The 72,089-nt window shown below is 38.0% G+C and overlaps 1 protein-coding gene across 3 annotated transcripts; it reads left to right on the top strand.

The window, feature by feature from the left end:
- The first annotated feature begins 23,558 nt into the window (after nt 1-23,558).
- Nucleotides 23,559-66,153, top strand: RBBP8 (RB binding protein 8, endonuclease). 3 transcript variants are annotated; one of them, XM_071554680.1, is made up of 19 exons: nt 23,559-23,725; nt 33,170-33,394; nt 38,691-38,733; nt 42,567-42,662; nt 44,567-44,679; nt 46,407-46,482; nt 49,184-49,347; nt 50,737-50,838; nt 51,552-51,649; nt 52,242-52,369; nt 53,328-54,210; nt 54,293-54,419; nt 55,998-56,098; nt 56,890-57,004; nt 57,550-57,702; nt 58,410-58,479; nt 59,426-59,522; nt 63,598-63,739; nt 65,553-66,153. In XM_071554680.1, exons 2-19 carry the CDS (start codon nt 33,283-33,285, stop codon nt 65,648-65,650), a joined length of 2,718 nt encoding a protein of 905 aa, XP_071410781.1. In that variant the 5' UTR covers nt 23,559-23,725; nt 33,170-33,282; the 3' UTR covers nt 65,651-66,153. The 3 variants fall into 3 exon arrangements, with proteins under 3 accessions (XP_071410781.1, XP_071410783.1, XP_071410782.1); XM_071554682.1 differs by lacking the exon at nt 23,559-23,725 and adding an exon at nt 29,978-30,083; XM_071554681.1 differs by lacking the exon at nt 23,559-23,725 and adding an exon at nt 30,121-30,370.
- Nucleotides 66,154-72,089: the final 5,936 nt, after the last annotated feature.

Raw genomic sequence — 72,089 nt, 5'->3', positions numbered from 1 at the left:
ACAGATACTGAAATGAAATGTATAAATAATACTCAGGGCCTTAAACAAATATAGACAATTTAACTCAAACGTACAATTTTTTCCTCAAGAAATTGTAAGTTGAGAGCTATAGTGAACTCTTGATGCAATCATAACCATAGCATCTTCTATAATTAAGTTGCACCACATTATTGTTTGGAAAATTAAATCAGCCCTTGGAAAAGTACTTTTATTTATTATGTTTACAAATAGTGAAACTCTACAGTTAATCATCAGACAGATGTCACAAATACATTTTTAATACTCAGGCTAATTTTATGCAATGAACTTTAAAATTCATGAAGCATTACAAACTAATAGAAAAGGAGCTGCAGTTAAAAAATAAAGATGCTGTAAGTAAGCCCAGCATCATAGCACAGTAATAATTCTCTGGAAGTGAAGAGAGAGGAAAACCCCAAATATTCTGATTTAAGAGAACAAGTAGCTACAGAAAATGAAGTTCAGTTTCCTGTGGCTTTGTGTCTTGTGGTTGAATTATCTTGTGTCTACTAAGATGCAAACTCTGATTGAAAATTTTCCTGAGGTTTTCTATCGGCTCCTTTTCTCTCCCATGAGGATTTTCTGATGTCCAATAATAATATTTTGCTCATAATAAAGTCTTTTTCTCAGCAGAAGAATGACTTAGACCCCTCAACTCTGCTTGGCTACTAATTGTCTCTAAACACAGTAAAAATTAATGTTAATTTTCCTTCATCAAATAAACTGAAATTAGTCAGTGAATTTGAATATTGCACCAGGGGAGGTTCAGATTAGATATGAGAAAAAAAAATCGCTGCAAGAGTGGTTACACATCAGAATAAGTTGCCCAGGGAGGTGGTGAAGTCACCATCTCTGGAAGTGTTCAAGAGGCATCTTGATGTGGCCTCTGGAGGTATAATTTAGGGGTGATTATAGAGGTGATAGCTTGACAACTGGATTAGATGATCCTGAAAGTCTCTTTTGACCTTGGTGATTCTGTGATTCTGTGAAATTTAAAAGTTGTAGAGGACTGAAAGATAGGCAATATTATATTTTTGCAGCATGGCAATAATACACATTTCTGTATGAAGCAGGCTAAAAATAAAAGTGTCTTTGCATTTGCTTTTGTCTCAGATGAAGTTTTCCCTCTTTAAATACAAAGTTTTCCCTCCAACAAAGGAGGGATGTCTGTTCTTTGTATTAGAAAAACCGTAGCAAGAGTGGGGGAAAGGAATCCGGCACAGGCTGGTCAAGAGAGAAGAGTAACATTTCTGTGAAACTGATAGTACAGGTAGTTATGGTAATGAGATTAAGAAAACACTTTTATAAGGTATTCTGATGTGCTTTATTACCAGCAGGAAATCAGTGTTGTGAGAGAAATAGAGTAGTGGGTTGATGGTTTATGTATAATATGAAAACATTTTGTTTTCTCTATATGAACACAGGCCTGTCTCTGAGCCAAACATCACTGTATCCATGTTTCTAGCCTCCTATTAACTAAATATCCTGGTATCATCTATATCAGCAAAAATCAGGGCTTGAATAAATAAATCTTAATTCCATGCTCTTCAGGAGCTCTCTTGTGCCTGAAATAAACAATGTTTCTAAAGCAATGCCAAAAAGCATAAAGGAGGACATAACTTCTGCTTTCTTTATGTCTATACTCAACTAAACAGTTACCACTTCAGCATTTCTGTCCTGGGAAAAAAATTGCTCCTTGCTCAGCTTTTGTCTAAAATGTAGTTACATCCTTTATTGAGAGGAGCATGCAAAAGGACAAATGGCTACATTCAGTTCTGAAAGTGCTTTAATAAAACATCTCTACAGCAGAAGTAAAGGCTGTAGAGCCAAACTTTGTCAGCAACTGCTCTGGCGTTTCAGGGAAGTAGTGGCACTGCCCCTCCTGCTCTCCTCTATTCCAGATCACCCAGAGGGTGAATGTGAATTTACTGTTGAATGCGGATGAGGCCTCAAAGACCTTCCATGACAAGACAAAGCAACACTAGGGTCTTCTTTGCCTACTCAAACAATAACTTAGTGTATGCTTTTAAAATTAAATTCATCTGATGAATTTAAAGATGTATTTCATCTAGTAAGCCAAACTTTTACAACAGGGAAGGGTTAGTAAACTTGTAAGAATATCTCTTTGTCACAAGGTTCCACTACTAACTGAGTCTAACAGATTTGGCTTTGTTCTCCAGAAAAAGCACTAGAGGTTGTACATATTACAACCATAGTTTACCTCAGCCAGTAAACCAAATTATTCTTTGCATCCCTCTCATCATTTTTTCCTAGGGAGATAATTTCTTCTGGGACTGTTTGCTCATGTCATCTGGCTGGACCCTAAGGATATATTTGAAAGTCCTTAATGTGAATTCTTAAGTCAGCATGAGCATATGCAGGGATGCAGAAGTAACTCACCAAAACCAAAATGCTTTCTTTAAGAAGAAGGAATCTAATGAACTAAGGCTAGTCTGCCACAAGTTTGAGAGCCAAGGTCCCAAACTTGGACTTCATTCCTGAGAAGCATACTTAGGAACATACATTTAGGCATGCAAGTCCTCTCTCCGATGAATCTCAGGTGGCACTTGGGTCTCCATCCAGGAACCTCTGAAAAATATGCTATGACATTTGATCCTTTCTGACACAACTACATCTTCTGGTATCTTCACTGGTAAAGACCAAATGGGACATTTTAAATATCACCTACTTAAACCTACTTGCTCCCAGGGGCCCAGAAGGTCATGGGATTAAATTTAAACCTTTCACATACTTTTTGTTGAGGTTTTGATACCAGTTGTTGGAATTGAGCATCTGAAGGACTCTGCTTTTCATGTACTGTCTGCAAAGAACCAGTAAGTACCACTGCCAAACTCCATGGGCTTTGATGGCTCTTATCTGACTGGAAGCCCCTGTCTCTTTCCCCCTGCTTGATCCATTTGGACTCCTCAAGCCATGAAAGGAATCAGTCAACACAAATTTTCCATATAATTTACCCAAGATTTAATTACCAGCCAAACCAGACAGCAGAGGGTTCAGGCAACACACAATCCACTTGGGAATTCACCACTTGCCTGGTTCAAAAAGGACAAGCAAAACCATACTGGTTTATATGTTTCAAAAAGAGGAGAATAAAAACCAGTAAGCATATGATTGCTTTTGCTTCCAGAAATATTAATTTCTCTTGTACCTGGATTTTAACAGAATTACTATAGCAAACTGCAACTTTTCAGTGGCCCAGACTGAAGCTTTGGGTCCATCCTCTGAATTTACCCAGAGATGAGACTGACAGAAGCTTGATTTGTTCTGAGAATACAGCCCATCCTATGCAGTTAAGGACTCTGTGGGAAAAAATCATTTAAATGTCATGAACACAGAAGGAAGAGACAAATTAATGTAACACAGACAACTTATTTCTGATATTTGGCTACTTTGTAGTGCTTGACTTGAAAGCTAAATAATGTAGTTTTTACATGCAATTCCATTAAAGGGAAAAAAATGAGCAAGAGAATACTGGAAAATTTCATGAGTAGTCATCAAGTCCCAAAACCTTAGATTCACAGCACAGCCTACGATTGTCCTAATCTTCTTGAGCATTTGGTGACACTATTGTCTATGCCCAGCCACGGCAGGGAGATGAGACAGAACTTTAATGAGTATATTCAAAGCTATTTGTTAGACAGCAAATGAAAGATGAAAGTTGGGAAAGCACAGTTCAATCACAGAAGAAAAATGTATTTTCTTTTTGGAAAACTCTGCTGTTCTTGTTCTCTCTGGATTCTCTCTCCATCCCCACATCTGTTCCCACTTACTCTGCCCCCATTTTCTCACTGGGAAGCATCAGACAGTCTTTACTGCAGGCACAAGTATCCATTCCAAGTGTCTTCAAGGGAATACATTCTTAGTCATGTTTCTACTCTACTGGGTGTCCCTGTCTTACATGCAAATCTGCATCCACGTGTCCCAGGGTTCAACTCAGCAAAACACTTAAGTGGAGATCTTACAGTACAGAAATGCTTAATCACAACTGTTTAGCATGCATTTAATTCTGAGAACTCATTCCACTGAAGCCAGCAGAAGGGCACTATTGTCACTGTCTCCTCCTAAACTTGGGCCTGACCCTTGTATATGGCACTTACTTGTGACACTGGCAGCCAAAAAATGCATATTAATAATATAGCAAACAGAACATTTCTGGTTTTAAAAAATATATGTTGTCAAGAAAGACTGTTATTTTCCCATGTTTTCCCTAGATGAGCTAATTAAGAGCTTTCTTCCTCATTTTGTTATACACTCAAAACTCAGACTGCTGTCAATTCTCTGTGTGCCCTTTGTGTGTCTCCCAGGGAGAACCACTGAGGCCCTAGGGGGCTCTTTCATACTCCTTCACTGACCTTCTCCCAGGAAGGCTCCTTACCCTCAGCCCCCTAGGTGGCTCAGGTGACCTTTACAGACAAAGCACACCACAAACACTTTGATGAAGGGGTGAAAGATGCCCAAAACCACAACAATGCCCATATTTGCCTATTGCTTGCCATTGATCACAATTGTGATCCATGGGAGGAATAGAGAACTGGCATGGATGGAGAAACATCTTCATAAGGCAACAGGTTGCTATGCAAAATAATGACTTAATAGGCAATGGCTGTAAACATTTGTTGTATTAATTAATTGCAATTAACCTGTTTCAACTACTAGGAAGATTTTCATCCTATTAGAAGTGGCACGTGTTCAGTATGCAATGAAGCTGCCAAATGTAGAAAAATCATTGCTCAGAAAATCATAGCTCTGCAGGAGAAGAACATTGTTGCTGTCCTTTTTTTTTTGCTTTTTTTTTTGCTTTTTTTTTTCAGAATAAAAGGAGCTGACATAACAGGACTGGACATTTCACACTCAGAAAACATACATGTTCCAGCAGGCTGGAGAACTGTGCAAAGCAGGCAGCTGTGGAGAGATGAGTAAGTCCCATCCATTCAGAGATAAAACAACTTTTTTTTTTTTTTTTTACATAGGATAGTCTAATGTGGAAACTGCCAGTCCTTCTCCTCTTACAACTTCTTTGATGTTCATTTGCTTTAACATTTTCCCCTGTGATGAACAACAGAGATTGCCACTAAGTATTTGCAAGCTCAGCAGCAAAGCAGAAGGAACCAAGGATTTGTTGCTCAAAATGAATCTTGAAAATTACTGTCTACAGTAATTCCCTTCTGTTTGTTTCACTGTTGTAGCATAAAGGGAAGCAAACAAAGTATAATGGCAATATCTATAATAATAATAATAACTCATTAATGATTGCAAAACCTCTGTTGAAAGCATGTAAGTGAGCAAAGTATCACTCTGAAAGGGATATTGAAGAAGACATATTTATTTTCTCACAGCCTGACTCTTTTTACTGACGTGTTTTGGCTTCTGATAGCACTAATGATTTTTGACAGCAAATTTCAGTGCTGTCAAAAATACCACGAGAACAGTAAAAAGTGCATCTGAACCAGTACACTGTCCCTGACGATGGGTTGCTTTGGGAGGAGACCAGGAGCGGAGTTAGAATATTAAAAGACAGTAATATTTCCTACAGACACGCTCCGCATCTCAAACCATTGCATATGTTGCACATGATGAACACAGAGAGATCATAACTTGCTCCTCCAGAGGTCAGCCATTCTGAGGGCTCTCCTTGCCTGGTATGTTACTTGCCCGAAGCAGGCGGGCGGGTGGCGGCACTAGGTGGCACTGGAGGCCCTGCGGTTAAGACATTTTTAGGGTAATTTTGGGCTTCAAGCGCCATCTGGCGTTATTGTTGACTTTTTCTTGAAAAGTCTGCCTATGTGACCCTGACACTGCCAACCACCACTTTTCACGTTTTGCAATAAATATACATACCTAGATATCAAAATACAGTACCATCGAGTTTTTCTGAACTGGATAGTATTTCCCCTCTTTTCTCATTTTACTTTTGGAAAGGAGTTCAATACGCAATGTATTTGTCAATTCTGACTTTTTGCTAAAAACATTTAATCAGAGAAAGTTTGGCTTAAACAAATGAATGTGCTGCCAGATGCACTCCTGCTGCTGGATGTAAGAGCATTTCAAAGTCCTTTCCTTCACAGCTTCTTGGCTTCTCCTCGTTTGGGCTTCTTGAAAACTCAATCAAATAGGTAAGACAAACCAGAGAGACTGCCACAGGAAGCAAGACAACAAAGATAAAACAAAATCACACATCCATATATTCTTCCAACTCCTCTCCACCCTTCCACCCCCACCCAAAATAAAAGAAATCCGAAAAAGCAACAATAAAGGACTAGTCCTTCACAATATTTCCCAAAGCCAGGAAAGTATCTAATCATCCTTCAAAATGCTGCACAAGAATGCTGACCACCCAGTAAGAGTCTTCTTCCACGAAAGTTTGTTGCAAATCTGATAATTCTTGACTCCATTCTTAGCTTGTTTGGCATTACATGCTTTAGTAACAAATAACTTATTTTATATCCAAGAATATTCTTTCTGGATAGACGAATATATTATTTGTATATGTCAAACTCTGCATCCTGCTTTGCCATTTTCTGGACAACATCCATTGCTGGGTTGAAGGCAGCATGCAACAGCTGCACAATGAGCTTCCCAAAAGCAAGAGTCTGGTTCATATTTTGAAAGACTTTTGTGCTATAGTAAGGCAGTGGGTGGGGGGAGAGGGAGGCTTAATTTCAGTGTTGCTTATGTTGAGAGTGTCAGAGTAAGTACCTTTTCACTTCTTTAGGGGCATCCAGTGGATTTTGTCTTTGGCTTCTACTTTGTAGACTGATGCTAGAACAACAAATTGCCAACACAGTGTGACAAAGAGGAGCAGCTTTGGCCCTGGGAGTTGGTGTGTGACTGGTGCTGGGGTAGCAGCTGACTAAACTACTTGAGACCCTGGCTACAGGCAAGGCAAGGGACTCCACTGGCTCCACCTTGAAAGGCTAAAGGACTAACTTGTTCTTCTTGATATTACCAACACTGGCACACCAAAGCCAAAACTCATATTACCTTTGTATAATTTGCCAACAATTCATTTACCCTGTTATTATGCTACATCCCATCACCTGGGGGCAAGGATGGAAGGGGGTGGCAGGTATACACCAGGACATAGAGTGGGCACTTCTGCAAACTGCTAGACCAAGCAGGCTAGCCAGGGGAATCCAGAAAGGAGTGTAAAACAGTTGACCTACCTAAAAATGAATGCTCTCACACCATAATGAAGACAAAATTTGCATTAGAAATCCATACAGCTGTTGGGAAAGGGGAATGTTGCCCTCAGGGACAAATCCACTCCCTAACATCCAGCCTTAGCGTCTCCCTCATGCCTGGCCAAGGTCCTCCCCCTCATGAGGAAGAATCCTCCCCCTGAGGCACCTAAGCAACAGTGGAGCAATCCTGAGGAGGCTGCTTTATTAAATTAAATGTCCCCGTGGGAGGATGCAATTCAAGGGATTTTTTTCCCTTTTTTTTTTTCCCCCTCTCCCCGCCAAATGAAGCTCACTTCTCAGAAAAGCGAGTTCATTTGGAAAAATGAATTCTGAGTGTCAGAATTCAAACCGAACTTTGTCTTAATTTTCTTTTTTTTTTAATCAAGTCCCATAAAAAAATTAATTTCCATAATCAGATTGTCTCTTCCTTCAGATCCAATTACTTATTCCAAGTTCATCATTAGGACAGTATAATGTGGGTCCATGTTTCAAGAAGGACTCTTTGGTGAAAACAATGAGAGTGTTCTGCCTAAATTAATAACACAACATGTCCCATAGAAAATAACTAAAAGATAAATCAAGCCAAGTTAGTTTCATTTAGGTTTCATTTAGGCCAAATGTGGGAGTTTTGCCTTGAAGTAAGAACACAGCAATTTGGTGTTGTTCTGTTCTAAAAGAAATCAAGAAATATATCCTAAATAATCAAGACAGGCAAGTATTTTGTATATAAGTAACCAGGACTACATCCCCAAAATACAGATGAGGTCTTTGCAGCTTTAATATCAGGGTTTCTATACAAAATACTGAGCATAAATTCTCAAATCCAATATTCTTATTTACTTTTTACAATTAGTTTTGGTGGTGGTGGTGGTGGTTTTGGTTTTTTTTACTTTAATCAGTATAACTCCTTAACAACTCACTCCATTTGCCTATACTATTCTGCTGATGATAGGACCACAAATATAAAACATTTCTGTAGAAGCACCTTAGAAGGTTTGTACTTTTGTTGGATAAGTGCATTCTTTACTTGGTGTATCTGCACCATAATTAAACAAAAGCAGAAGGTCACATCATTGTGCCCTATGCAGCTTCAGTGACAGGATTTGCACTATAGTCTGCATGGGTGTGGACACCACCATGATTTTTAGACTGCATTTCAAGCTTGGGTCCCAGCACATGCTTAGCTCAAATTTGTTTCATCTCTAGGTAATTTCAACACTAACACCCAAAAGGCAGGAGTTTCAAACAAGCAGAGATTTGGAGCCACACTATTCTTTAGTCCAGATTCAAACATGTGCCAACCCATAGACCATGTTAACTCATGTCAAATTATATGCTCTTATCACCATGCAGCAAAATTACATGGCCAGTACAATGCAGACATATCAGAGCATGAGCCTTCTAAAAAGGCTGGTGTCTGCAGCAAGACACTTTAGGATATATAGCTGGATGAACTGCGCTTCAGGGCCAGAACTGCAGACACACAGATGACTGCATTTAGTTTCAATCAACTTTCTGGCTTGTGCCCTACCACATAAGGGAGGTGAAGCCTACGTGGCCCAACACTTCCTGATTCTTAGAGCAAATAAAATTTCTGCCTCTGTCTTAGGTTACACACAGCAAAAATATGTACTTTTGTCAGAAAACTGACATGTTAATGTTCCTGATTGGAGCACAGGGGGCACATTTGTTGAATAAGTTCCACTTTTACCCAATGGCTAACTCCACCTATGAAAGACAATTCTCACTCTAAGATCATTCTTTCTATATGACAGAAAAGACAGGATGTCAGAAGAGCTTTCCAACCTTCCTTTTTTCAGTATTTCTTTCCAGCTCTTGAAAAGGCTGAGCAAAATGGCAACACTTGTTCTGAGAAGGCAGAGGGCATTAACAACTGACAGACAGAGTGAACTCCTCTTCCTTTCAATCTGTACTCACTCTCTCTGTTCTACCATCTTGTATTTATATTGTTCAGACATTTCACTGTTACCAAGGGGTTTGTGTTGCTCTTATCTAGTTATCGTCAATGCTTTCTGTATAGAGCAACTCCATGTAGAGCAAATTCATGATTCACCTGGTTGGGAAGTAAAATTTGCACTGCACTGCAGACTGGAAAAATGACGGGAGGTCAGACCTCACCTACTTGTACTGTACAAAGATGTTATTCATGTAGGTAAGGTCACTGATGTAGACCAAGGACTTGCTAAGACGAAAATAGTATCAGAAAAGTAGAAAAAATTACAAATTTCTTTTCTATCCAGCTTTGCTGAGACACACGACCTCTTCCTCATGCCCTCCTCCAAACATAAAAGGCACCTTAACTTTCATTGGCATGCAGAAATTCTCATCTGTGTGAGACTCCAGTGACTTGTCTCACTGGCCATTTAGGGCATAAATACCTCTTCTTAAAAGAAGAAAAAGGTCAGATTCATTAAAGACTTCACAACTCTACTCATGACTACCAGGCTGTTGCAATGTAATGACTCCAGGAGATAGGTCTACAGTCCTAGTGTTAAGGAATGCAATTTGAGCTGTTGCCGGTACAGACATGTCACTGATGCTACTTAAACAAAACTTGAGCTAAAATTTGTTTCAAGTCTTTACTTGTTTGCAATGGAAAGTTTGCTGGCAGCTGTTGTCATCATTAGCCTTGTGGCGATGTTTTTTTCTGAAGTGTCTTGTGCCTTATTGAAGTTTAATGCTTGTTAAGTTGGGAGGAGACTTTGGGTGATCTGCCAACAGCAGACAATAAAGTGTTCTTTTCTCCTGTTGTAACAGAGTTGTAAGTTTTGGTTTATGGAAAATGGCAGTTACACACAGTAAATTAAAACATACACAAAAAAAAATAGGAAAACATGAGGGCTTTTCTCTAAGTAGTCCATTTAGCCCATTACAGGCACCCCTCATGTTTTAAATGTGATTGTAAAAACACTCTGATTTTTCACCTTTAGCTATTTTATTTTCCTAGTAGACTAAGAGTAGGCATTTTTATAACAATGTCCCTCTCCAGGGACCTCAGCTTTATAAGCTTTGAGCTGGATCCCTACCACCTCCATTTGCTATGGCTCCCCAGACCAGTAGGGAAAGTTGCAGTATGGAGAACACCATCTCCTCCCTGCCCACCTGTCTGGGAAGGAGCTGAAATTCATCATCTGCTTGTACACTGTCCTCTGTGCTTTTTCACTATGGACTGCTGGGATGGATGGTGGTCTAGCTTTTAAATATGGAGCAGATACATAATTTTTACCCTGTGAACTGACAGAGAGCTGTACCTCAGAGCATGCCAGGAAGCCCAGAAAAGAACCACTGAAGCACACCATGCAGCCCAAACAAGACTCAGGTGCATTGGTTCTGTGCAGTGAAGCCTCACACATGGCTTGGGCAGCTCTACCAGGGCCATGGAACCCAATCACAGGACATCTGGCAATTTGTTGGCATAAAACACCAAGTGCACCAGAACCACTTAACTTCACCAGCTTCTGTACAGAGGGCCTGTAATGGGTCCTGCAAGCAGGTATCACTCTGCAGAATCACACAGCAGCCTCAGACTGTGAAGTTTAGGTTCATTATCATAAAACTGGTCCAGTGAAGGCTAATCAGATTAAGATAATTAAAATGCAGCCAGGCACCTTCAGCAAAAAGAATAAGACTAGAAGTCCAAGCAAGGAGCAGCATGTTTTGCCCTTTGATTGTGGTTTTCCTTGTTTGCTCAAGATGCAAGAGCCCTTGAAGTTCCATGGAGAAAGTGTGGCCAGGGACTGGCATTGTTTTAGCAATATAAGGAAACTAAACCATAAAAAAAATCTATAAGGTATTTGTGACTTAACACGGAGTTCTGTGGCTAAGTCCTGGGATGGAGATGTAGGTTACATGGAGAATTCAGTTCCTTACAGTGACTCTGGATCCTCAGGGCAACCTTAGACCTGTCCGTTCACTTCTCTGTGTCTTTTCTCCTCCTCCATGATGATGAGACACTGGTGCCTTACCCTTTGCTGTCTCACTCCTGGAACGGGAACTCCTCAAGCAGTGAGTTGTTGGCAGCTGCATGCATGAGCACAACCCACCTCTGCAGGGCTGCAGGAAGGTGTGTGACATTTCTGTGTCACCACATGAGCACACACACAGCAAGGCTCGCTGCCCCTGCCATGGTGCAGGTAGAAAGACAGCAGGCAATAATGCCTTTCTGCCTGCTTAACAGTTTAAAGGAGATAATTGCCATACATAACTCAAACCCTATGGGTAATACAGGAAAGTGGAATTAATTAACTATCTTGGTACTTGGTCTTGATTCTACTGCTGGTATGTATTATAAAACATATAAGCATCATCGAAGTGTTTTTCTATTTATCATGCTATGTAATAAATTGGGGAAAGTACTAATGAATAGGAAGCCACTATCTTTCCTCACATATGCTCTGCTGTAAGTAATCATCTCCTCCAGTAAGGATATGAGGCAACAACATTCCTGCTACTAGTCATCTTCCAGTTACACAGGAACAAGAAGTACAAAAATAAAATTCCACTTCTGGTGCGTCTGTCTTTCATAAGTGGCCAGTGCATGTAACTTGCTCAATTTAATTCATGAGTCTCAGACTCAGACAGAAGCCAGCTCAGCCTCCCCAGGCTCACTCACCTGGCAGCCTTTTGCCAGGTACTCTGCACTTGTATCTTCTCCTAGGTTTTTTTCATGGTGCTTGTGTGTATTTTGATCTTCCTGCATGATAAAAACAGGTAAATGTATTTTAAAAAATAAGAAAATAAACATAAAAGCCAATTTAGCATTTGCAAGAACAATCTCACTGGAGTTTCTCTGGAAGGCTCCTAGTCTGATCTTGCAGAGGCAAACTCCTCAGGCTGAGTCCTTCTTCCTGTTCTGACCCAAACATTTGCATAAAAATGGGCAGGTTTATGTCTTTATTTTCTCCTAGCATCGAGATTTTTTAAAAAAAGTATTTCACACATAAGTTAGCTCTTAGGTATTGAGATGGCTAGATGCCCTGGTGGAATTGTAGAGGTCCCAGCTGACCTGAGTGTGCCCTCAAAGTAAAAGTGAGGTAATGGCTGCTCAAAATTAGACAACTGTCATGTTGTCAGTGGCAAAACTTTATAAAGAGACCACACTAAGTGGCTGTCCCAAGGTAGATATTATGACCTTTTGCTTTTGAAGTATTCCCAAAGTTCACGTTGTTTTCCTGCGGTGCTAGAGCTCAGTAAGCAGCAGTAGCATACGTATTTCAAACATCAGTCACTGCTGAAAGACAATGAACAAAGGGCCATGCAAAAGGGAGGAAAGAACTCAGAGCCAAATTCTCTCAGGTCACATGCCAGGTGAGATGACACTAGTTCAGGCTGTTCACTTGTCCAAACGAGGCCCTGCTGCCATCTGCCCACATATTTCTATCTTTGCGGTGGTGTTGTCACAGCAAGTCTTTCATTCTTTTGGGAAAAAAAGAAAAAAAAAGTCCACCTGAACTATTGTATGTGTATTGATTTGGTTGATTTGCTGCCTGTGTAACTCAGAGCATCATTAATCTGATACAGAGAGCACAGTTTGAAAGGCTTTGACTAAGTACAATATCAAGTGTCACCCTGGGCTTTAGAGTACAAAAAGTCCAGATAGCACAAACAAAAGGGCCATATTCACCCTGATTTAACTCTTCCAACCTTCCTAACCATTGCCATAAGGTGGTTACTCTGGAGTTGAATCAGAGGAAAACCTGAATCAGTACAGAAATGAGAGAAAGTTGCTTGGATAAAGATGTTTTCTTGATTTCTTAAGCGTGTTGCTTGATCAGTACTGCTGAAAATGATGCTGATGATTGGAAACACTCACATTACTGTTTTTCAGATGTTAGAATTGTCTGATTTCTAGATTACAACATGCCTAGCAAAGGTGCTAATCACTTTCTCCACATAAACAAGATTAATTTCTCTTCAGGAAATGAATATGCAGGTTGCCTCCAACCACTGCTGGTGAACTGCTTCATAAGCAGTTGGGTAACAGTATAAATCCCTGAGAATGAGTATATTTAGAGTAAGTAGCAGCAGACATTTACTTTCACAAGAAGAAAACTCATATTCCAATGAAAATTTTGTTCTTATTCAAATTGCTTCCCCCTACCTGCACTGATTCATACTTTTGTTGCTGTGTCAGCTGTCATCCTTGCTGTCCCCATACCCTTCTTTCCTTACTCACAATCTGAATATCACCACTGGTGTCAGATGCTGCCTTCTCCAACCTTGGCCTCAGCAAGACTTGTCAGCAACTACAGCACACAGTGCTGCTGTACAGACTGCAACTCACCAGCCAAGTGCTTGGGAGTGTGCTCTCTGATCCTAAATAGGATTTTCACTGTTGTATATTTTCCCTCTGTTCCTACAACCCACATACTCAGAAGAAGAAATGGAATATTTCATTGAGTCAGCTGAAAAAGAGAAGATGCCAAGCTTCCTGTGCAATGGGTCTGTCATAAGCAAAACAAAACTTAGCACCCTGTCCAGCTTTCCCACCTTTGATCACTCCTGATGTCACTTGCCCCCAGGGGCTCAGTCCAACCTTTAAGTCATGCCTATGGCAGACAGAAAATCCCATGGTTTTATTGAAGATAAAAATTGTTTGAATTGTCAGTAATTCTGGTGTCCTTTAAAAGAAACTTTGCAGGACAATTCAATGACCTGGCTTTTGTTCTACCAATAAATTCTCTTCTACATTAAAAAAGATATTTTGATCTAAATGACAGAGGCAGGGCTAGATCCTGACTAGTTTTTAAGTCAACAAGGTGGCACATGGCCAGGGCACACTTGAGCTTTCATGTTTTTCACAGCCTAGGACTGGGCAAAACATGGTCTAGAGAAACTTTAAATAAGTTGGGAGAGGGAAACCAAAGCAGCTGTTTTCAGTTTTTAAACCAGTTTCAGTACTAGTTGAAATCAACCCCATGTGCCAGGAAATTGACTGAGACCAGAATGTCCTTTTTGGTGCTATTCTTCTGGCTTACCATTGCAAAAATGTAAAAAAGAAAAAACTATTTTCTGAAGAAAATCCACCTAGTGTTGTTGATGACCCAAGTAGCATACCTACAACAAGAAAACAACTTCTCTCTATCACTGAATTACTGTTTCTCACTGATGTAAAGCAAACAACCTGGAGATTAGCCATTGACAAATGGTTTGCATTTCCTCAAAGGTAACTTTCCTGTTTTACACTGCAATGCAGACAATTGAGCCTATGTCAGATTGTCAGTAACGCGTGACAATAGTTTCCTGTAACAAACAGGCCGTGTTCCAGTATGTACATTCCAGTATGCATTAATCCTTGTACTACTTTGTGTTCAAAATATAAAAGGCAAACACGATTGGAAAAACAGAAAAGGTATTATTTGAGCAGTAAGTATATAAGGGAACAGAATTCTTAGAAAACAGCACTGCTGACACTGGGCTATTGCAGTGTTTCTCAGCATGTAGGGAAGATTGGATCTTGGCACCCTAAAAAAGAGAATAAACCAACTCACGCATGCTTACGAAATGTGGGAATTGAGAGTTTTACCCCTGATGCTGCAGTAAAGAAAGTAGAAGCAGCAGAATACTCCTGCAAGGAGATATAGTCCCTTATTCCCCTGTGCTTTCACCACAAAATAGTCACCATTCATCTGTTTTGCTGGCGTTTTACTGAGGAGCAACTGTATAGCTGGCTGCACAGGGGAGGCAGCAATTGTCTGCATGGACAACAAGCACTCCCTATCACTTCAGGCACAGGCATGTAGGGAGCAGGATTCCCTGCCAGACCAATTTATGAAACAGAGGAAACAACTTCATCCCTTCGTTCTGTGTGCCCCCACAGAACAGAGAGAAGTTTTTGAAGAATCCTAGAACATGAAACCTTAAGAGCAGAAAATCAATGAAAAGAGAAAGCACAAAATAACAAATTCTTCATGCACCTACACTGAGATTACCTGCTTCAGGATGAAAAATAAATTTATGCACTTCCTTAATGGAATAACAATCTCTTAATTTATAACAAGGAAGTTCACTGGAACAGTAGCACAGCCTAGATCAATACCTTAGATGTGGTTTAACACTTTATGCTTTTGTTTCGGTGCCTTTTAAAGCATAACTCAAATATGTGTCCCTGATATTTGTTCTTAGAACTCATTATATCCCTGTATTTGCTTGAATAGGAGCCAAGAGTGAACTACAGGTGTGAATATCAGAAAAAAATATAGAAGATTGAAGGTACATATGCTCTATTTGTTCGCTATTCCATACATACGTACTTTAAATTGACAGGGTGGGGGAAGATGTTCTCTCAGATTTTCATTTAGTTCACATATATTCATTTACTGAATTCAAACAGGGTTTGTGAGACAGTATTCTTTGCTGTCTTTTGGGTTCCTATTTGTTGCCATTTTACATGGCATATTGTCTGGTCTCGACAGTGTATGAGTCAGCCCAGTTATAAGAAGGTAGGTGGAGAGTCTGGGTTTGGGCCAGCTGAGAGTGATGGTTGTAACCCAGTCAGTTTTAGCTAGAAGTAGATTGTTGGAGGGTGTGGGGGTTGGCAGGGGGGACATCTCATAAAAGTGATTTTGTTAATTCCAAAAGGTGCATCAGAGTTATTTTTCTCAGTGTTGAGACAAAGAAAGAATGGTTTTAACACTGTGTTCTGATTTTGCATATCTAGTTGCTTAGGTAAGAAGAAAACCACATCACTGATTCGCAGATAGAGACACTCAAGGCCTCCACACTGAATGAGTAGATCCTATTTTTTAACTCTAGATCAAATTCCAATTATTTTACTTTCAAAAAAACCATCTTGTTAAAATATGATTTTCCTGGAAAACATACTGGAAAAACATACTGGAAGAACTTGGACAAAGGGTATCCCTTTTAGGTATCTGAATTGCATAGCACTTAATTAATTTATGCACTTTACCTGTACAAGCACCAGTTTAGATGAGATGCTCCAGGTCAGGCTTACTGACATTTCTGCACACTTTGTGCTAATCATGGAACAATACAAATTAATCTCACACGTGGGATATGAACAAGCTTCAGTGTATTAACTTAAGTCCCAGCTATACAAGACAAGTACTGCCAAGAGGACTAAAGAATGCCATCAGAGTTCACTAGTTAGTCCACTTTGACAGAAGGATACACTTAGACTTACTACAAGAGTTTGTTCAGAAAGGACTAGGGCGAAGTAGCCAGAGTGCTGTAAATTCACACCTTAGCTTAATTCTCTCTAATCTTCCGATTTCAGACACACTGATGAAAGAAGAGATTTTAAACTGATTGCATTGAGCAAATCCAAAAAGTTGTTTGATCTCTAAAGTTCACAGTCAAAACCAGACTTCCTGACTGAGTTTAGTTGATGTAGTCAGTATACGTGGTTGCAGATGAATTTGGTCGAGTTTAAATGAATCATCCAAAAAACGCTACTCCACTGAAATCCTGTAGTATCTGTTTTCTTAGACAGCATGACTCAACCCTGAGCTATCAGCTGGGTTCTGGCCTTGGCTTAGGTGGAGGCTCAGCTAAAGGCACCCTGAGCCATCACTCCTGACAACCTGGTCTTCTGTCAGGAGCTGATGGAAGTACTAGCAAAAATATGCTTTCCTTAAGGCAAATTAGCACTTCCCTTGGAATTTTCAGTTCATAAGTACTTATGGAAACAATAATACTTACATTGTGTCTGTATTGTACTTCTTTTTTTGATCACTAAAGCATTGAAAAGGCTGTGTTGTTATGCACAGCACAGTAAACACAGTGCAAAACAAAATTTGACTGGCATTATGTAACAAAGAATCACTTCAAAGTTTACATCCTTCCTATGCAGGTGAAGAGATTATGTTTTAGCCATACAGCTTTCCTGAGGGAGGAAAATAAATCTAACACAAAAGATACTGTTAAATCACAGTTTACCTTTTCTGTGTTTGTTTGGGGTTTTTTCAGTTGATCCTATCTTGTCATCTATAAACAAGGGAGGAATAAGGAAAATGTATTGTGTTTTTTCTAGTATTAGCCCAGTGTGTGCTTACATTGTAGCTGTCAGTCAATTATAGTTTCTTCACAAAATTAAGGCTCCTAAGAATATTCATATTCTATTAAATAAGGTTACTGTGCATTTGCTAGTTTCCCAAAAGTTTGATCCCTTTCAACTATTAAAAAGGTCTGAGCATGTGTCCCGTCAGACCTGCTACCTCTGCTGTGCTTCAAAATGAAATATATGTTTTGTTTAAAAAAATCCTGTGGCCCACTGTTTTTGTCTATCCTGCCAAGATTTGCCAGTACTTTAGCTATCCTAATACAGGGTCTGTGGGGCTGTGCTATTATATTAATTATTTAGGTTTAAAAGTTTATTTTGCTTAAATACAGAATTTTTAAAGCACATTACTTCACTGATGCCTTCACTAGGAAAACCCACAAACACTTTCATTGGCACAATTTGGAGACAATGGCAAAGTTGAGTTCTGGATAAATCAAGAAGGTGAGTGACAACCTCTTTGCCATTCATGATAGTCAGGACTCCGGCTGTGTGTCACAGAGGAAGGTGGACAGAAGTTCTGAAGAGACCTGTGTTGGTGGAAGGCATTCACACACCTTCCCCACCTCCCACTGCTCTTCTGTCCCTCTGCCAAAAGCTACCTCCTCCTGGAACTGATCAGAAGGTAGCTCATCTATATTTTAAACAGTATAAAGAATAAATATTGGATAAGGCATAAAACCAAGCCACTCTGCTCATCCAATTTCAGTAATGCTGCCAGATTGGTGTGAACTTTTTCCTTTTAATGTCCCAAGAGAACTGGAAACAGGTTAAGCAATGAAGACATTACTGTTGTAGCTGCAGAATATGAACAACTGATCATAGATGATGCAAGTTGAAGAAATTACAGAATCACAGAATATTCAGGGTTGGAAGGGACCTGCAAGGATCACCACATCCAACTCTTAAATGAACAGTCCATACAGGGATCAAACCTACAACCTTGGTGTTATTAGCAACATGCTCTACCAACAACAGTGCTAATCTCATGAGAGGGGGAGAGGTGGAGGTCAGATGAAAGAAGAAGGCCAATTAATTTCCTTGTTAGTTACATTTATTTTAACAGAAAAATAATTTACTTTAGTATGACTAAGCCAAGACATAAATAACTGCTCAGGCACTTAAATGGGGACAGTGGGTAGGTGTCAGAGGTCACAAAATTAAATTTAATATGACAATCAATGACAAGAACAAAGAAAAGCACCCTCAAAAGTCAGAAGTTCTTTTATTTTCATTCTTCCAGTACATAAAGGTGGCTTACAAGAAGTCTAGAGAGACACTTTTCACAGGGGCATGCAGCGACAGAACAAGGGGGAATGGCATTAAGCTGAGGGAGGTTAGGTTTAGATTAGATATTAGGGAGAAATTCTTTACTGAGGGTAAGGCACTGGAACAGGTTAGCCAGAGAAGTTGTGGACTTCCTGTCTCTGGAGGTGTTTAAGGCCAGGCTGGATGGGGCTCAGATTAACCGTGTCAAGTAGAAGATGTCCCTGCCCTTGGCAGAGGGGTTGTAGAGAGACAAAGTTTAAGGTTCCTTCCAACACAAACCATTCTATGATTCCACAAAATGAGGAAATAAAAGAAATATGAGACAATACCAATTTCTTTTTAGTTAATTTATGGATATCGCCAAGATACACAGAACATTGTTAGGGAATCAGACATAGAACCTATATAAACATTAGTTTCCCTAGGTTTTCTATAGGTTACTCGATTATTCTGAAAGTGATGAGTTTTGAAAGGACAGTAGTTAACTTCAGATTCAGCACTCCTTCTCATAGCACCTTGTAATTTCAATATGTTATAGCTTGCAAAATTGATTAAAAAGCTATTTTGAAGGTACACCATTGAAGCAAGGCTGTTCTTATTCTAGATATTCTAGATACACATCAGTAGTCCTTGACAAACTACTGTCATTTAGCTGTAGAAATACTAATCCTCAAAGAACAAGAAAGCAACAAATACAAATTCTTTTTTAAAAAACAGACCTAGTGAAAATTTTAGAGGTTTTTTTCCCTTCAGTTACAGGTTGATTTAAACTACTATTACATTTTGCAATAAGGATCCTGAAATAGAAAACTGTAGCTCCTTAATGAAACTATCTGCTGTATTTTAAAATAGTAAAAGAGCAGAGTAGTAGACAATCTACTTGGATTTTCTAAGGTCTTTTACCAAAGACTGCAGAAGAGGTCATAAGTATAAGTTAAGGAGTGCAAAAGTAGTTCTCATACTTAAAATAACTGAAGACATAGATGACAAAATAGATAAATAAAATACATAATTTCAGCATGTGAAAAGGAAACTGTAAGGCCCATGATATTCCATGCTTCCATGCCTCCATATAGAAAGCCTTTGCTTAATACAGTAACATCTGAAAAAGAAGCCAAATAACAGAAAAATATTTATGATTCAGACCCCCAAACAATAATAGCAATGCCACGTCTGGTTCCTGCTTTGTAACTCTCTTTATAGCACATTCTCACTCTTCTGCAAAGATTAATCTTCATTAAAAAAAAGGCAAAGTATTCCTGAATGTCTGCAAGAGGATAAATGCAATGCTTTATAATAATAATTGAAACCTGTTCAAATACAAATAGACAAGAAAATCCAGTGACAGGGATACTTTAGTCTGTGGCAGTCTTCTCTGAAAAAAAACCACAATAAATCACTCTTTATATGAGAAAGTGCTGGAAATTGCTATTTGTACTCCCACATTTTGAATTTGGCAAAAATGGAGGTTCCAGCCATTTGTGCAATCTCATTCCAGAGCCATCATTCCAGTGTAATGGTCTCAGGTGCTTCAGTACTTTCTGATTGCAGTTCCTTTTTTCCCTCCTCCTTTCCAAAAATGGAAGGGAATGCTAGAAATTCCTGGAAATGGCTTTTCTCTTACAGTTCCTTACAACATTCCTCTAGCATTACAGCTCATAATGAGACCTCTCTGTACCTGAAAGTTCACAAAACTAATTACTCTTCTTGAATTACTGAACTGGACCAGCTGTTAAAGACAGTCTTGAGAACTGTGGAAAAGGAGTTAGACTGACACCAAAAATAATAACATTTTAAAGCTTTTTCCTCTCAGAGAAAAAAGCCAAGCTTTTATATCAGACTTACTTTTGTAGTGAGAATAATGATAGTTCTCTTGTAATTTGTTTCTTATATCCTGCCAGTATCCAATCCTGTTGTCTCAGCTGAGGTAAATGAGATACTGTTGTTATCAACAAATTAGTTGAAGCAAGTTCTCAACCCATTCTTGCTCGGAGAAGCATCAAAAATGCTTTAGGTTGCATCCTTTTGCTCATTAGAAGCCATTTTTCTCTAGTTGGCCTCTAGGTCAGAAACTAACTGCTGCTACCTCTGTTTCTTATCCAAGGTAGGACTTGGCCTATTTTTGAATGTGCCCTCTACATACCAACAGTCTCCTGTCCTTACACAGCTAGTCAAGAACTCTGATAGGGGGTGGGGGCATGTGTGTTATCTGAATTTGCTTGTGAAAGTACTGAACAGCTTTTGATAGCTACAGGGAGGTATGTTGTAAACTCTCTGTAATGAATACTTGTAGACATGAATGTTTGTTCATACCTTCACTATAAGAACAAGTTGAAGCCTGCACCATCCATATTGTCTTACTTTCCAGAATAGCACCTCTCAGACTCTTCTCCTGAAGAAGATTTTATGTGATCACTGTATAAATTGGTAGAGTTCACACATAAGGATTGTGTGATTTTTCTGGATGGAAGCTGGAGATGACAAACAACACATAATTTATTGTCAATTGGTAAAGCATTAAATAATAGGCTTGATTTGAAAGAGAATTCATCTATGACATCCATTTATTGCAAATTGTATTTGAAATAAGAGAGGATTTAGTACTTCAGATAATTATACTGTCTTCTTCAGGAAGAAAAGCAATCTCTGTCACTGAGAACTCCAAGCAAGCCAGATACTACAATATTTATATCTATGGTAAATGTACTTTAGAACTGTCATGAGTTACAAGGCTGAGAACAAGAGCCAAATGATGTTTATCCAAAAATGTCCTGATCCATACAGCAACTCATTTGTCCTATACCTTTGCCTTTGTACTGATGAAAAATTAAATTTCTGCAACTTCTGGAAGTAAATATAAAAGCTTAACTTAATGAATCAAACCTGCCAGCAACTCTGTGAGAAGCCACAACTGGTGAGAAGCCCCTGCTGAATGTGTAAGATGTGTACATGGTGGTTTTGGTTTGGAGGTGCAAGAGTTTGCCTTAAGCTTTCAAGCCAAAGGAAGAAATAGTAAAGTTCCCTTTTATCCCTATACCTTTCAGACTCCAATAAAAAGTTAAATGGCAAACACAATATCTTTTAAAGGCCCCATCAGGTTCACTATAACACTCCAGGTTTAATAATGAGCTCAGGATGCAGAAAGTAAAAGTAAAAGCTGAAAGTAGACCAGCTTCAAAGAACATCAGTCCCCCTGAAGCCTATTTATGCAAGACGAACTTTTTCCACATTGCACAGTCTCACAGCTATTTTGTGTGGTTGTATCCAGTTGTGTGACAGTCATAAAAACAAACTGTAGGCAGACACAGTTCATTCATATTGGACAGGGATTTACAGTTCAAAATGTAGTGCTTGTGGAAAGGGCTTCGCAGTCTTTAAAAACTTCAATATATGGCATCAAGACTGTGCCATATCCAGAACTCAATGTCTCTATCATGGTGGCAATGTATAGCCTACTGAATCACTAAAACCACTTCCTGCAGCAGACTTTTTGTAAATCATTTATCCAAGTACTGACCAAGCCCAGCCCTGCTTACCTGCATGAAATCATAGCCTAAGGTGGTGTGACTACAAGCACAAACAGCTTACATCTGTCATTTTAGCTTTGTTAGTTGTCCTCTTCAGAAAAGATCCTTCCTCTCAAGGCTGCTATAAGATATGGTCTTACAGGAAGGGTTACTTTGCTCTGTAAAATAATCTGAGTATATGAAAACACTGCCCATGATGCACAAGGCTGGTTGATTTTGATGGCAACTTCCTGTTCTGATCACAGTTGTCTAACAAGCATTATTAAAATGGGTGAGAAAAAATGATCTAAAAAATTATAAATGCTGTCACTGAGGGTTCATTTTATGAACAAAAACAGCTTTCTGCAGTTACTCAGAGCCTTTGACAAAATTCAATACAGAAAATTTTTGCAAGTCTGACTGTTTAAATTTAGGTGCCTAAATAAAAAATAAGACTGATTGCATGTACTCATGGTCACATTCCAGAAGTCTTACCAGCTCTTATTGATTTTCCTCAACATTTCTGGCAATCACAACAGGAGATCTGAAAATTATCATCTATATTTACATCTGGAAAAAAAAAGTAATAAGTTTACACAGATGAAGGCTTCTGTTGGGGCACATCCTGATCTCAGCCTACAGCTTGAAAAACTATGCAATATGCAGGCCTGCTGTGCAAGTATTCTTGCCCTGCAGCCATGAACAAGTAGCACAGCTGCTGTGGCAGCCCATGTGCTATTGTAACAGAGCAGCTGCTGTAGTTATTGGAAGCGTGTCCCATTTGCAACATGTTCTCTGACCTGGTTCACCTTGAAATGGGTTGTGCAGTAATTCAGGGTGAGCTTGCACAGACCTAGGTCTCCACCAAAGTCACAAGGTGGATATTCCACATGCAAGCTCCCAGGGTCCTGTCTCTCAGGTGGCAACAAAGCTGTGCTGAATCCTATGTATACAATAGATATACTTTGGACTGGAAAGAAATCTGAATTAGTGCATAATTTGGAGGGGGGGAGGGGGAGGGGGAGGGTAGCTCATCACACTGAAGATTTGGTGTTAAGTGCTTGTAATATGTCTGTATGGTTAGTGCTACAAAAAAAAGGTATTTTCTTTCCTGTTTCACTTTACACTTATGCTGGGCAAGACCTCTAGCCCAGTGTATCTGCATGTAAAATGAAAGATAATTTTTAACAATAAGATCTTGCTACACTTAAGGATATATCACTCCCCCACTCCTCTGTAAATTATTTTGCTGGAGGCTACATCGTTCGCTCTGAGTAGTATGTTGGGAGTTGACAGAGGCGTGAATAATTCACCGCGTATGAAGCCTCCCCAGCCGAGCTGAGCTGCAGCATGTTGGGCGAGCCTTTGATGCAGACTGGTTGGGCAGGTTTCTGGGCGCCCCGGGAACCGGTCTGACGGGCCTGTTATGCCAACAAATTCTGGTATGATTCCATGCTCTCCAGAATGCAGAAACCTGCCCAGCCAGTTAAATGAAAGGCATATTAGGTTATCCATTGCACATTGTATATATCTTAGGTGCAGCAGATCTCCTCTCGGCATTCTCTAGTGTGGTCCACAGTGGCTTCCTCATCTTTCTTACACTTGAGGTTTATAGCTGGAGGGGAAGTCAATAGTAAATATTTATCACCCCGATCAAGAACAGAACTTTTCACAATTCAAACAGAAGGGTGAGTTTTGAAAATCTTTCTTTAAAATTAATTTAAGATAACGTTAAGCAAAAAATTTCTCTGATGCATGAAGCAGTATAATGGCTTAATGTGTCTGAGTACTGCCAGTCTCTATTGCGTTTGTTGACAGGATTTTTGTGATTGCAGCTTTTTGTCCCACCTGTGTGCAGCTCAACATCATCTGCTCTGTCTGCAACAGTATTTACAGGAGAGACAGTTCAATGAACCTAGCCCAGGAGTGAGAGAGAAACTCACTGCCAATGACTTGGCATTTTGAGCACGTCACTTAAGTATTGCCTATTGGTCTTCTCTTTTATAGTGTTTTTATAACTTCTGTCTTATGACAGCACTGTCATGACAAGGCATAGGTCCATTCCAGTAAGATGGGCAGTTACTAATTCTTGCCAGACTAATTTTTTCAATTCTTTAATTTTATAAAGTAAATTAATTAAGCCTAGATTTACATATTCAGAATTAGCTTCATGGTAAGATAGGAAATGTACTTGTCATTCTTACTGCTTTCTTTCTACATAGTTATTAGAAATTTGCTGGTTTGGAATGAGTAACGGTGATGGTAATGGTAATAAAAAGCAGCCCTAATCCTAAAGAGTAGGCTGACCTGAAAGTTCTACCTGTATCTGTGACTGAATCCATTCACAGGTTCAGTGTCAAATATAAAAAATTAAATAGTATGAAAACAAAAGCTGTGGCATCTGGTAACTGATTAACTTCTGGAGCACAGAAGTACTTGCTGAGCTGAATAGAAAGGAATGAAGACAGGTTTTGTCATGCCTGTTAGGACAAAATAACTTTTTAGCTTAAGTAAATGTGAATCTTCTAGACTTCTGTGTAGCTACATTTTTGAAAATCTCCACATTGCTACTTCCGTCTCCTGGGATATCTTAATTTTGTGTCTTTACATGAAAAAATTACCATTCTTTTTCATGATGTGAAAAAATAATAAACCAAAATCAGTGGAGAAAACCATTAGATACAAAAATATCTATACAGGATTATATAAGACTTTATGGAAGGCATACAACAGGAAGCTTTAATTATAAAGGTGTTTACTGCCAGCTATTTCCAGGCTGATGCTAAAATGAATATTATTCTTTTGTACAGTGCCAAGAAAAAGGCCTCCTGAGCACCTAAAAAAAAATTCCATGAATTGAAATTACCTGCTCATTAGCAGCATTGTATATGTGTGTTAAATTTTTTCTTCAAAGTGTAGGTAAACAGAAAAAAGCATAGAGAAAGTTTTGTATTCTCACAGAAGCAAATAATATTCTTCAGAAAAAAAGTCGAATTTTCTTATTAGCTCTGTTGATTCTGCTATTAAATATGTAAGGAAAACTTGCTAAGGAATAAACTGTTTTCCAAAGAAAAAATGAGAGCTGGCTGAACTGTATGGTTTGCACAGGAACTCTGTGTAGAGCCTATAAAATGCTACAAGAGATCTTTGATTTCTAAAACCATAGGATTTTAACACAGCACATTTTTAAAAGTCAAACTAAATAAACCACTTTTTCAAAATACTGCTTGCCACCCTCTCTCTCCCCCCTGTTTATGTGGTCTGTTTTATTTGGGTTTTCCTCAGCTGCCTTTTTGGGGGAGGGGGCTTGAAGAGCAGGGGCCATGGTTCCAGGATTTTTTTTCTCTCAAATGGTAAGTAAAATTCTATTTTCCACATGTTTGTTTTTCACTTGTTTTCTGGCCATGAATTCATGTTGTTCACTACAGTAAAAGGTAGGTGGCAGGATTTTGGGCACAGATCTGTAAACTTTTACTTCAGCCTTCCAGGCCTGAAATAGCCTTCCAAGGCTGAGATAAACGTGTAACTACTCAAACTAGTCATGTTAACGTGGGGAACAGCAGTAGGAGCAAAACATTTCCACATGCAGCTAATACAAACACATGCTGCTGCTGCTGCTTAGAGCCTGAAGATCAGGAACACTGCACTGGGGTCCTGCAACAGCATCCCTCAAGGCTGCTCTTTTTTTTTCCCCTTCTATCAAGACTCTCTAAGAGACTTGAGAGTTTCAGTTGAATAAGCCCTTACTGTTTCTGACTACAGATCGGGCGCAGTGAAAGTACTTCAAAGAAGAGGGTTTCTTAAAGTGAACAGTGTTACTGGCATCAGGGAATTTAATCTTGGCTGGATTTCAAAAGTGGCTATGCAAGCAGCTTGAGAAGAATCAAATTCAGCTAGTGGGGGTGATGGAGTGGCTCCTCCCTGTTTTTCTAGAGAAAGCAACTACCTATGCCAGACAGCACTGGTGTTCTCTGTGTGCTCTCCCAGCTGTAAGAAATCACGCCATTCACAGTACTGCCAGTTCCTACACTTCCAGTTCAGATCCCATTTAGGCAGCAGCTGAACTGTGCCATGCTCTTATATGCTGCATCTGAAGTTGGGCTCCTTTGACATCCTCATTGGCCACTGCAACATAAATTTCATAATGAACATGACTAGAGAGTTAAACAGTGTATTTATCCCTCAATTACATAGCTGCAAGTCAAAGAGGCTGCAAACACACTGGCCACGTATGTGTATGTGCAATCCATTCAAACTCATGCAAATAAATAAGGACCTCACTATTTTATATGTATATAGAGAGATATGTATATTAAATATACATACATACAGGCAAGGAGGGAAATAGTTACCATTGTGCTTAAAGCAAATAAAATATTTAAATTGTATTTCCCATTTTAATTCAAATCTGGTTTTAATCTTTACATCTAAATTTAAAGTAATAGAAGAAAAAAAAAGTAAGCTTTCTGCTAATCTCTTTTAGCCCCAGCAGTGAGCTAGGTCACCTACTGTTACCTAAATGGTTAGAAACACTGATGCAGCCTCTGCACTACTCTTGAAAAGGGGGGTGAACATATGTGAATTAAAGTCTATTTTTTATTTTACCTGTGCTGCAACATTGCAGTACTCTTTTAATAGAAATTCAGTCATTAGTTGTTTTGCTGGTGAATAGTCCAGTCATCAAGAAGAAAAGCATTACCACTAAACTGTAACAGAAAATCAACAGCTCCTCATACTATTATAAGATTAAACATTTCAGACCAGCCAAGTCTAAAATGGGTGAGGATAGAATTAGATTCCCTTTCTGCAGAACTGCTCATGGATAAGTATTCTGTCACCTAGTTTAATGTGTCATATTAAGGGTTATTTTGAAATCTGGACATGAGCCATGACACCACAGGAAGTTTCATATCTGTTCAAGTGCAACAACGGTGAAGGATTTTTCCCACAGTTTTATTGTCTAGGTGTGTGTTTACTCTTATGAGGTCAATGAGATGCAGTTCCAGTCAGACTAGTCAGCTTAAGACATCCAGTATAAATGAATGTGGAATATCAGACTCTTCAGCAATTTTCTAGTACATTCAATGAGCCAGAGGTCTATTCAGTGGCCAAGTATGTGATTATGGAATACATAAAACGAAATAAATCTGGAAGGGAGATAAGAGTAAAGTTCAGCCGTTAGTCTTAATCTGTTATCACTTACTGTTGAGTAGATAAGAATAACACTGTAGAAGTCAGTCAGTTTATGTTGCTGTAAAGTTCAACATGAGAGAATATGAGAACAAACTGCTCACACAGTTTATTGGGAAATAAAAGGGATGACAATTATTTTTCAGAGTGCCTCCTATAAATAGAAAGGTACAGTTTATGGTAAAATATCAATCAGTAAGAGGGCTATTTTATTGCTGCTTATCAGATCTGTGCATATATTTAAGACATCTGTTTCTCTTAACTCCAAGGAAATGACTACTTGCTTATATCACAAATTTTAGATTATAGAAGCTTCAAAAGTAGAATGAAAACCTGCCAAAAGCATTATGTAGAAAGACTAGAGTGTCTATCACAACCTATTCTGACATATGCCAACTTCTTCCAAAACATGTAGCTAATTTGAGTTCCACCATATGTGTACTGATATGATAATGGCTCAAACTTACAATGTAAGCAGTCTGCTGCTGAGCTCCTGAACACTGCATTTATTTCATTTCAGTTGAGAACTAAGTGATTAAACAATGGTGACAAAGGAGCAGAAAAGTTAAGTGCAAGACTTTTTCAAAATAATTCTGAATTCCTGGTAAGTATTTGATGGGAAACCTAGAGTATTTTCAACAAAGGTGAACAACAGATTTGAAGCCTGTTTAATCACAGGTCATCTTGGACTCCTATCTGACAGTATTTCAAAACACTTCGAAAATGTTTAAATGGTATTTCAGATCCAGTCTTATTTATGCTATAGTTCCATATTTGTGATACTTTCTTGAGATCTAAGTCATCTGAATCTATAGCAAGAGTAAGGTGAAACAGCTACTAACAACTATTAAATACCTGAAAACCTAACTTTTTAGATACTGCTATTAACAATCTAGAATGTATGTGTTTCCAGCATTGACCCTTGCAAACTGATTGACACTGTACCTTCTAGTCATGCCAGCTGTCTCTGTAAGTGTTCCTTAACATACTAAAATGGTCCAGTGGAATCTTGTGAAGGTAGAGCAGTAATAGTGAAAAGCTGTGTTTTGTTTCTATTTCACCAAGAACTACAAACTTAAAATGAACAGGTTTAGATCATTGCAGACAACAGGGTTGGTTCCAATGAATGAAGAAATGTTGATCCACAACTGGGCAAAAAAAGTTATGCTGGAAGAAGTCTCAAAAGTGACACCAATAATTCAGCTGTCTTATGGCACAAGAATTATATGAGCTCACCTATTTTCATAGTCACATAAAACATCAAAATATACCCTAGGCTGTTCTACTGCATGCTAAAATGACAAACGATGGAAATCGTTCAGAGCAAGAGGGCAAGGGGGAAGCACAGTATATACATCTGTGTGTAAACCCCAGCAATCAGCAGATTACAAATCCTGTGGGACAGATAGATTTAACAGCATAGCCTTAAATATTAGCAAGGCCACTTCTGGCACAGTTGTACATTCTAACAATCCCCTTTACATCTAAACCAGCAAGAAGGTTTTACAGGAAGTCTGCTCCTATATGGGCAGCATTTGTTTCAGTGCAGGCTCTGACGCACACCCTTGCTTTTCCATAGCATTCTGAGCCTGCTGCCACACTGAACTGTGGTGCCAGCTGGGGCCTGGCTTGTCCCCTTGGCTTTCTTCTGGCTTCTCTCTGTGGAAACCCCAAGCACTGGGCCAGAGGACGAGAGGGCTGGGACAATGCCTGATGACCTTGATGAATGAGGATGAGCCAGCAGTGTGCCCAGGTGGCCAGAAAGGCCAATGGCATCCTGGCTTGTACCACAAACAGTCTGGCCATCAGGACCCTGCACTCAGCACTGGTGAGGCTGCGCCTCAATTCCTGTGTCTAGTTCAGGCCCCTCAATTCAGGAAGAACATTGAGGTGCTGAAGTAGGTCCAGAGAAGGGCAACAAAGCTGGTGAAGGGTGTGTAGCACAAGTTCTACAGAGTGACAGAGATCTGGGGTGTTTAGGCTGCAGAAGAGGAAGCTCAGGGAAGACCTTATCGCTACTACCTGAGAGAGTAGCCAGGTGGGGGTTGACCTCTTCCCTCAGGCAACCGTATGGTCAGACTTCGCGAACGCAGATTTGGGAAGGGCTCTCCCCACATGCCCTTCCAGCCTGTGCAGTGGAGTTTTTAGGTGAGGCACAGCATGGGCATAACTGGCCCCACCGTTTAAGTCCTGAGGTTCATTTGCCACGGCCGAGCAAGCTTGGACAGTGACAGTGAAGTCCTCGGGACTGTCACAGCACCCGGTACTAACCGGGGCTGGCACTGCTGAGCATCCGAGATGTGACGGGATGGGATGGCAGGGAGGCATTGAACTGCCAGGGGACGGTACCCACTGAGACTTGAACTCAGGTCCTTGGGATTCAGAGTCCAGAGTGCTCTCCTTTACATCACGGGACCGCCCCACCGAGGCAACCAGTGACAGAAGAAATGGCCTCAGGCTGTGCCAGCGGAAGTTTGGGTCAGCCATTAGAGGAAATTTCTTCACAGAAAGTGTGATTAGACATTGGAATGGGCTACGTAGGGAGGTGGCGGAGTCACCATGCCTGGAAGAGTGCCTGGAGGTGCCATGTGCTAGTTGACATGGTAGTGCAGGGTCACAGGTTGGACTCGATGATGTCAGAGCTCCTTTCCAGCCTCAGTGAGCCCGTAACTGTCACTCCCACACACGGGAGGCCCTGGCCGGGGGCAGCCCCTCACGGCTCCGCTCTCTCGCGTGAGCAGCGGGGAAGCCTCGCGAGAGCCGCCCGCGCCCCGCCTCCCTGGGCAAGGAACGCGCTCGCTCCCGCTTTTCCTTTTTTCCCGCCGTTGGCGCGCGGAGCCGCCGCGAGCCAACCAGGTAACGGCGCGCGCGCCACTCCCGCTCCCGCTCCGCCCTGCCCTGCCCTGCCCTGGGGACGCGGCCGCCGGTGCCCGCCGGGAGCGGGGACGGCACCGGCACCGGCACCGGCACCGGCACTGGCACTGTCTCCCCCCTCCAGGAGCCCCGCTCCCTCCCGCGGGGGCTCCGGCCGGTGCGGGACATGCCCGACCCCTCCTCTGCCGCCCCGGCTGCTGGGCGGGACCCACGCCTGGCGGGAAGCTCCCATGGCAGGATTTCCCGGAGCATCCCGGCGTGTCTCTCGAGTGAGTTTTCTGTGCGGTGTTCGTGCAGGAGGGAAAGGAGAATGAAACTCACTACCGGGAGGCTGGAGGAGAGCTGAGTCTGTAGGAGCGGCCGAGGCTCAGGGGTTTGTTTGGTCAGATCGGGAATCCCGGAGAGGCGGCGTGTTCCCGGCGAGAGGTGTGATCCCGGAGGAGCAGCCTCGGCGCGCTGTCGGTGCTGCGGGATTGCGGGAGGCGATCGTTCGTGTACCCCCGCAGAGCCCCGCGGCGCCGGAGCGAGCTGCTGTGTGGAAGAAGAGGGAAATGGACGTGTTTAGGGCGTTGTGTGGCGGCGTCAGGGGGCAGGAGAGCGGCCCCACTCCCTGTCTGTCAGCAGCAGGACATCCGGGAGAGCGGCTGGCGTGGTGCTGCCATCCCCCCTTCGGCAGCTGCCAGGTCTGCCCCTGCCTGCGAGTGTCTCTACATCCAGCTCAGGCGGTTTTTTCCAGAAGGACTGAGAGCCTTTTCTTAGGACTGGAGGCTGAGCCATCACTTTTACACCTGTGCACCTGCCCAGGCTCGACTTGAACATTTGTTGGGGGCTCTGTATTTTAAGGCAGGTTGAGCGCCTGTAGGAAGCAATGTATCATTTCGGGATCTTGCAGTAGGTTAAGCTTGGGAAAATATGTTGGCTCTTTTTTTCCCCTGTTTGTCTTCACTTGATGTACTAATCATTTGCAGAAACTCTGAGCAAGTTTTCTGCATTTTTTTTCTTGAAGGCATCCTGGGGGGAAAATCCCACAAAATCAAAACAAACACAAGGGGCAGCATTTACTGTCTAGAGTCAGATGACCTGTCCTTGGAAATGATTCATCTGACGTACTCAAATCTAATATAGTGAGTGAAAGCAAGTTTGTGGTTTTCACTGCCCTAGCACTTGACAGAGAAAAAAATTGATTCCAAAATATCTGTTGTTGAAGGTAGAAAAACAATAGTTTAAAAGACGTTCGTAATGTTACTAGGCAGTTGATTCCACAAAGAAACAACTGTGAGGTTGTAAGATGGCCTAATGTAGCTGCACACAAAGGGGAGCATTTCAGCTGCAAAGATGCAAACAGATTACTGTTCAACTTCCACCAAAGAACTGTAGAAATTGCTAATTTGAAAAAGTAACTTTATTTTCTATTAAGGACTTATCTGAAGATAACATTTGCCAACTTGAAACCAAATACTGAAGGCACTGAATTTGCAATGGACAGAGCATGTTAAAGCAAATGTGTATCTGTCAGCTTCATTGGTGTCACACTTAAGTACCTTAATACTATAGAAAACATACAGATCAAGTGTTTCTGTCTTATTGAGAATAATGTTTTGTTCCATTATTTTTATTCCATTGTAAAGACAGCCAGACTGAAAGAAAACCACTGAGATTAGCTCAGTTGGTTAAAACCTGGTTGTAATAACACCAAGGTAATGGATTCAATTCCCTATGAGGGCCATTGACTTAAGAGTTGGACTCGATGGTCCTTGTGGGTCCCTTCCAACTCAGAATAGGCTATGATTCTGTGATTCTAAAAGTGACTTGAGACTGTGCACAGAGATACAAGAAAGGAGAGCAGAAGCAAAGCCTCCAGGCCATGCACTTGGTTACTGACCACTGGACTGAACCTTTTATCGTGGCAAACCTAGGGGACTAGCCAAACCAGTAGCTGCATTCAGATATTCTAAGTTACTTGAAGGCTCTCAAGAAAGGAAATGCATCTTCTAGACTAATTGTAGGCCTTGTATCATTGGAACTACAACTATTACTTGTGCATCAAAAATTTGGGAGCAAATCACTCCTTTTATTTGTCTATATAGACACAGTGTTTTGCTTGCCGAGGCTGTTAATTTAGGAATAGTACAAAATGCCCAACATTTTTTCTTACTGTATTTTATATTACAGAGTCCGAAACAGCTGTGGCCACCTGGTAATGACACAGTCCCTGTTCAAAAGTATTAGTTTAAAAATGACTGCATAAAAATGATGAAAGCTTAGAATGGCCAGTTTCACACATAGGCAACTGAAGGACAGAGATTACAGGACTATTTCTATATTGGACACCCAGTGCGAATAGAATTGAATCTTACCTTGGCTCAGACAGAGATCTGAGTACTGTGCTTCCCATGTAGTTTACCTGAGGGTTTCATCTGTGCAGAGAAACCCTTCAAAACAAACTCAGAAGATTATCCTGAGTTGTGTAGGCAGTCGAGCCTTTAAGACAGAGTTATCTGACTTTGATAGTTCTCAAATATTAATGTTTTGGAGATGTATAATTTTTGAGACTACTCTCCTCTTTTCTTTTAATTACGGAGTGGGAATCAGTTCAATGTAGAATTATGAAGACCTCAAGGGGATGTGAGCTTTTCTTTGCAAGAGGGTATCATTGGAATCCATGTTTATGTAAAGAATGTATATATACAGATACATTTCTGATAAAACTTTTGGCAAATGCTTTTGCTGGCAGCCAGATTTTGGCTTACAGATTTGGGCTACTTTTGGAAAACAGGAATTCTGTTTAAATGTATCTTTACATAGGAAAAACATAAAGACTCCAAAGTGTCTTCATCTAATTTTAGGCTGATAGCTTTCTAATGGAAGGGAAATTCTGTTCATTTGCAGTTACTTGCAGCAAAATACTGAGCATCCTCCATGCTTTTAGGGTAACTGTCAGTACTGAGGTATGACAGTATATATGTATATCCTCAACAAGGATAGGCAGTAAACTTTGTAATGCATCCGTGGCTACAAGTTGTACTGTGGTAACTACCAATGTAAATGTTGTCATTCTGTTGTTACAGGCATACACCTGTCTTCAGAAACAGCTTCATAACTATGTAATTTAAAATACAAAGTTTGAGAGTGAGCCAGTTCTGCAGATAAGTCAAAGAAGCTGGGAGCTTTAAAAAGCAAGATGAATGCATCTGGAGGAAGCTGTGGGAGCCCTAGTTCTGCAGAACCTACAGGAGATTTCTTCAAGGAATTGTGGTCCAAACTGAAAGAATGTCATGATAAAGAAGTACAAGGTAAATCCTTAAAGTCTCGGTTCATCAGGTTAAAGTTTGGGTTTGTCAGTTACCACAGGAAGACTTTGAACCAAAACACTTGTGTGGAACTAAATAGATTTTTAAAGTCTCAAGTTATGCAGAAAGCTGATTGGATGATTACAAATGATCCTTACAGATTGACCACCTAAGACTGATCTAACAGGATTAAACTATCAACAAATGTAAATTATTTGCTAAGTCAGTGAAGAAAAAGTAGCAAAATATTACATAGAATCTGTGCTTGCTTAGGAAATACTGAAGTGTTACTTTACCTTTAATGGATTATGATTCAAAGGTTCCAAACCATGTTATTCAAAGGGGTTTTTTTTCTTTTGTCTTCAGCTTTAGTCACTTCAGATAAATTAAAATGACTTGCACTGTTTATTTTCCTTGGCTTGTGCAAAACACCACTGCAGATTAATGTTACTGAAGTGTAAAGTATTCCTTCAAGTTTTAGTGTTCTAAATTTTCTCAGCAAAATTTATAGTATTTTTATATTATGCTTATTCTTACATTGTATTTTGTGACCTGTGATAACAAGTTTACTACAGATTGACTGTCAGTGTCTGTATATTCTTCAGTAGTTCAGGAAAGTTGAATTATTGCACCATAGGTATGGCTATTGTAATATTGTTTTAGAGGTAGTATTCATAAATTTTTTTGCTAGAAACTTTTCATAAGAAGTTTATGTTCTTTCCTGCTAATCTAAAGTCACATGATCCATTCTTTTGGATAGAATTAGAACAGTATTTGATGTTATCTTTTAATGAGCACATCCTTATCCATGAAGTAGTATTTATACTGAAGTAAAAACAGGTGAGTTTTTGTGCATTAAGAGCTTTGTCACATGGGTGGATCTTTACCTGGACCATTTCAATGGCCCTGGTTGTTTCCACCAGCCTCAAAACCTTTTCAGGTCTATCCCTTTAGGTCTAGTTATATTATCACTTGTTCGTTTCAAAAACTCTGGGAGATGGTTTTATAATGTGTAGATGTTACATACCTCCCACTGAAAATCTTGATTGGATAATTCGCAGCTCTGGGCTGTGACACTTTGTCTTATTAATTATAAAAAAAACTAAAAGAAAGCCAACTAACCTAAAAAGCATTTATTTTGGCAGCTCAAAGGGAAGATTAATCAGAAAGTAGCACTTTGTTACATTAAAGAAAAGTATATGTAGCCATATGAAATCTAATTTTATGTTGTGTTCCAAAACACATTAAAAAAGTATTTTTTATATAACTTTTTTTTTCATTGTTAATGGTTCTTTTCAGAGTGGGTGTGATGTCAACCACAGATAAATGCGGAAGTACTGACAGAATGGGATCTGGCAATCTATGGCATGTCTGAACAACAAAAACTGAGCAAACAAAAAGCTCCAATGTAGAGAGTTATTTTAAATGACCCTTTCTCTAGTTTCTTGAGATGTGCAGCACATGATTTTAAAGTTTTGGTTTCCTTTATGCAAGCAAGATACTCTTTAGAATGCGTGCTGGGTGTGGCCAGGTAATTTTGCCACTAGGCAGTCTTTTTCATGCCTAGCCCTTTGTCAGTATGTCCTGCACCGTGTTAGGTAAAATTAGGTCTTCCATGATAACATCAAAGACATGCCTGAAGGATAGTTAATTTTTTCAGAAGGTGGGGATCCTCTTAGAGAAAATGGTCCTGGAAGATATTTTAGAAACATCAAACACAGGCTTGCCTGGACTTTGCTTGTTCCTGAAGTCTATAAATAAGAATTAAAATTGACTCATGATTTTTCAATCTAAATGTCAGCAAAAATTATTTTATAGGTGGTGGAAGGTGGATTAAGGGAAAGTTAGCAGCTGGAGAAAAATCTTTTTGCATGTACAACACACAATGTACTGAACACTGAAATGGTGGAATTCTTATTATATGTTAAAAATCCATGAAAAGTAGGATTTATGATGCATGAACTTGAAATGGTCAGACATATTATACAATTTATATCTATAGAATATAGACTAGGGAATACTTTAAACTCACAGTTTGAAATGGATTTTATTGAATTTTGATATTGCTATATTGTAAAGGGTTTGTTTTTCCACTGTTACCTAGAGAAATTCAGCTTCTTACTCTTTTAAGCTGATGACTTGCAAAACAATCCAAATTTTGACTCTCTTTAGACAAAACAGCTATCATTTGGCTCAAACTCATTATGAACCAGCGGGTAGGACACCTACAACCCAGTTCCCAAAGATGCTGGACATGGTCAGCGCCAGTTGACTTTTCTTGGAATTTAGAATTGCTCAGTAACTCAGAATGATGATGATTAAAATTATATCTTCTTTTATTTCCTATCTGTAGAATATGTGGAATACTTGCACAGTGCTCACAAAAAGGAAAGGAATGTAATAATGCTTTTTATAAAGTGACTTATTTCTATGGGTGTTAATTCTTACCTCTGGCTCGAAATGAATATGCTGCATGTGGATCTTGCCAAGATGGTTTCTGAGGATTAATTCAAGTCTAAATCTCTGGACTAAAAATGTATTTTAATATATATTTATCAGCATAGAAATGTGAACAGAGTTTTGTGTACAAGAAGTAGCCTATTTTTTCCCAATTGTCCCTTACCTCTGAAAAGCAGAAGATATCAATAAAGAAAAAACTGTAGTGAGAGATGCAGAGAAAATTATGAGGAAAGCAATCTCATTGACAGATTGGTGTAGAAAAGGAAATAGCTGGAAGTTCCTCAGAAGTAAATAATTATAGAAAATGAAGCTGGAAGGGATTTTAGAAGGTCATCTGGTCCATCGCTATACCCTTAAGGTAGGATTATGTCTGTGTTATTGCTGACAGAAGCTTGTCCAACCTGTTTCAAGAAAACAGCAGTGATAAAGATTCTGCAGTTTTCCCAGGCACTGTCCATGTCAGGGAAGTGCATTTAATGCATTTGAAAATTAATCAGAACAGAAATTGTCATAGCCATTAATGGAAATGTTACAGATATGTAGTCTAATCAAGTAGCATATTTCATAAAATAGTGTTCTGTGTTTAATTAATCTGCCTAATGATAATTTAGAGAAGGTCTCCATCACTTTAATGGAGATAGTGTGTCATTTATTAACACTCTTAGGAGCTTTGGGCAATGTAGATTTACATAGTCTGCAGCTTGTGTATTCCATCAAAATATTTTGTGAAAGATAAAGCTGAATTAGGAAGGTACCCAGTGCAATCCTACAGAGGTTTATATGCTCACTAGGGTGTTAAATAAGGAAACCTGCAAAAGCAAAGCTCATTTAGTGAGTGTGCTTAAAAACTCACAATGCCCTGGAAAAGCAAAAGGAAGAGATTACAGCAGATGTAGTAATTCAATGCTCTTGGATAAATAAATGTAACAGACTGGTTTCCTGCCTTCTCATTGCAGTCATTGAACTAAGAAAAAATGCGACCTTTAAGTAACTAGTTTAGTTCTTCCTGAATTCAGGTGAGAGGGGAGATAGTGTTACCTGTAGCACAGTATTGGGCCTTTTGAGCCCTGCCTCTTCAATTGGTGGCTCCGGTTGCCAAAGTTACAATCCCAAATACCTGCTGAACAGACTACCTGTTCATACAGGAGATGCATTGTTGTGCAGCTTCATTCCTTCCGATGGGTGTGGAGCAGCATTAAAGCACGCTTTATAGGGGTTCTAATTGCAGATGCCTAATTGACTTGATGAATAGCAACTACTTAAAAAAATAAACCCTCTTCTGTGCTGATCTGCATGATAGAACATAACATCTTACAGGTGCTGAACACTTGGAGATAAAAGAAATCTTGCTTTATTTCCTAACAATTTTTTTAAGCAGTCTCTGCATTTTTTTATCTCATTATCCCACTGGCAAGCATAGAGTCAGTGAGGCTGTGGCTGGCCTGACATTGTAAGTGGACTGAAGAGTGAACCTTCTCAAGCAAGTAGTTTCCTGCTTTGAGCTGTTTCAGGTTTAGTGTGGTAGGGGAGAAAAAAAAAGTATTAGCTGCCTAATCCTACATTTTCTGCAGTAAGATGTAGTATCAGCTCTATGTTTTGGCTTAAATGCAAAATTGTCAGAAATTTTCTTAAAAGTGTTCTGGTTTCAGAAGTTTATCCTGTTATTCAAACTGCATAATGCTTTTTCAAGGGGGCTTACAAGACACCTGATGTTCAACCTGAAGTTGGTAACAATCTTTCATAGTTTGAAGAAAAGAATGGCACCAGTAAAAAATGGTTATGTTACTTTCTGATGTCATAAAAATTCCTGTTGGATTTGTATTTAAGAAAATGTTCTATCATTGGGGTCTGGTTATTTTTGGCCATTTATTTGGAATAGGAATTGCCAGCTTGTGTGTGGGTAATCAGATAAATTCCCATAGCACTGCATCCAGCTTTTTAAGCTGTGCTGTACTTGAAGCACTTTTATCTTCCTGCACTTTTGTCTTACCTTGCAGCAGATTGGCTGGACCAATTGTTCTGTCCCCTGGGCTGTCAGCTGGCCACTCCTGCTGAGAACATCAGTTGTATTTGCAAACCTTTTTACTTCTGCACAGGATATATGCTTATGAGTGTGGGGGTCTTAGTGGGAGAAAGGCCACAGATGAAATACCATTCCTCAATTCACCTTAAGATCCTCCAAGGAAGCTTTGGCTGAGAGAGTCTTGTAGTTCATCTCCAGTGAAGTATGTTGTCATTTTCTTCTTGAAAGTCTTGAATCACATGTGTTTGATGTTTCCTTTATACATGGACAGTGTAATACATTTCACAGTTCACTGGTTGGATGCTTCATTTCCAGTGTAGCAGTATGCATTTATGTGCACACAGAACATACTTGGTGCTGTGTATGTGGGCAGTCAATGAAAATATATTGACAGTGCTGGCTATTCATGTGTGGGGTTTTTACAAAGATGTTTTATACCTGTTTGAGTGGGAATCAGTGTGTTTGTTTAAGTCCATGTTTTCCAGAGATTGTCATAACTGTATTTGTTTCCAAGATCCTGTAGAAGATACTCAAAAAGTCCAGAATAAACCATTTGCTGAGTTGATTAGAGCACAATGCTAATAATGCCAGAGATGGGAGTTTGATCCCCGGAGGGGCCTTCACTTATGTGTTGGACTTGATGGTTCTTTTGGGTAGCTTCTATCTCAGACTATTCTGTGATTTTCTTTCCAAATTAGTGACGATTTTTTTGTGTCTTTGCAGATGTTATTGGCAAAAGGAGAGTTAATTTATTATTTAGCTCATTTTTTAAAATCAGAATTCTGTAACATGTATTTACTTCTTTCTACTTTTCAGGATTACAGCTGAAAATATCTAAGTTGAAAAAGGAAAGATGCTTGTAAGTACTCATCCTAATGATCTAATTTATTAAAGGAGAGTCAGACTGCTATTAAGGTGTAATTTTTGTAAGATCAATTGAGGTTTTGTGGATTCTTCCTTCAGATGTTACAAAACTCTGCTCACTTTAATAATTCAGCTGAAGTCATCTGAAGATGTAACTCTTTATAGGGTGTGTAAGCTGAACACTTGTGTTTGCCTTCTTTGAACAAATGACTCCTAAAATTTTCTTACCTATAGTATTTCTAGGACTTCTTTCAAGATGTTGACATTTCTAATATGAAAGATAATCAGGGTGATATTTCAAAATTGAGGTCAAATCTGTGAAAGAGAAGTAAGTGACAAGACAAGAAGCCAACTTGATTTAGATATTTTTTTTGCTCCATTTGCTTTTACTATCGGGTATTGTGCATTAACTCAGCTTTCAGTCATTCAGTAGATTCTGGTAATAACCTTGTTCATTTTCACTCAATTCTTGTATTTTAAGACATATATAACTTCTTTTGCAGTCATTATTTCTACTTACTTTTAGTTTGGTTCATTAGAAGCCATTTGGGAAATATCTGAATGACAAGATTTACATGTACAGTAGAATTATGTAGTTACAACATTAAATTATATTTATTTTCCTTTTGCTGACTGCAGCCATATTTAGTTAAATGATAACAGATATGGTTATGTGATTCTTTATTTAAATTTTCACTTCAGATTTAATGACATTAACATTGTAGTACTATTGCATATGACCTGTATTATGAATTGCACCTTATAAAGTGCTGTGTAGGAGGAATAACAATGAATTATTTGATCTTTTTCCACTGTGGAGAACAATATACTTATATTAGATATATTAAAGAAATTAAACTCTGTTGAAAAGTTGCAAAAATACTCCAGACTTGCATTCCCAGCAGTGCCATCTACAGTCAAATATAATCTTAGACTGCAGTATCTTAAGGAATATATTTATATTGGTAGATTATATTATATTTGGTTATTATACAGCTTTCGGTTAGCAAATATTTGGTGCTAGGTATCATAGAGACTGCACTTACACTCCTGGAAAAATCAAATAACATAATGTTATTTCTTCAGTATTATTTATAAATGAAGTAGTTGTTAGTTTTTAATCTAAAAGAATGAACTGATCTCTTGCTGTTATTTTTAGCCTGGTATATCATAAATTGCTTCCATGTTCTGAAATCAAATGATCAGTCAATTTTCTAGATTGTGAATATTATCAGTGATGTGACTGAACACATATCAAATGGTTTAATCATTATTTGGTGGAATCTTTCTACAACTCCCACATTGCAGATACAGTATTGTTTCACAGGAGGTCTTGTTCTCCTTGGTGCATCTGAATACCTCGGGTTTAGTATTTCAGACTTGGTAGTCAGCTGACAATGTGTGCCTTATTTTGTTTCCCACTCCAGCATTGGAGCTAATGACTTGTAAGCTCTAGGTCAGAGACCAGCCATTATGCAGAGTGCTTTCATAGCCAAAAATGTCCATCACATTTATCAGGTGCACTGGAATTTTAAGGGAAAAAAACCCAAACAACCAACAACCTAGTTCATTCTGTCATATTAGAATCTTCATGGAACACTTTATAGGATTTAGGTGGAAGGCATGTAGTATTAGTGTATGTTAGTGTCTTCTTTATTAATAGAATGATTTAAAGGTAGCCAGAGAAAGGATTTTACTATTTGCTATTTTGGGCCTCCTGTAAGCTGCATAAATTGAAAAAAAATGAGATTTCATTTTTATGCCTAAACATCAGCAAAATACAGATTGCTTTTGTCAGACTTCAAATTTGCTGTCTGGCTGTCCTTGGTTAATGAACTGAGGTAAAAGAACTTTATTGTGTTATTCTCCCCAAGTGAAAGTACAAATCTTAAAAGATCCCTCATACTGTTTGTATGTAACTGTTTTATAGATTGAATATGCAGTTGAAAAGGCCTAAATTGGTCTGGATGGTAGTACAGAAAAATAAAGCGTATTTAAATTTCACAATTAATTAAACATGTTTGTGATTGTACACTGTAGAAGCTTCTGGATGTCCCATTCACTTTAGGGCCCATGATTTCTAATTTCTTGTATTACTGCAATGCCAGAAATATGAAAACGTGTTTGACTAAACATTTACTAAAGGGATAGTGCCAATATAAAATTATATTTGTGGAAAAGAACTGTATCAACAAGTGTCTTGAGTTGAGCTGGCAAAATGCCAACTGCCCAATACAGAGTGTCAGAGCCTCCCTCCCCCCATCAAGAAAAGAGAAGGAAAAAACCTCTGGAAACTCAAACTAGGTTTAAACTTACCTAACTATATATATTTATACAGAAAAGAAAAAAAAAGAATAAAATAAAACTACAATGTAACACACACACAAGTTAGAAATAACAAAAAATAACTCCCCACTCCCCATTGAACACAAAGCCCACCATTCTAGCTACAAATCACTCAAGAGAACTCAATTTCCAGAGAGACTCAAACAGAGAGAAAGACTAAGAACAAACATTTTACTTCTCTAAGATAACATGGTGATGAGCCAGTGCTGGGCCTAGTCCTCCCATCCCTCCTGGGACAGCACGGTGCATCCTCCTGGGACCACGGCCATGAAGGAACTGGCCAAGCCACTCCCACACTGGCTTTTATATTTTGAGATGATGTTGGAATATGGTATGGAATATTATTGGCCATAGTAGTCAACTGGTCCAGCCCAGCTCATGTCAGCTGATAGTCTCAGGCCTACTCTGAAATCTATAGCCTAAATTTAGATCTACACCTAGCTAAACCCATAATAACAAGTTAGTAAATATGGTTTCATTTCCTGTTATGTGTGTGCTTAACAGCTTTTCATAAGCCAATTTCAAGGTTTCCTCAAATAATCCATCTCAGGCATGCTGGAAACAATCAATCGCTTTCGTGGATATGTACAAAGGATTCCCTGGTAAAAAGAAGAGCTGGGAATAAATTCGCAGAAGTTAGTAATTGTCATGTTACATAGATTCAGTTGCTTAACTTTTATGAACATTAATTTCCATGTAGATAAACATTGTGCTTCTTGCTCATACCTTGTTCATGTCTTGAAGAGGTGTTGTGATTCTAAAATAAAAGTGAAGGGGAGCTAAAATTCAGAATTTAATATTACTGCTTTTCCTTACCTCTTTTAAGGAGGAAATGCTCTTTGTTAATTAATTAGCTCTGGATTTTAGGGAAGGTGTGTTTTACAAGATCTTCTGTTTCTGAGGGTTTTGGAAAGAGTTCTTTTCACTGGATTCATATTGTGGGAATACTCTGTAGATTCAGGAGAATAGCTTCTTGAAGAGTAAACCTCTAATGGATCTTAAAGACTTTTCAGAGATTTCCAAACTTAATATGGTTTGCCACACTGCAAGATTCAGTGACTGCTAAGAGAAGACCAAAATGACCTGATTCTGAAAACCCCCATTACATACCCAACAGCTCCACAACACAATAAAGTGTAAGAGAAGTGTTTAAGGTTATGTTCTCTGAAATTGTTCCTTGAATATTATTAGCTTTTATGTCTTGGCTGTCATCAGCTCTAATTTTACCTGAGCAAAATTCAAATTTGTCAACAGAAGATCAAGTGTAATGTCAATTAGAAACTAGCTGCATCTTTCCTAACTCAGTCATTTCTAAATTATCATTCATCAGAACACTTGCTTTGTTTATCTTCAGCTTAATATTTGTGCTGAAGGTAATCATATTTCCCAAGAATATGAAAGGAAAGTTACAGAGATAATTATCTATTGAAAAACTAATAGCTGTAATTTCAAGCTAGAACTGATTTTTTTCTCTGATTTCAGGGATGCAGAGAGACTTGAAGAGTTCTATACCAAGAACCAACAGCTGAGAGAACAGCAAAAAGCACTTCATGACACTATCAAGGTTTTAGAAGACAGGTGAAGTAGTGTCTTCTAGCTTTTGAATTTATTGTGTTTTGCTCCTACAGAGTAGCTCTGGATACTTTGCAAGTTGAGTTTATGGTCTGTGTTAAGTTTTGTTACATTATTATTTCGAAGTGTTTAGCTTGCTTAGTTAAGGAAAGATAAATAGCATAGAGCAGCTTGGGAGGCAGATATTTTAAGCTGTGTTCTTTTGCATCTGTTTTCGTAGGGGTCAATTTACATAGTGACTCACATGTAATACAAGTACAAAACCCAAAGACTATAATATATTGTGAAACTCATAAAATAACTCACTTGGAAATCTTCCAAATTTGAGGAATCTTTTTTACCAATTGTCTGTTTTACCTAAATTTAATCACAGGTTCTATCTTTTGCTTTCTTTTGGACTTAGGTGTTCTCACTGCCTTTTGATCTGTTCTGCCTTTCCCTTATTTGTTCTCTTTAATCTGGTATAGCAAAAGAAAACCAATAAATATGAAATTACAGTGGATTTTTTCATGTTGAAAAATTACGCCTGTTTTGGAATGTGTACATTAAATGTGCCATTAGTAGGTTCTCAGAAGCTTTCTGGGAACAGGAGAGCATTACACAGCAAATTATTTTCCAGCATTCCTGTGTTACCTCAAATTTTAAAGCTTATGATACTCAAATTTTGCTTTCAGCTCCATTGGGAAAGGTTTTAAGAATAAACTTGTAACCATGCAGGTAATAAACTTTCACATGATGTAAGTAAAGAGACACTCATGGTGTAGATGGACTTTTCTAATCCCTTAGAAGATGAAGTACTTACATTGCAGAAGATTAGAAGAGTATTTAAAGTGGTTTAACACAAGGTTACAATATGGTGGTTATTACACAATCAGATAAGTTAGTATGAAGGGACATTTCAGTATTTTATTCTTTCCATAATTCCACAATATTAGAATACCAAGAAACCAGTATGGCTTTTACTTCCAATATTCAGCTGTGGAATTGGAAGCTTTGTTTGGATGTTTTTTAATACTTCATATGGTAGCAGCAGCAGTGCAGAACTCTTGACTAGTTTCTTATTTAGCAGGAAAAGAAAGTCTACTTGTCACTTTGTTAATATTGTTAGCTTTTTGTTGTGTACCAGAAATAAACAGTTCAGTTATCATTTATAAAATGAACATATATTTCATTGCATGAATCAATGTGTCAGGTAAGATGGAGTGATTGTAACTAGTCCTTTTCTGATCACGGATATGCTTTAAACAGCAGATCTAAACCATTAGAGGCAGGGAAGTCAGTGCCTTGCATGGACTTTTGGATCCACTTCTAGTTATTTGTGTCTACATAAAGATAAAGGATTTCACATCTGCTTGGCAATTGTTACAGAGTGAACTTAATATTTGTCCTTTTTATTTGATTATTTTACTTAATGATAGTGATTTATCCTCCTTAGATAAAGTAATGCTGAATACTTACTCAAGGCTTACTAAATACGTACCAAACTGATTTGTTTATTTGTATTTTCTTGACTGAACTTCACTGATGCTGAATGGTAATTTATATCTGACAGTATTCTTAGTAGCACATCTCACAAAGGCTTTCAGTGGCAAAGTGTAGCATGCTCTACTTTATTTAATCAAGTAATGCATGTTGCTTTAGAAGTATCCAGTATTTACAGTCATTTATGCAAATATTAATGCATGTGGTATTACATCGTTTGGAAATCTCAAAATATTTGAGATCTTACATAAAATATAAAATATATTATAAAATATAAAATATGGGTATATAAAATAGAGGTATTCTGCATAGTTGGTGGAAATACTCTGGGTTTCATTGTTCAAAAGGTCTGCTAAGCGTGGATGTCTGCTTCATGTATGGCAATATTTTCTTAACAGAGGAACATTTTTCTCTCAATTTTATTGTAGATTAAGAGCAGGATTGTGTGATCGTTGTGCTGTAACCGAAGAACATATGAGAAAGAAGCAGCAAGAGTTTGAAAACATCCGGCAGCAGAACCTCAAACTTATTACTGAGCTTAGTGAGTTTTATACACAAGTCTGAAGACAAAACATACTGTTTTGTAGACTAGTTCTTCATGAATTCGTGTAACTTGATATGATTTATATGTGCTGTGTTTAGTAAGCCCAGAAATTTCAGTCGAGAGATATTTTGACTCTACAGTCTGAAAATATGTAACATACCATTGATAGTCATTTGACCCACCTTCTTAGATTTAAGTGCTGATACTGAAACTGAACTGACGTGGAAAATCCTACAATGTAAAGTAGCTACTTTAGATAAAATGTGACTGCTTCTGTTTATTCCTACAGCCAGAATGACTGATTGCCAGCTTTCCTAAGGAAACCCCAACTTCAAAAGGAGCTGGTGATCGCAAAATAGCAAGTTCAGACATAAGTGCCTGGGCGCTAGCTTGGGTCCTGTAGTTAGCTGGGCTTGAACTTTAACTGCAGTAAACCCCTAACTTTCACATAGCCCACTGAAGCCACAAAAGAATCTACACCAGGCAGTTTGTAGACAGCACATTTTGGAATCAGGAAGTATTGAGTATGGGGCAGAATAAACTGTTCTAGGTGACATGCAGACAGGACACAAATGTGGTAATAGAGTTTGGAAAGATTGCTTGTGTGAAGTCCTAAATAATACAGGGCAGGATTTTTAAATGTTAACGGCACCTTTATCATTAATTACTTTGTATCATATAGTTGTTTTGTTTGATTAAGAGCAAGCAGACATTCAGTGAGATTTAAAATATGAGAAATGGCAGAGACAAAAGTAGCTTTTCAATGCTTAATTATATTGTGGAAATACTATCTTCCAGGCTAAAACAAAATAGATCTATTTTTCAAGAATTGTTATTATTGGACATTTATATAAAGATATTCTGCATTCTGAGTTTAGTGATTAACAACTATCAGGGTACAGCCAATCTTTAAGTAAAGCTTAAAAATCAAGGTGAGACTTATTAGGTACAAACCTTCATCTGACAGAACTGTAGACTTCTGTGGATTTTGATTGAGATTTCTATGACAACCAATGGAAAAGGGCAATCAAAGTAATCCAGAGGTAAAATATACAATAACAACAGAGTAAGGACAAGAATATAAAAATTAAAGCCAACAGAAAAGTTGTGAGCTAACCAGTACATTAGTTTGAGACAGCATAGAAAAAAGGCTGAAAGGTGATGCCATAATAAGCTTGTGTGAAGTACAGACAGAATGAATTGGAAATTAAGCAAAGTAAAATCAAATGTTCTGACTAGCCTCTCTTAATTTCCAATATATTTAACTAATTTTAAAGAAATTCTGGGTGGAGTGTTGGTTTTTTTTTCATTCTCTCCAACTAGATGGTTACTTCAGTGACTAAAACCAATTTCTAATTGCTTTATACTTCTTCACTTATCCTCAGCCTAAGGAAGGAAATTTGTCCATAGAGTCAAGAGAGCAATTTCTTCATCTTTGCAACACAGTCTCACTTGTATGTACATGGACAAAAGTAATTAATGGTTGTGTAGAATTAACATTATGATCCAGTGGTCAGGAACCTTTGCCTTTTCTAACACATCATTTTACAACCTTTTTAATTAGCTTGAAACTTAATTTTTTTTTAAGCCATAGAGAGGGTTTTACATGTTATAATTTTACATTTTACAATTAGTTACAATTACAATTAATGGACCTGACAATATTATGATGTTAACTTGTGTAAATTGTTTTTTTCTGTTCTCTTTTCTTATTTAAATTGCAGTGAATGAAAAAACCAACTTACAGGATGAAAATAAAAAGATAACTGAACAGGTCCAGCAATTACAGAAGGAGCTGGAGTAAGTTTTGAGGTTTTTTAGATATTCCCCCCTTTCTCATATTCCTCAGTAGAAATGTCTGGGAATATAAGTATCATCTTTTAAGTGTTTAAAACTTGTTTCCTCTTTTTGATAGATGATGAAAAGATAGTATAATGCAACTATAGCAGTATAGGCCTAGCCTCTTGGTATTGTGCAGATTTTTCCTTTTCTTTTAAATGGGTATGTCTTTTTTTAAACAGGGAGAGGTAAATTTATCATAGAATTATTTTTGTTTTACTTTTGGTCATAGAGTATAGCAAAGCCTTATGCCTCATACTTCTATTCCTTGGTTGACTCTTTATCAATTCTTTCCTCCTAGATGAAAACTTTAGAAAAGCGGTTTCTCAGTTAGTTTCTCAAAAAAATCCCAGGATCTTGCAATAAATTTTTTAAATGAACTTGAAATAATTTTATCATTTTGAAAGAAAAAAAGACCATTGTAAATTTTAAATGAAAACCATAAAAATAGGAGGCTATGAATTGACCAACAAATTTTAATTTGATGTAGCAAGAATGTGCCATCTAATGTTGAGGTTAATATGCAAATATGGTGTACTTTGCAGGCACAGGTAGTGTTCCTATCTTGTCATGGTCTGAAACTTACTTCACTTTTGTGTATCTGTGGATAAGTTGCATGCATGCACATGGACTTAGATATCAAGCCTTTTTATGCATGCAATTTTTTCTTGTCTTTGTCAGAATGTAACTTTGGTAGAGGGGTAAAACAGCTGGAGTTCAGTTCAGAATGACTGTGGTCCTATTCCTTTGTATTGTCACCTATCCTTTGCACCTTAATTGTCATTTCTTTTTCTGTATACATTTAATCTCCTTGGAGTAACATACTTCATAACCATAGGAGTACTACTTTTTACAACCAAATAGGAACAAATTTCTCTGTCCTTCCTAATGTATAATTATTTCTTAGTAATAGTTCTCCTATTCAGCTTGACAGCAGTTAGGAGGTGACTTTAAAAAACTGACACCAGATAAATCCATCCAAATTCCCTTAGTTTGATCCCAACCTTGCAGTTTAGCTTCCAGTAAAAATTTCCAACCAATGTAGAAAAGTTGAGAATGATAATGTAATGCTGAGTTACTTGTTCTGCATGTTCGGTGGTCACGTAAATGAGTGCAGAGTGGATAAACAGTAATTAACAAGGATGGTCCTGCTGGTTTTAATATAGTCACTGCATTTGGATGTTTTGGTTGAACTATAGTCATGTTACTTTATTTAGAATTAACAGCTTTGATTAATATACTATGATCACACAGGTGTGAAGTAGCAGATTGTTTCTGATGCATGACACAAAATCAGATTTTTGCAGTCTTCTGTATTTTGTGTAATATTAAGAAAAAAGTGTAATATTATGGGGAAAAAAGTAAGAATTCTCTGTAAAAATGAAATCAATGAAATTGTAGAAGAATTGTATTTTCTGACCCTCATCAGATTAGGATTTCATTAAGCATGGATGGAAACAGCAAGGAAATTTCAGCAAAAGCCTTTTCTGGGGTCTCAGATAATTCTGTGCTTCAGAAATTATTTATTACGTATTTATGTATATAGCAGCTTCTTCACTTGATGTTTTTTTCTGTGGTGGTATGTAGGACCTACCTCTTGGTTTCCACAGAACTAAGGTACCGAAAAATATATTTATAGCTGGTTAATTTGTCATACAAGGCCACACATGCTGGTAAATGTAAAGACAACTCTTAACAGTCAACGTAAATTTGCAAAATAAATAAATGAATATATTGTTCTGCTGTTTGTTCTGATTTGTTTCTTAAGATATTGCTAGTAGATGATACAGTTTTCAGTGCTTCCTGGGTTAATGTGGTAGAAAATAGGAATTACAAAATCACACAATAGGATTTGTCAAGATTTCAGGACATCAAGTGCATCAATACGTGTTATTAATTGTTCAAAGTTAATCAAGGTAAGAAGCTTACCTTCAAAAATGCTTTTCGTCTCCAGCCAGACACCTTTTTACAGTTTTCCATTACCTTACTTTATGTAAGATCTTGTGGTTCACTTCAACACAACAGAAACTGTATTTCCTCTGCTTCCCTTAGATCAAAACATTAGTGTGAGAGAAAATAAACATTAAAACTCGTTTTGTGATTTACATTACTCACATGCTTTTCACATTAATCTCTGAAGACCTTTGTGAAGTGAATTAGAGGTAACATCAAATGCTGGAGAAAGGTTGCTTGGAATATAGTATTGTCCACTACTATTTAAGGTTGTCCAAAAGCTTTTGGTTTGTGTTAAGACAATTAGTATTCTTGGAATATACAGGGGGAGAAATACTAATCCATTCATTTCGTCATTCTTTTGTTAAAGAAACACATGCTTCAGAGGACAATCTCTAACCTCTGCAATCCCTAGTTTTTCCAGGGAAAAGGTCTCCCATAGTGCAGTAGTTAAATGTTGACTTCAAATGTGAAGAGCCTATAGGGTTGTATCCTCTTCTGGGCTTGATGGAGCAATGGTGAATTTGGTTTTGGGTATATCTAAAAGCTTGCTTGTAGTATTAGTTTTTTTATACTGTGATATTATTGAGATGACTGCATTTCCTAAATTGTTGCTTTCTTGGGCCATATGATTGTCCTTCTTGCTGAAATGAAAACTCTTCATCTTGCTGATTTGGGATTTTATTTGACCACCTGATTTGGTCTCCAGGGAGCAGAAGCAGAAAGGAGTGGAATTAGAAGAAGGAGTCATTCCAGATTCTCCAGTTCTGACCTCTTCATTTTCTATGGTTAATCGTATGAGGAGAAGGAAAGAAAATAGGCATATCCGATATACAGAACATACACACAGAGATTTGGAACTTAGCAACAGTGGTAAGAATATTGTAATTTTTTTAAATTAACTGAATAAATTATCTTAAGGGCTAAAGAGAAAGTTGATGTCTAAGTAGGGTTTTTAAAGTGTCCCTTTTTTCTTTTTATGCAATAATACATGAGTCAGGGGAGAAATGTCTTTAGCAGTAACTGTAAAATCACTGATATGCTCAGAACTTATCTCAACCATCTACTTTTCGTCATCCACATGTAAAGGTAACAGTTTCCAACCTGCATTTCTAGTGTAAGTACAAATAAGCTGAAAAAACCCCAACCTGTTCAGGTTTGCCTTGTGCATGCGGCGATGTCACCACCTAGCGGAGAGTGAAAAAAGTGTTTTGCCACATTCTGCATTTCTTCTGCAATTAAAGTGATTTTACTGAAACTGGCAGATACCTACATGATCTTTCTTTTTCTAGTACTGATACACTGTTTGCATTTGTTTTCTGTTTTAAGTTCAGAAGTATTCTGCGCATTTTGTTTTCCAACTTTGTTTGGTAATGTCATAGAAATAGCTCTAATATATTTTAACTGTGAAAAATATTTTTGTGAAATAAGGGTCTTTGTGCTTGTATTTTCATGATACCCAGGAAATATGACAAGCCAGGTGCTCTTAGTATGTTATCTCCTGGCATTAAAAAAAGGCATTTTCAATAATGTATGAATACAGTTAAATATGAGTCTTGACTAAAAGCCTCTTTCCAAGAATTAAAATAGGACAACTGTGGGGTGAAAAGGGTGAGCTGGTTATTCATGCCTTTTATTTTGCCTTTGAAATTTTTAGTACTGCAAATAGTTTCTCTTTTCTAAGCATACCTGTTTCTGTCCATTTTGTGAATAAAAAAATGGAGCTACTAAATGAATCCAAAGTATAATACGTAAGAAATTGTGTAAATACCTTTCACAGTTAATGGCTTTGAAAAGCTCTTGGTCGTCTAGATAGTAAGGACTACATGGCAAAGTTGATCATAATTATGATCTCAGGTTTTTCACCTTTCTATTTTATTACCTTAGCTGAGGCACAACATTCGTCCCTTGGGTGGTTTACTCTTTGTTTTGTTGCCATATTAACAGGCCAGCTATAGCTTGAATGCGTTTTTTCATGCCGTCAGTATAGACGGTGGTGTAATTTTGTGTTAGTGTTTTAGGGCGGACTGACTGGGATCATATTTGTGAGAGAAGGGATTAATATGAAATATTTGTGACTTTATTTTTATTCTGAGGGATAACTATGACAACTACCAGATGTGCTTAGATTACTGGCCCTGCTGACATATAAAAATTCACATTCAAATTCTTATAAGGTCTGGATCATTGTCTATACCTACACAAAATTATCACATCGGGATACCTAATTTCACTATGTGAAAATGTTTCTATGTCCCCTAGAGTTTGAAAAAATTCCACTCTTTTCCACACAAGTGAACAGTAAACATGGAGAAGAGATACTAGTGGCAGACACCTGTGATCCACAACTGTCCCCTGTACCAAGTAAGTGTATTAATAAATTTAGTTCTCATTCCATTCAAATTAAGGCAAAAATATTTTAAAACTGAGGGTTCATCTCTTTAACCTCTCTTTAACAAAGAAACATAAATGGTGCAAACCTTTTTAACTCTTTAATAACTGTGAGAATCAGCATGCATTCATGCAAGTCAGGGTTATGGTGATTGTAATTCATGTACTTTCCAATCTTACTATCTTGCCCCAGTTTAATGAACTGAGTGATGTTAAATCCCTCAAAGAAGGGAAACTTATCTAGTTGTTTCCTAATAAAAACACAGGAAAAATAATGGTACCTGTCACCAAGGAAATATGCAAGACAACCATTTTACTAGAAATATACATTACCACTGTTCTACATGCTTTTAGCAGACTATTCATGCCCTGAACTGGAAGTCTGAAAAGCAACTTTTATCCTGACTTGTCTTTGTATTTTAATTTTGGGAAGCTGTGTTCAAACTGGAAGCATATTTCTCTGTGCAGATACAGCAATTTACTCTCATCAGAAATTCTTCTTCTGCCTGCTTTCTCCACTTACCACTTTGAGATACGATTTTTATCTGACACAGATCAAACTATTTCCATAAATGCTAATTTTAATTTGTGATCATTTTAGTTCTGTGTTTGTACCATCTGTGTAGGTAGTGTAAGAGACCATAACGTCTATGAAACTTACTGTGATTTTCTTTCAACTCTCAAAGATAAACCAAGGGTGGGAGGCTATCCAGTTCCAAAGCCGTCTTTTAACTTGGCTGCAGTTGTCGCTGAAACAATTGGACTTGGTGTTCAAGAGGAATCTGTAAGTAGTATTCCCAAATTTCATACATAACCAGCTTTTTCGGCCAGTTGTTTTCAAAACCAATGTTTTTTCTCTTTTGCATTAAAACTCTGCAAAGGTATTCCAAGTTCCAGTAAGCTCACTTTGGTTTGCTTTTGCTTACTCATTAGTGAATTACTTTAGCAAGAAGAGATATAACTGAGCTGACCTGTCTGGGGGCTGGGGAGGAGGGAAGGGACAGGGTCCCTGCTTTGTATAGAACTTCAAAGTTTTATTAATGTGGTGATCTAAATCCTTGGGTCTGCCAAACTCCCTTTATGGAGTAATCAAGTCTATGACACTGAAAGAGAGTATGAGGTGATGAGACTGTTGGTGACTCCAGGTGAGATTATTTGATGTTTTTGAAAATTATAGTATGCAGACTATTTCTCTCTGTGTGAGCGCATTTGAATGATGAATTATTTTCAATTTCCATAAGATTTCTTCAAAGTTCTGAATGTTTTGGTTTGAATCAGTCCTCAGAGTGTTTATGTGCAAACCTAGCATATTTCTAATTTTCAATTCCAGTATCTACTCACACTTACGTTCTTTGTTTTTCTTTACCATCTGCAAGGAGTCCCAGAGTGTTCTGAATCTTCCCCACACTAATACAGTTACGTGCCAGGCCCCAGAGAGCATGCAGTCTGAAGACTCAAGAAAACATCCAGCTTCTGAATCAAGGAATGATGACAACAATTTAGGGTGTGTTATTAAAAAAAATAATTAAAAAATCATCATGATGTTAATACTGTTTTAAGCAGGCTTATATGAAGTTCTGGTTTTAGTAGAATTTCAAACCTTAACATCATTTTGCTTTCAAGACATGAAAATAAATATTTTCATGTCATAGGGGTTTCTTTCAAGTAAATAATATGGAAGCAAAAAACTGACAGAATGTGAACTGTGGACTTTGACTTCATTCACAAACTTCTGATTTGAGATTTTTGTGTACACAGTCCCTGCCTTCCTGATTTCTCATTGTTCCAAGATATCTCGTGAGGACTATAACCCCGGGGATAATGGGCCTGAAGCTGGAATAGGAAAAGATCATAGAACTTTTCTGCCGATTAGGTGTCATACCAATTTTACTGTTGCCCTTCCCACTCTCTTCAGGCTGTTGTGGTCTAAAATGAATTTTTTGGCCCTGTTTGTCATCTTGAATGTGTATTTTATTGATGACAGGCAAAAACCAGAGTACCTGAAGGAAGCTTGCACTTTTTTCCTTCACTTGCAGAAGCTTTGAGTATCTATTGTCATGGTGTTAAGATCTGTACAAGAACCTCGACAGCTGCTGTTGCAAGCATTGTCACTTGCTTCCTTTTCACTCCACAGAAAGTTAGGGAATCCTTGGATAGAAGAGTTTCCTAGGCAGGCTTAGATCTGTCCTTGGTCTTCAGTTGAATGTGGAACAGAATTTAACACCATACCAAAATGAAGGGCAGGATCTGTATTATATTTGCCTTTTACAGCTCTTAAGTACAATAGTACTTACTCCTAAAATAAGTTCCATTTTGGTTTTCCTTCTCATTTTAGTTAATACTAGCAACCTGCACAGCTTTAAAGCCAATAAGTAGTAGGAAACTTACAATTTTTGTATATCACTTTCTCTCCTCCCAGCTTGTGTACACCAGAAAAATCTCTCATCTCTTGTTGTATTCAGTATTTCAGATCCATCTCAGAACTCTCCACCACATGTTGACTGGGATCCTCAGGTAGCTTCTCCTGTCTTTGGAGCTTCTAGCAGTATGAAGAACACTTCAAGTACAGGTCATGCTCCCTGTATTTTAGATTCAGGATTAAAGCCTAATCTCAGAACCAACCTCTTCAACAATCCATCCAGTTCCAGATCTCATAAAAGTAAATCAAAATCTGAAGATGTTGCTTTTGTTGCACCACTGAATCTTGGAACGGAAATCAACTCAGTTATTAGCCAGGCATCTATCCATAGGCAAATGGTTGTGAAAAAGAATACTAGTGAGGCTTTTGCCTGTGTTGGAAACATTTGCACAGCTAAAAACGAGGTTATCAAGAGTGATTTCCTTCTAGTACAGCAGAAGCAGCTAGAAGGCAGGTGCGCTAAGAGAAAGAAATCTGAAGATGATCTTGCAGTTAGTTGTGAAAAAACATCATTCAACAAAGAGAACTCTGTGCCCTTTCAATCAGATGTTCAGCGAATGAATGGGGAACATACAGTCGATAAGCCCTTGGATCTGTCTGATCGCTTCTCTGGAGTTCGTTGTCAAGAGAAAAAGCAAGGAAGTGAGGAGACATGTAAAAATAAACTGAAACAGGTGACTCTGCATGACATTTTTTTGCACCTAGGAAAGCCCATTCCTGAAAGTTCATCATCTATTCAAAAAGCCAACGAGAGCTGTTTGTTTGGCAGAAATTTACAAGAGGAATCCTATGTACAAGAGGCAGTGCTGGGAAAAACATTCCCAGATAAGAAAAACCAAGACCAAGTGAAAGAAGAAGTTCCTCCCTTCAAATTTGCGCCATCGCCAACTTCTGCAGAGACAGAGGAACTTTTTGGTGATGTAAAGGTATACTCTTCTGACTTTTCTTCTCCTTTGAAATATTATATTTAAGTTTTGGGAGATAGTAAAAATTGCAATATGTTGTTAGGTTGCCAGTGGCCATGTACCAAATAGAAAGAAAACAAGGACAGAACATGGAGAGTCTGAACCAGCATCTGTACTTCAACCAAACCCTTGTAGACTATCAAGAAGTAAAGCACTGCAAAGTGAGCAAGGTAACTTGATCAAAATACTCCTTTTATTGCCACCCTAACGCCTCAACCTGTTGAAAAGACTTCTTCATATGTTCCTTTTTTCTACTTTCATCACTTTGTTCTGCTTCTCACTCAGTCTCATTCTATTCAGGACTTCTTAAGATAACCCCCACATTTACAATCTGTATCTTCCTGGCATTCTTTTGTCACTGTGTAATAAATATATTGGTGATATTCAGGTGTGCACTCAACAGGCTAGGAGTCTTGTTCTTGTTTAATTAGCATTGTTACTGTTTAGCAGTGTAATAATAAATAACATCTCAGGAAGTTTGAGTTTAAACTCTTTTCAAATTTTTGAAAACTGTAGTTAAAGATAAGCCATTTTGTTAATATTTTCCATTATTCCTAATGCTCTGTTAAAGAAATTTTTACCATTAGTGATAATGAACACAGGCTGCCATATAGCCTTCCTAGAATTTGTATCTTCTTTCCTATGAGGCCAATTGTATAAGGTTTAAGAAGGCCACTTGCCAGGTTCTGCACTTGAGTCACAACAACTCCCAACATTGCTACAGACTGAGGAAAGAATGTCTGGAATGCTGCCTGGTGGAAAAGGACTTGGGAGTGCTGGTTGACAGCAGTTGAACATGAGGTATTAGTGTGCCCAGGTGACCAAGAAGGCCAATGGCATCCTGGTCTGTGTCACAAATTGCGTGGCCAGCAGGACCAGCGCAGTCATTGGCCCCCTGTACTCAGCACTAGTGTGGCCACACCTCAAATCCTGTGTCCAGTTTTGGGCTACTCACTAAAAGAAAGATACTGAGGTGCTGGATCATGTTCTGAGAAGGGCAGTGGAGCTGGTGAAGGGGATGGAGCACAAATCTTATGAGGAGCGGCTGAGGGACCTGGAGTTGTTTAGTCTGGAGAAAAGGAGGCTTAGGGCAAACTTTATCACCCTCTACAACTACTAGGACGTTATAGACAGATGGAGGTTGGCCTCTTCTCCCAAGTAATAAGATAGGACAAGAGCAAATGGCCTCAGTTTCCACCAGGGGAGGTTTGAGTTGGGTATTAGGAGAAATTTCTTCCGTGAAGAGTTGTTGAGCATTGGAACAGGCAGCCCGGGAAATTGGTGGAATCACCATCCCTGGAAGTGTTCAAGAAACTTGTGGATGTGGTACTCAAGGACTTGATTTAGTGGTAGACTTAGTAGTGCTGGGTTAATGGTTGGACTTAATGATCTTAAAGGTCTTTTCCAACCTAAACAATTCCATGATTCTATGAATGTCTTCTATCCATTATCAGTAGTACCTGACAGAGGATTTACTTGCGGTATATTCTGTGTATTACATGCCTCATGCAAACCCAAAGAAGCAGTGTGATTCCTGAGTATGACAAAAAAGCATAAGCTTGTTTAAAGCTTATTTCTGACTCTTCAAGTAAAATATGATTTACACCAAATGAGCCTGTTTGAGAAAAATAATCCCTAAACCCAAAGATTAATTGATAAAAGGAAAGCTGACATAATTTACACACTATAGGATGCTGCTGACAGTTTGATTCTGATTGTCTGTTTTTTCTCATATTCTCTGCATTCAGATCTGAAAGATAATACCTCTTTAGAAAACCTCCAGTGGAGCATAGACCCAGGAGCTGACCTTTCGCAATACAAAATGGACATTACTGTAATTGATACAAAGGTAAACTTTTATAATGAAGTCTGCCTGTTCTGTGATGTTCAAAAAGCCTGAAAAACTAGTATTGTGAGCATTGTTCTGGGCAGACCAAATCCACATTCTAATGAAATTCTAAATTCAGCTCATTTAATATTTGTTTGCACTCCTGAAATGTTTGTTTAGTCATAGTACACTACATTTATCCTAAAACATTTCCACTTTCTAGTTTTATTTGATAAATTCAGCAGGCATACTCAGTATGAAACTCATGCTTTTGGGGGTGGTTTTGTGTTTAAGACAAAAAAATTGTTCTGAATCTCGTAATTTTTCCTGTGCAAATGGTCAGTGTGATATCTCCATGATACCTCTGTATGTTAAGTAATAGAAAATGTGCCAGTAAGGACTATTATCTTTCTCTGGGTTGGTTGTGGGTTGGTTATTAGGATCTCTCAGAATTTTCCTGAAGTCTATTTGTTTTGTCTCTGTCACTTAAAGACTATCTTAAAATCTTGTTAATTTGGCCAGTCTTTAATTTCTCTATATTTCATTGTTACTTTTTATCTTTGTGAAGCTTAACATGAGATATTTTAAGGCATTTCTTGTCCATCAAATAAATGCTTCACCCTTGAATTTCAAAATGTTATTCTTTATGTAGATTTTACATCTTTATCATGTAGACATTACTGCAGGGGAAAAAAATCAGAATGTCCAAAAAGAAGTCAGTAATTACTATGAAAGTGTTTCAGATACACAGAAGTGACCCTGACTATATCAGTTGCTTCTGAGGACAGTTGTGGTTTTTTGCTTTTTTTTAGGGTGATTCTCAGACCAGAGTTGGAGGGGAAGTGGTTGATTTGGATTATACATATGTTAGTGACAGTATGCTGTCAAAAATGAAAAATCAAGAGCAAAATCAGGAAAGCTGTCCAAGTAAGACTTTTTTTCCTTCCCCTTGGGTTTGCTTTTTTTGTGGTGTGGTGGAGATGCTGGGCGGGTTTTGTTTGCTTGTTTGTTTGGGGGGTGCTTTTTTTGTTTTGGGGGCTTTTTTGAGGAGGAGAGAGAAAATGGCATTTTTTTTCTCTCTGACTAGGTAGTAAAAGTTGTTTTGCTGTAAAAGTGATGTATTTTTATAGGCTACACAGATCAGTCTGTTTCCTAGTAAATTTTTTGAGGGTTTTGAGAGGTTTCTTTTAAACTTAGATTAAGAAAATCATAGGATTTGTGCCAGGAGAGCCAGTAGCTATGCCTTTACAGTGCTTAAAGAGTTAAATATTTCACCATGTGACAGTTTTATCTCAGGTGCAACAATCACTCTTGTAACAAGGAGCTTTGAAAGTTTCCTATGTAATCATACCAGACTTTCTATGGAAAGACTAAATACTACTTCTTTTTGGTACACTTTCAATCAAAATGCACTTTCTTGACTCAAATTGTTGAGACACTGACTTGGATGTTCATTATACATTTTATAATAGGAGGAGAAATAACAGAGATGTTTGATCAGACAACCCATGAAGAATATGAGTCCTGCCTACCCGAAGATAGTCCTTCTGCATGTGATGAAAAAGAAACTCTTCATGATGAAGAGCAAGATAAGGAAATAACAGTATCAAGCAAGAAACTAAAGAGTGGGATATGATTTTCTTTTGTCTTTACTAGACTAGTTAAACTGCAAAAGTTGATTTGAAATCGGGCTCTGTTCTCTAGAAACAAATATGCCAAATAAACCGGTAGATTTTTTTCATAAATTCATGTGAAAATAAATTAATTGTAAGGACATAACATAAACCCAGATTAAAATTACTTTGCTAGTTCATTTATATAGCCAGCGCACAAATGTGGGATGTGTACTGGAAGTTGGCACAGCAGCAGAACACCAAAGTGACTCTTAGAGGAAACAGTACCACATGCTGAGTCAGAAGGGACCCACAAGGATCATCATGTCCAGCTCTTAGCCCTGCACAGGATCATCCCAAGGAGTCATATTAGTTTTTGGTTACAGATTACTTACTTCCTTTTTTCTCCCTATTGTAGGTTCTATCAAAGATTTTACAGTATTTTATATTCTAAGCAATCTTCCCTTAGATATTCTGATTATTGTTTTTACTTGTTTTGCTGCTGTTTTCCTACTACTCCAGTAATACTTTCTGATCACTTGCTCAGTCAATTCTGTATTATTTTTAGCATCTACTTGAACCTGTTGTCTCAGACTGAATGTACATGGTGGGTTTTTTTATTGGTTTCAGTTGGTTAATAATTTTAAAGACAAACTTTCCTGTGCAGTTTGTTAACCTTACATGACATGTAACTTTTTGTTTTGCATGTATGTTTACAGAGCATGAAGATAAGCAAGATAAAGCCAAGCAAAAAGCTTTTGTGGAACCATATTTCAAAAGTGATGAAAGGTAATTTAACTTGTTCTGTGCAGATATTTTAAGGCTCTTTATATCCTCCGTGCAGGTAACTTGTTCCTCCTTAAAATAAATGTTTGTAACATACTAGCAGTTGAAGATGCACAGGTAAAAGGGCTACTAAATTAGATAAAATCCTTAGATAAAAGCTGGGGTAGAGGAAGAAAATTAACCATGTTGAGATGCCAATCATATTTACTGAAGAGAAGGGATTGCCTTGTCTGCTTTTTATAACTTATGGAATGTAGTGTTTTGTAGTCCATGTGGTTTCTTACAGGCTTGTGGTCATGTATGAGTTTAAGAGCCAAAAACCTGTGGGTTTCTTGTGCTAATGAAAACCTTTCTCTGGTATTTTTGCCCCTTGTTCTTTGCAATAAATGAATAATGTTCAACAATTTTACCTCTTAGTGCCTCCTCTATTGCCTGTCTGTGTAATCATCACTGGAAGTCTGTATCTTGATAATGATACCAGGCCCTTTCAGTTAGCTTGCTTTTTTATCTCCGTGTACGTATTCTTTATAAAGGAAAACTTGTTTAATGTTCTGTGAGCAGGTAAGTTGAAAAGAATCTTTTCTGATCTTGAACCATAACATACGTTCCTCTTGCGAAAATCGGTGCAAGCACAACTCAGAAAAAAAAAATTCTACTGAAGATTTGTATTTGAGTAACTTCTACCTAGTAATTACTTTTACACTGTGAAAAGCCATAATAATAAGATGCACATCTCTGGTTATGTAAAAGCTCATACTACACTTAAAAACTTTTATTTATAGAAATAGTCATATTCATCTTTGAAATACAGCATGATTTGGGTTTTGTAGGCATTTGCTGATGTTTTTCTTTTCCTTGACTCTCCATCATTGTTTTCTAAAACACGGAAATTTCCAGTCATGTAGAAGAAATAGAAGTACTATGATGTGGAAACATTTCTCTTTTCCAGAAAGAATACTGGGTTAGATTTTCCTCACATTGAGGTTATTCGAAAAAAGGACGAAAGAAGAAAATTACTTGGCCATACTTGTAAGGAATGTGAAATAGTAAGTAGTGCTTTAAAATTTGGTCAGTCTTCTATCCTCCTAACACTAATAGTATTTAAGTGCTAAAGTACTGTTGAAATCTTGAATCTGGTTGCAATCGTTATCATTACCTACGCTAGCCAAAGAAGTAACTGTTTACCAAAGCTGTTTTGCCAAGTTTGCAGTTGGTTGGTTTGTTTTTAGCTGTAGTAGCTATATATAACTTAGAAAGTCTTGGGGTTTTTTTGTGTATGTGTGTGATAGAAGCTTCTTACATCATGGTTCCAGTAAGGTCTGTAAGGCAAAGAACTATTACAAGTTGTTTAAATTGCAGCTCAAAAGCTCCAATGAAATTTACAGGTACTGGATTACAGCAAGTTCTATGTCCTGTTGTACCTGTTTATAGATAGCTATATCTCAGTTTGGTATGTTTATTTCATTGTTTTCTGGGATAGGTTTTTCTGATAATTGCACCAGCATAGGTGACAATGTGTATATATGTGCAAATGCATGCAAAAATTTTTACATTAACTGGTTAAAAATTATTAAATTTTAGGTTTCACATTGCATGTTTTTTCCTCCCTTTCAATTTAGTAAACTGCTTTCAGATACTTCATGTAGAGATAAAATATTGAAATAATTACCTGTGTAGTGAGGACAAGTTTCATTTGGCCATTAATAGACTTGCAGGTTATACTTAATCATTAGTGATGGTCTAATATATAATGACTCACTAGAATTGTGGATTAATGACTGAATAATGATGGATTTTCTGGAATCTTTTTACTTAATTTCCACACCTATATGGAACTAACATTTCTAATTTCCTGTTTCTATAACCTACAGATCTTCTTCTGTCTGCAAATCCAGCTCTTGTTACTTTCTGTCAAGTTAGAGTGGTAACTATGGTGTCTGGAAACAATCACAGCTCCAGTTTTGTAATAGTAGGTTTCTACATTAAATCTCAGGAAAGTGTGGGTTTATGGTTGGGTTTGGTTTTTTGAGGTTGTTTTTTTTTAAGTCTACAGCGTTCAAGATTAATGTCTTGGAATGCAGAGAATGCTTGTCTCTGTCATTGCACAATAATAAAACTAGCTTTGAATTACATGCCTATGGAAGAAGGGAGTATTGGATAACACATAAATGATGCTTTAAAGAAGTCTTGGCTTACTGATTAGCCATATGGGTTTGAAAAGTTGCCAAAGTCTAAGGAAACATTTAGGGAGCGTGTAGAAATCAGTGAATTGTTTCTGGCCATGTGCTGCAAGTGATGTGAGTGTGGTGAGTTACCTGTTACTCTGAGAAGACCTGACAGGTTTAATTTCTGTACATGCTATAGCAGATTGATATTAAATTCCTTTTTAAGTGCTTATCTTAAAACTGTGGAAGCATCGCACTTGCTTTACAGTGTAGAACTTTTGATAAGAGGTTGTTTTATTTTGTTATGATTTTGTGATGCTATCAGAGGAAGATTGCAGGCAGGAGTTACTGGTGGCTTGTAAAAGTAACACTTGTTAATGTGGGTATAAAGTCTAGCTACACGTTAGATGAGCTGGAGAATCAGTCAGATGTTTTTATATATGTTTAGTTTACAGAAATTTTTCTGTAAGTAACTTTATGTTAAATTAATGGGAGGAACATTTTAAGGGTTTGTTCCCTTTCTGAGTCTTGAAATTGTAGAGGTCTGTAAACAATTATTTTACAGTGAAGACACTGCAGGATGAGATATTGTGCATGTGCACACATGGGAAAGCGTAGCTTGAATGTTTTGTGTGGACTGAAAATGCTGTGGACAGTGAGATCGATCTATAAAACAACTGAGAATTCTTTTTGCTGTTTAGCTGACATACATAACTCTTTCATTCTCTGTCGACCTTAATATATTTCTGAACAAGCCAAAGAAAAAAGTTACTTTCTAATTTCTGTTTAAAACATACTTGTCTTGATTTTTGCTTGGTCTGCTTTTTTTCTGTTCCTCCTGAACTGTACTGTATTTTTCATCATTGGATCTATAAATATTTCTTACCAATCATAAATTTTTTAATTAAAATAAAGACAGCACACTACAAACTTTCAGTAGGTCAATTTCTAAAATTTCAGGCTATTTATTGGATAAAAATAAGGATCATCGCTAATGATCCCTAAATAAGACTCACTATTGTATGGCTTTTACAGGTATTGTAGAATTCTTACAATTAGTTTTATTGATTTAACACCATGTTCCTAACTTTCGTCAGTGAAAGTTGATGTGTACTCGATGATAATTGCCTGTTCCTCCTCTTTCACTAGTCTCTACATCTTTAACTGAGTGACACAGATGTTTTTCCATCTGGGTCTCTGAAGTCCAGCCGCAAAAGTGGCCCTGATTTATGTGACCCAATCCCTGAGCTGCTGATGATACCCACTCAAGTTCTGGTCTTGGCATAGGCTTTTTCCAGTTTAAGGGAACATTATATAAAGACAGTGGCAAACATTTTCAAATCTCCAAATATCAGTGCCTGATCCTGGACGTACAGACAATATGTTTTGAAGAACTTTTTACCAGGTGCTCATATCCATTTCTGAATAGTCTCTATGGAACTGGAAGCTTTTTCTGTGTCAGCAGGACTTAATATAGACAGACCAGTAATGGGAAGTTTTGATTACAAGCTGCTAACAACCTAAATCTATGTTCTTGACTGAGAGACCCACATGTTACTCTAGCAGAGATTCCTGTACTAATAAGAGTTTTCAGAGCAGAATTTGTTCCGGTATCCCACTTTGTAAAATGGCACAAAATCTGAATTAAATTGGGAAGAAGAGAAAATATGCTTGTTTTAGGCAGAATTGCAGTTCCCATGGAGTACAGGATCACAGAATTAAACAAGTCTACTTTTCTAGGTCATGCAGTTTTGACATTGGCATGTCCAGAGCTGTGATTACTCTTTTCTATTAATCATCAATATTTATATCTCATGATTTTTTGGAAGAGGATTTTTCTGCCATCTAGTAGGAAAAAAGGAATTTATAAGTGTACTTTAAAATTCCAGGTAGGTTTTCTGAAATCCTACCAGTAGCTGGGAAAAGGAAGTAATCTCTGATGGCAAGACATATCTTGTTCCTTTCCTGATTTCCCAGTCTAGATGACTTTGCAGTTGATTAAATGAGCTTTAAACTTCAGTTTGCCTTTTTGAATTGTAACACAGTTATTTCAGTAAAATTATTTTAACACTTTTACGAGGGCCAGGTTTCTTGTGAGGCTGTGACTGTTGGCTTGCCACTTGAATCAAATAGTGAATTCACTTTGAAAGTATTTTGGCACTCTCTGATATCTAAGTGCCAGATTTATATTTCTAGAAGACACAACTAGAATTACAAATTAAAACAGTAGAAAACTGCGTGGAATTAAAACCCTAACTTTCTGTGGTGCTACTCATGGAAACACCCAACAGAAAGGTTGGAAGAGTGTATATACTTTTCTTGTTGCAGCCCCCTGTACAGCTGACAGGAAGGAAAGAGTAACCAATTTAGTATAGAGAATACCCAGTTGGCAGATACTTTCTGGAGTCCCAGCATCAGGCAGCTAGTTAAACTAGCTCTTTATTTACTCCTAATTGGAGGGTAATAAAGAAGGAAGACTTTCTACTTAAGTTTGCTGTTGCTACTGTAAATTTAGACACGGGAAATAATTCTATAAGCGTGGATTTTGTAGTGTGTTTCTTCACTCTTTTTACTTTATTTATAAATACAAGCTGAAACTTCATAAATTTTAAATTTTCCATCTATTTCAATACCTTTGCTACCTAGATTTTTAAAATCAGTCAATAAAATTGAGGTAAGTACTTATATACATGTCTAACCTCATACCTGTGGTATGTTAAAAGATAGAAAGCTAACAGATTTGCCACCATAGTTATACTTAGTCTGTAAGTTCAGGAAGCTTTTAGGATAGTTGCAGAGTGTTTGTCACTTGGATAACAGATCTCTGCTCTTGGCTATCCTCACCATTATTTTCAGATAACTCTGTTAATAAGCAGTGATTGATAATGTCATTGTGTAAATCAGTTGCTCTATATGTCTGAATTTGTTAACTTTGTTTTTTCCCCCCAACATTCAGTATTATGCAGACATTCCAGAAGAAGAGAGAGGAAAGAAACTAGCTTCCTGTTCAAGACATAGATTTCGCTACATTCCTACAAGTACTCCTGAAAATTTCTGGGAGGTTGGATTTCCTTCCACCCAAACCTGTGTGGAAAGAGGTTTGTGCAAAAAAAAAGTCTTAGAAAGCACTTTTTAAAGCTGTTTGGTTTTTTTTGTCCTGAAATGGTTCCCTGAAATTTTCTGTAGTTCATATAACAGCCTTTCTCACAGAGTTCTGTTGAAGTTTGTTTACTTCTCAGCAGCCATTACTTTGAATAAATATTGTCTGGGTTTAGCAGTTCCTGTACTACAAAGAAAGGAAACTTTCTTAGAGCCTAAATAGAGAGGGCAGAAATAATTGGGATTTTCCTAGAACTTAATGAAAACCCTGCATGTCTTTGAACCAAATCATAACAGATATGTTGCAGGTAGGATGTGATTAAATAGTTTCTGATACATATACCCTCCTTGTTAGTGACAATGAGAAGCTGTGCTGTTTGGGGTTTTTTTGGTTTGGTGTTTTGTCTCCTCTTTACACAGAAGTTTGTTCTTTCCTAAATAATTTTTTTAAATCCTGGAGCTTTGTATCAAAATGAGTTTTTATTAATTGTGTTAAAACATAGTGAGTTTGTAGTACTCTATGTACATTTCTTCAGAAGTGTTGAGACTCAGAGCTGAGGAGCTCTATATGAAGTGAGTTACTTACATCTTTACTTATGCATCAATTATTAGCTGTGAAGTATTGACCTTTGCTTTTATCTGTTCTTGTAACAGTTTCAGGTCAGGCATAGGAAAATGTAGCCAGAAATTTGTCTGTGTTCTTGTGTGCTAGTGTGCAGTGTCATCCTTTACCTTTCAGAACAGGGAGCCTTGATTTTTAGGGACTTGCCTAACTTATTACCCATTTGGAATCCACTTACAGCCTCTTTAAAAACTGTTGCCTGTCTTTGTTCTGCTAGAGTAAGAGCTATTCAGTTGTTAAAGGTCTTGAACAGCATATCAGAGGGAGACCTTAGATCACCCTCTCTTAAAAAAATAAAATTATGTAACAGTGCAGCAAGAACAACAAAACACCAGAGAGAGTTCTCACAATGAGCAATTGCAGCAGTCACTCCAAAGTAGTGGGGGTACAGCAGATTTATTTTCTACTTCTTATTGGTATATTGAACCCACTCTAGTTTGTGTTGGGGTTTTTTAAAATAGCTGAGTTACATGGACAGCATTTTGCAGCTACGAAGTAGGAATCTACCACCCTCGTTTGGTCGGTGTTGCAGCTGATAAACAGCAGGGGTTTGACAAAAGCCAGGTGTTGTCACTGACTTGCAGAAAATGTCTGCTCACTGTCAGTGTTAGCTAAGATGAGCATGTTATAGAACTTTTCTATACACTTTCCTTATCAGAAAGCTTTCAAGGCATGTTTGATCCATAGGTTCATGTTTGGCTCTTCCCAGCTGGACAAGTCTTTAGTAAGTAAGGGTGCCCTTAAAACAGAGGGGTGTACCCACAAAGCACATGTACCTACAGTTTCCTCTGAGTGATTAGGATTTACATTTTTGAAAGTGATTTTTATTAGTCAACTGAATTTAGCAGTACTTGCATACTTTGTTACTCTTATATAAAATCTTCTGTAGAAAAGGAGAAGTGCAGTTTTGTTTTGTCACAGTTGAAAAATTCATAGTTTTCATCCTCTTTTTCAGTGTTGACTGTCTGTAGTGCATTACTATGCGGTCATCTACTAGAAAGCAGATTAGTGTTTTAATGAATGATATTGCACCCTGGGATCTCATAACTTTTTGTGAAGTGAGAACCAATTGCCACAAAAGGAAAAAAAAATCACAAGTAAATTTTTGTGGGTAAACAAAAATTTAAGCTAAAGTTACACCTGGTTTTATATTGTATTTCTTACCTCAGGTTTATTCTGATTCTTTTAAGGTTATATTAAAGAGGATCTTGCTCCCTGTCAGCGTCCAAAAAGACGGCAGCCTTATGCTGTGATGTTTTCTCCAAAAGCCAAAGAGCAGAAGACATAAAGGATGGGGAAGTAAGGCCTGTCAACTTGAAGTGTATCTTTCCTGTCCGTAGATATTTATAGTTAATATAAACCTGAAATAAAGAACTGTGTTTTCCACAATGATAGATAAATTGTTTAATTGAATATGTAAATTTTATAAAATTCATTTGAAAGTCTGATTTACAAGGAAACAAAACTATTTAATGTATGTTTGTTTCATGTTGTGTTAATACATTTTGTATTAATTTTTGCACCTGTCAGACAATGAGTCTCCCACCTTTTTTTATCTTTGAAGTCAACAGAAAAAATACCAGCAAATCCTGTCTAAACTTGGTATCAGGGAGCACCTGCTTTGAAGTCACTGAAATCAGTTGTTCTTGTGAGGGTAAATGTCTGTCAATGGGAACAGAAATGTGGGTTTTCTAGGGTGCTTTTATTTTGCACTGGATTTTCTTATATAGCCTTTCTCTTAGGACAGTAATGGTTATATCTACTTGTAATAAAGTTGTATTAAATTTGAAATGTATCTTCTGTTAATAGTTTGAAGGTATGAAAACCATGAAATCTTAAGTGTCTTTCTTAAATTTTGGTGTTAATTGTATAGCACCATGTTTTTCCAAGTGTTACAATTAGAATATCCAATATTCCTTTCTTAATTTAGATCTGTTTGCATATCTGTGTCTCACTTGTTGCTAGACATAAGCATTGTTATTTCTAAATTTGGGTGACAGCTCTGCCCAGAGTTCTAGGGTACAACAATGGGCATCAGCTAGCTTACAAAGGATTCTCCAGAGGTATTTTAAATGAATTTTTTGTATTAGGGGATATAGTTCCATACTTGTGTTTGGAAAGTAAGAGGCAGGGTAATACCTACATAGGTAGGCAGGCCAAACATCCCTAGAAGATACTTAGGAATAAAGAAGCTACAGTCAGAGTTAAGTTCAACCAGTGAGAATTCTTGTATTTTAAACAAGAGATCATGAAGCAAGTAATTATTTAAATGCCTTAAGTCAAAATAAGATAATAGAAAGTACAGATACCTCCAAGGATTTATATATATAACTGTATCTGTAATTTTTATCCTTGTATTTTACATATATGTGTGTGTGTGTGTGTGTGTGTGTGTGTGTGTGTGTGTGTGTGTGTGTGTGTGTGTGTGTGTATAAAAAAGTACATATTTAAAAGCTTGGTGAATGGGACCATTTAATTCCAGGTGTAGTTATAGAAACGTTTGCAGGTTCTGCTGGTGGAAAGGTCAGGGCACAGGTCTAAGAAGAAAACTAAAAAAAATTACCAACTTACCTGTGACACTGAGTCACAAAATTCCTCTTAGGTTGAAATTGCAGACCTTGCAGAAAAATAGAAGAAGGTGTAACAGTAGGCACTGTCCCCATCCTGCCTGCTTAGTTGACATATTTGCTTTAGCATGGCAAAGGGGTATATTCTAAGGAATACCAAAGGGATAAAACCAAATAACAGTTAAAATCTTTAGTCATTTCCATATATAATAATACATGCTGAAAATACGTGTTTACACACTGTAAAAGTTCATTTATTGTAGCAGGCAGTCAAAGAACCCATGCCAAGGAAAGCCTAGTTTCTTGAAAATTAAAAAAACCTTGAAGAAAATTAGCAGGTGCTGCCAGAAAGTGACATTCTTGCAGGTATCGTGAAAATTGTTTTAAGACAACTGTTATGTGCTCTGAATAAATATTTATCTATTAAAGAAGAAGTTTTTAACAAGAAAAGTACAGTTGGTGACACTTAACTAGGGAGAATGCAAAGCAAAATTTATGTCCACAATAGGAAAAGTGGAGGCACACTGTAAAACATGCTGTGAGTAGACTGAGAGCATATCTGAAGGAATTAATTATAAATCCTATTTAAGAACCATCAGAACAAGCTTCACAGTAGGTTTTTAAAGTAAAAGATCAATCAATAATGGGAACATTTAAAGGTAGGATGATGAGAAAAATTGTGATTTTTACAGCAATGTTTATTATGGAATTGTCTAAGAAGATTCCTTCGTTGGGTGGGTGGGCAGAGCTGTTGTAAACTGAAATGACAGCAAAGGTCAGTGTTGGTCAGGACTGGAGCAGACTCCCATGGATTGAAAGTCAAAGAAGAAACTGCTAATTCCCTCACTGCGACTTGGAGCTTGGCACTCACAGCAGCTTTGGTGGTCAAGGAGAAAAAAGTGACAATTTGCCATCAGGCTTTGAAAAAGACTCCAAGGACATCAGTGGTGCTGCAGCCTGGCAAATTTTATGGAGTATTGAAAATTGGGCTTATTGATAAGAGTGTAACAAACAGGATTTTCAGACCCACAGATAAGTACAATGTGAAGATGGCACTTTTTAAAGGTGCCATTCTGATGGTCTTTTGGACTTTTTGAAGCTGTCAAAGCATGATTTATCTGACAGCTCACACTAGAGGCAGCTTGTCAGGGCACTAAATGAAAAGTTGTCTCCTAGATTATGCCTGTTGAAGGTACATAAATCATCACAGCAGGAGGAAATTACGATGGCGTTCTCCTAGGTCCAGTTTCATTCAGCCTTATATGTGTTTTGAGAAAGGGTGGGGGACAAAGTAGAAAGCTGGTTAAATTATTTGCTGTGCAGATTGAACTGGGATATAGAAAAGGCAGGAGTTTGCACAGCAAAGCCCCTTCACACACAAGAAGGGGTGTGAGAAGTGCCACTGAAGTCATGGAGTTGGAAGCAGTAAATAGGAAGGGTTGCACACCGAGGGGGCGGCAGGTTTAGTTACAAGCAGAAAGGAGCAGGTAGTGTCTGTGAGGATATTATTACTCCACTAGGGGACAGTAAGGAACTGCTTTTGTGTTTCAAACAATGCAACAACTCCCCTTTCCTTTTTAGTTAGCCAATTTTTTTAAGACTTCAAGTGCTTTTAAAATTATGGAGCTCATGTCTAGCTCTTCTAATGACAGAAAAAGTGTATAATTCCATCTTGACAAGTAAGAGATCAATTTTTAAAAATGTAGAAACAAGAAGAGAAACAGACTGTGATTTTCCTCCCAAAAATAAGAGAAATTCCTAAAGAAATACCAGCAGTATGAGGAACCTCTGTGTACCAAAAAGATAACTGAAATTTATAAATTTTAAAAGTTCAGTTAAACATTACTATATGCTGTCATTTCTAATTGCAATTTCTAATTACGGTTTACCTGTATTTTTAGCAAACTCTTGCAATAATGCATGTCTTTTGCCTAGAGGAACTGGAAGGGACAAGGGAGTCAGTCAAGAAAGTCTGCTAAAAAAATAACTTCAAATATTGTTATATTTGTAATTAGCATTGGCTATCTCTCCTCTGGTGGCATGGCAGCACATTGTGACTGCAGTCAGCTGTGCTGTCAGAGGAGTGGACTGTGTTCTTTGAGCTGTTTTTTTTCCATACCTATAAGCACTGAAAAAGGAAATTTGGGATAAAAGCCACAGGCTGTGTCTTTAGAGAAGATTGGGACAATTTCCTAAAATCAATACTCAGAAGCTGGAAGAGTGTGAGAAATTTCTTCAAGTGTATTTATGTATGATCATGCAAAGAAAAATCTCTGTGTAGTGGTGCCTGTTGGGTCATGCATCCACCAACTGGCAGAACAGCCAGGACAGCCACTGATGGGTTCTAGTTTCCTCTTCTTGTCTGACTGTATCTTAGGATTCACACTGCCTCTTCTCATTTTATGAAATAAGGGGGAAATTAGTGTAATTGCTGCTAGAATTTGTGCTTCTTGTAGATAAATAATGATATGACATTAGACATGACTGGATTAGCTTGAAGACTTGACATTCACATAGTAAGAACCCTCAAAGAAACAGTAATATCTCAAACCACATCCATTTGACATTGTCAAAAACAACCCTCACTAGAAGGGGCTGAAGTGGCTTCTGAAAGTCAGTTTTTCTGAACTCAGATCAAGGTAATGCTCAGGGATTCCAGCAGAGCTCCTTCTGGACTCCTGGAGTACAGTGCATCCATCACCCCTGTGTTCCTGGTGATTCCTAACATTTATTCAAGCCTGTGATGTTCAGACACTGGTATGGGCCCAACAATTGTCCAACCTTCTAGTTGATGGCTTAGTGACATTCCAAAAAAAACCATAGAGATGACAAGGAGATGGCTTTAGCACTTCCATAGTGTTATCTGTTCGGTCAGCAAACAGATTTCAGCCTGAGAAGGAAGCCTTTGATTAAAAGCCATTTTAGGGGCTGCTTGGAGCACAGAAGTGAGACAGATTGTTGGTAAAATGTCCACAGGCAAACTGTATTTCCTACAGTGCCTGGGAGGCCAACTTGATCATTAGTTGCTTTTAATTAGTGTGCTTTTGAACTTTGCCTCTCTCATGCAGAAAGGATGAATGCTTTGCCCTTAATGAAGCAGGAGGAAAACAATGTCTGTTTGCTGATAATTAGAAACTTCTGACAAAGGAAAAAGCAAAACAATAGAAGAGGACAAAATCATAGGCAGGGGAAGAACAGAGAAGGGAGCAGAAGGGAGTGATGAGGTGCTCATTGGTGGTATGTCATGGGGTATCAGTGGACTCTTGTTTTTAGAAATAATAAATATCAGCCCTGATCCTCAGAAAAAAGGGTGTGCTCTATTCAAATCAATCAGTTGTGGAGAATTTGGAAGAAGGAGCTGATGACTCCTTTGTCTTGTGTGTCATAGTGTGGAAAGATTGCTCAGTCTGAGCAGTTGGTCTTTGCTTTGTCCCTGCAAAGGGTGAACATAAAATTTCCAGGAGTGGTCTCTGTGTACAAGTATGAGCAACTAATGACCAAGGGAGGGAGTGAGACAGTGCAGAATTAAGCCCAAAGTTTACCTCAAAGGAAGAGGGGCCATGCTTGCTTTAGGGGCCCATGTAGTTTCTTTGGATAAAAAACTGAAATGTAAAATGTATTCCTCAGAATTCCTCTTGCTTCTTTAGTCTGTGCTTTGCAATCTATGTTTCTGTATGCCAGCATATGGAAAAATTATATGCTGTAGATAATATAAACAGCATTGTCTTCTGTGAATCATTGTACAGGTTACATAGTGATGGGTCAGCACAGGTTGGGTTGCTGTGTCTTAGGTCAAGGATACATTACAGCAATACACACTGCATTTTGATCATCAAAGTTAAATTTGTGAGTCCTGTAAATACAAATAAATCTCCCCTTGATGGTCATATTGATAAGAGATTTTTTTTCTGCGTTACAATTGTCTTCTGTCTTCTTCCAGTCTTTTAATATCTGCTTCTCCTCTTTAGAATATTTTTTAGGATTCATATGTGGCTAGACATTTGGCATTCTGGGCATACTGCTTGAGGTGCAAGCATCATCCCAGCAGAGCCACATGGATGTCGAGGTGTCTGGCAGGAATTACTGTATCATGTTTGTTGTGGAGAGAGGCACTGGGAGCTTCCAGTCAAGGGCAGCAACATCTGTGTCCCACACTTGGCAATGGTGGGGAGATAACCCTGACCAGCAGGAACTTTGAGAAGAATATTTGGAGACTGCTTGTCCTTGGGTGGCTTTGTCTGCATTCCAGCTGTAACGATGACAAAGGCTTATCAGTCTCATTTATAGCCAAGTCTCCTTTTTAGCAACTTGTTAGAAAAATTAGTTGGAGTTAAAGGTCAGCAGGGGAGAAAGGTTTTTCATTACAGGGGGAAAAGCTGATTTAAGCTAAAAGCATGTATTTATTGGGAAGGCATCTTCAAACCAAATCGGAACAGCAACATTTGGTATGTGCTTTCTATGCCAGTAAGTGACTACATTTGGAACTAGCCAATGTAGCAGCAAAGTTTTAAATACAATCTAGTAACATACATGATATATTCAGACAAGAAAAGTGAGGAAAATGTCCCCAGAAAGAATGGTAGGAAGACTTCCATGTCTATCTCTATTCCAACAATTTCTTCTACAAAGATACTACCTCCACACAGTGATGGCACATATTAATATATTTCAGCTACTGTACCAGAATAAATGTAGTATTAACCATAATTTGAAAATACAGAAGATCTCTCTTCTCCCATCTTATTTCTGAGTGGTTTACATTCTTACATAGGACTTTAAACTTTAAAGTAGAGATCAATTAGGTCTTTGGGTTTGAGTTTTGGACTTTTTTTCCTTTTTTATAGTCACCAACTTTAATAACTGTTTTGAATTAATTCATTTTCACTTACTTAATACCTTACGTGGCATGGTTTCTACTTAGACAACAGTTTCATGTAGAGAAGGTTTTAAGAAAAAAGCGTAGTGATACAAAGGACAAAATCTTTATATGGCTGTACTCCAGAGCCACAGAAGACTGTGCTGTGGATCAGGCACATGTGAAACAACAAGCAGAGGAGACAAAACTCAGATCCAGTCATCAGCTCAAATCCATGTGGTGATAAAAGCTGCTCAATTCCCTCATAGTCAAAATTACCAACTGGATGTGTCTTTTTAGAGCAC

Source organism: Pithys albifrons, chromosome 4 (genome assembly GCF_047495875.1).
Source record: "Pithys albifrons albifrons isolate INPA30051 chromosome 4, PitAlb_v1, whole genome shotgun sequence".
Classification (NCBI taxonomy): Eukaryota; Metazoa; Chordata; class Aves; order Passeriformes; family Thamnophilidae; genus Pithys; species Pithys albifrons.
Note: the sequence above shows the minus strand (reverse complement) of the source record. Positions and strands in the feature narration are given on the sequence as shown.

Excerpts from the sequence above, each read along its gene's own strand:
- RBBP8 (XM_071554680.1), top strand. The coding sequence starts at position 33,283 with ATGAATGCATCTGGAGGAAGCTGTGGGAGCCCTAGTTCTGCAGAACCT. Across the intron at positions 44,680-46,406 it reads CAAACTTATTACTGAGCTTA|TGAATGAAAAAACCAACTTA; the intron begins GTGAGTTTTATA and ends TTTAAATTGCAG. Across the intron at positions 51,650-52,241 it reads TTGGTGTTCAAGAGGAATCT|GAGTCCCAGAGTGTTCTGAA; the intron begins GTAAGTAGTATT and ends ACCATCTGCAAG.